Source organism: Mustela putorius, unplaced genomic scaffold, assembly GCF_011764305.1.
Source record: "Mustela putorius furo isolate JIRA1106 unplaced genomic scaffold, ASM1176430v1.1 tig00000174_pilon_pilon_pilon, whole genome shotgun sequence".
Classification (NCBI taxonomy): Eukaryota; Metazoa; Chordata; class Mammalia; order Carnivora; family Mustelidae; genus Mustela; species Mustela putorius.
The window spans coordinates 7,125,828-7,197,916 of record NW_025421304.1 but is presented as its reverse complement, the minus strand read 5'-3'; the positions used below and the strand labels follow the sequence as shown (position 1 = coordinate 7,197,916).

Sequence of the window (72,089 nt, the reverse complement as noted above, 5' to 3'; positions counted from 1 at the left end):
CTTCATGTGTCTGATAGCCATTTGTATGTCTTCATTGGAGAAGTATCTGTTCATATCTTCTGCCCATTTTTTGATATGATTATCTGTTTTGTGTGTGTTGAGTTTGAGGAGTTCTTTGTAGATCCTGGATATCAACTTTTTGTCTGTACTGTCATTTGCAAATATCTTCTCCCATTCCGTGGATTGTCTCTTTGTTTTCTTGATTGTTTCCTCTGCTGTACAGAAGCTTTTGATTTTGATGAAGTCCCAAAAGTTTATTTTCACTTTTGTTTCCTTTGCCTTTGGAGACATATCTTGAAAGAAGTTGCTGTGGCTGATATCAAAGAGATTACTGCCTATGTTCTCTTCCAGGATTCTGATGGATTCCTGTCTCATGTTGAGGTCTTTCAGGATGGCCATTCTTATGCTAACCCACTCTTACAGTGCAAGGTGCCAACTTTTGCCTTACCAAGATGGCTGTACTTATGTCAGGGCTAGACTTGAGGGCCTTGACAGGCCTTGTTTTTCTTGGCCTCCACACCTGGAGCTGGTTTCTGGGACTTGTTTTTAAGTCCTCTGGGGGAAGGGAAGCAGGGACAGTGTAAGGGTTAAACAACAAAGTTATCGTTTAACCTCAATGGAAGCCTCTGGCTAAAATAAAAATATAAAATAGATCCTTACAACTGTTTCTTGTCAGTGTCTTCTACAAAGTATTTCAAGCTACGAAATTGGGTGATTTCCCCTTACCAAACTTTTCTAGTATTTTCATGGGTTAAAAAGGCAAAACAGTATGTAGTCTTCAGGACAGACGATGGTATGGCATGGTACTGTGTTTTGGTCCATTCACCAGGCACCCATCCATAGCCTAGGATGCGATGGGGAAGGGTAGGGGCGCCAGCACCCCTACAGGGCTTTTCACAGCAGGAATGCCATCCCAGGGAAGGCAGGATTGTGATCATTAGTGATGTCTTGTTGTGGGATGCCTGATGAAGTTCTAGAATCTAGATGAGTTTAGGTGGGGTGTGGTCTGGAGCCAATGACCAAGAAAGAATTCTTGAGACATCTTTGGTACAAAATGGTGGTTTTAAAGCAGGGGACAGGACCCATGGGCAGGAAGAGCTGCTGCCCTGGATTGTGAGGGATGGCAGGTTATGTACCATGCAGTTGGGGGAAGGTAAGGGAAAGGGAGGTTTCAACAGAAAGTTCATATGCTAAAGAGGCACTAAAAGGCACCCAAGGTCTTGCTGCATTGATCAAGGTTATCTTTTCCTTTTAGCAAGCCATTAACATCAAGTTAGTTGGGAGATTCCTAAAGAATGTCACATTTGTCCCACCCAGGAGTGGTGGGGATGAAGGGGAGATTATGAGGTGTCAGCCTTTTGCTTTTTTTTTTTTTTAATTTCTTTTCAGCATAACAGTATTCATTGTTTTTGCACCACACCCAGTGCTCCATGCAATATGTGCCCTCCTTAATACCCACCACCTGGCTCCCCCGACCTCCCACCCCCCCGCCCCTTCAAAACCCTCAGGTTGTTTTTCAGAGTCTATAGTCCCTCACGGTTCATCTCACCTTCCAATTTCCCTCAACTCCCTTCTTTTCTCCATCTCCCCATGTCCTCCATGTTATTTGTTATGCTCCACAAATAAGTGAAACCATATGATAACTGACTCTCTCTACTTGACTTATTTCACCCAGCATAATCTCTTCCAGTCCCGTCCATGTTGCTACAAAAGTTGGGTATTCATCCTTTCTGATGGAGGCATAATACTCCATAGTATATATATATAGACCACATCTTCCTTATCCATTCGTCCGTTGAAGGGCATCCTGGTTCTTTCCAGTTTGGTGACCGTGGCCATTGTTGCTATAAACATTGGGGTACAGATGGCCCTTCTTTTCACGACATCTGTATATTTGGAGTAAATACCCAGTAGTGCAATTGCAGGGTATCTCAATGTGGTTTTAATTTGAAGCTCCCTAATGGCTAGTGATGATGAACATTTTTTCATGGGCCTGACACGTAGACCAATAGAACAGAGTAGAGAGCCCAGATATGAACCCTCAACTCTATGGTCAAATAATCTTCGACAAAACAGGAAAAAATATACAGTGAAAAAAAGACAGTCTCTTCAATAAATGGTGCTGGGAAAATTGGACAGCTATATGTAGAAGAATGAAACTCGACCATTCTCTTACACTGTACACAAAGATAAACTCAAAATGGATAAAATACCTCAATGTGAGACAGGAATCCATCAGAATCCTAGAGAACATAGGCAGTAACCTCTTTGATATCAGCCACAGCAACTTCTTTTAAGATACGTCTCCAAAGGCAAAGGAAACAAAAGCGAAAATAAACTTTTGGGACTTCATCAAAATTAAAATCTTCTGCACAGCAAAGGAAACAGTCAACAAAACAGAGAGGCAACCCATGGAATGGGAGAAGATATTTGCAAATGACAGTACAGACAAAAGGTTGATATCCAAGATCTATAAAGAACTCCTCAAACTCAACACACACACAAAACAGACAATCATATAAAAAAAATTGGCAGAAGATATGAACAGACACTTCTCCAATGAAGATATACAAATGACTCTCAGACACATGAAAAATGTTCATCATCACTAGCCTTTTGCTTTGTCCTCAGCCAGTCTTCTGCTCCCTCATCACACCTCCAACCGCTTTTGGCACACAGATCCTCTGACATATCCTGCGTGGGATGCCACCCAGGAATCAGGGAGGATTTGGTAATGGACCTTCTTTACTTTTCTAGGAGCATGGCATCAGTAGGCTTCTTCAGTTCCCAAGGACTCTACCTTGGGCTGCCTTTTAACCCACTGGAAATAATTTAGATTGCAAAACTTAGGAAAGGTCTGAGCTCCTGTAACACTGCATGGCCTCAGTGGTATCTATCTGTTAGATGATCTCTGCAGGAAATAGGGCAAATGGACTTAGGATACTTCATTGCTCATACCTAGGCCTTCATTGCTCTACACCAGGACCCTGACCTAAGGGCCTTTTGCAGAATGTGTTTGCCCAAATGAGCCAGCTAGTAATCTTTGTCCTGACAAATTAGATAATAATTATGTAAATAAGCCTTCAACTAGTAAACCCAGGTTGGTGGAGGATACACAGGCCATTCCTAGCAAATGGGACTCTGCCTTCATCTCTCTCTGTTCTTCCTAATAGATGTGGGGTTTCTCCCTCACTCATTTCCCATGTTAATGGGTATAACTGGAGCCAACTGGGGTTAGTCTAATTCAAGATGGAGACTTGAAGGAATATTCCCAAGCAGCTGCCAAAACTACTTTTTGTTTCATGGAAATTCCTTGTCTTCTCTGGCCCAATGTGGACTGTCTGAACCCTCTCCCCTTGTTGGCAGGAAAGCATGGCATCTGCTGCTCTCTTGAGGCTGATGAGCTGTAAAACTGGGAATCCTTTCTCTGCATTCTGGCAGCACTTTGTTCTTCTGTCTCCCCCTTCTCCTGTTTCTGCACCAACGTGGGTGCAGCCTGCGTGAGTAGCCTCTAGACCATGCATCATGGCTCCTTCTCTCTTCACTGTCAAGGAGCAAGAAGAGCACCCCCTGGACCTAACACCCCCCCACTCCAGATTTCCCCACCCACATCTCAGGTAAACACTGAAAATGGGGTGGGCCCAGGTGGAAATAAATCAGTAATTAAACTAAGTTAAGTTTGTTGGTTTAATTAAGATAGACATGTCTTTGAAGCTACAGCAGTAAATGTGAAACTTTTATTCTATGAAGATTTACTGAAGGTCAAATAAACTCATGTTACCTCTGTTGGCTTGTTAGTGAAAAGGTGACTAAATTGATGGTTGATTGTCTGTCTCAAAGTTTTCATGGGTAATTGTTGAGATAGGTTTCAGAGTCACTGGTAACCTGAAAATTTACAAAGTTTTGTTTGAATGGTAAATGGAATTAATTTCATTGGACGTCTAGGTCTTTAAAATAAAATGCTAAGTCATTAATTACTAGACATAGGTTCGTGCTTTTGACTTACTATAAAGAAACTAAGAATATTTAAATCTGTTGGTAAATATGTTTTGTGCTTAACTGATTCATAAAGAATTCTGTTGTAACAGTTCACAATTGATTAATTAATACTTAACTGACTAGAGAGGCTTAGGTGTTTCTAAGAGTACAAAATTCTAAGTAACTAAAACTAATGGAAATAAGGGAAACAACTCTGTATGTGGAAAAGTAGGTACAGAGGAAAGAAAAGGAATGGGAATGCATTTTGTTAAAGATAAAAGGAATTTTGTTCTAAATGAGATAGTTGTTTGGAAAGAAATGGCTTGGGACAAAATCAAACTGTAAAAGAAAGTAGAAGGTTTGTGAAGGGAAATCTTCAGAAAAAAAGAGTTTTGGGTTTGGTCAGGACAGACTAAGATTGAAATGAATGAGTTGAAAGGTATATTGGTATAAGATTAAAATTGTCTCCATTCAAAAAGGTTTTCTTAAATTAATCTGCTGTTAGGAAGAAAATATAAACAGTTGTTTTCTCTTTGCCTGTCCAGAAAAACTGTTTTCCACATTTTGCCTATATCAGGTCTTTAACATCTCTAATTTTACTTAGGCATGTGCTTTAAAACTTTATAAGATTTTAGCAAATGTTGGGGCACCTGGGGTGGCTCAGTGGATTAAGCCTCTGCCTTCGGCTCAGATCATGATCTCAGGGTCCTGGGATCCAGCCCTGCATCAGGCTCTCTGCTCAGTGGGGAGCCTGCTTCCCTCTCCCTCTCTCTCTGCCTGCCTCTCTACCTACTTGTGATCTCTCTCTCTGTCTGTCAAATAAATAAATAAATAAATAAATAAAATCTTTAAAAAAAGATTTTAGTGAATGTTGACAAGAGTTAAATTGTAAATGAAATCTCTTTAACTCATCATGCCTTTCCTTGGTAGGCTACAGTACTCAGGAAGTACTGTTAAATGATAAACCTTGGGTTACATTTGGGTAAATGCTATAATGATTCTAGAGTTTCTATACATTTTCCAAAGTTTTAATGTTTTGATAGATCATCACTTGATATTGTAATTATTGAAGTATTATGTGTCAGTGGGTCACAGGATAACTTGAGTTTCCTTGTCTATAGTATCATAGGGAACTCTGGAATCAGATCATTAACAATGTCCATTTCTGAGGGTTTCGTTTTTTTTTTGTTGTTGTTGTTTTGTCATTTATAATTTTTCTAATTCTCTTGTAAAATGAGTTTTATCTTAAAGGAGATTCATAAAAATGACTTTTAGGACAACACAGGTATTCAATATCCTTAAGATCAGAACTGAGACAAATAATAATTTCCATAATTAACTAAAGCTGCATTCAAACCAAACCAAAATTAGTAACATGGAACTAAATGAACTAAAACATTTTAGTGTTGTGTCTCTTGATGTTATGTCTCATTTAAAACATTGCTGGTTCTCTAATGTTTGCTCTCCCAGAGTAAGAAAAATTTTACTTAAGTTGTCTGTGATTTACAGAAATGTAAGAATATTCATTTGTAAACAAATCAAAGCACTCAAGTTTTCTCTGTCTGAACCCTCTGAAACTCAAAAGGACTCCATTAGTATTCTTTCTTCCATGACAATCAGTCATTTGCATAAGTTCAATAAGAATCTTTTCTCCTTATAACAAGATACTATTGGAAACATTGATTATTTTACCAAGGCTTTGACTGGAATGTCATATTTGAGAAAGACATGCATAGACTCAGATATGACCAGACAGCTTAAAGGAACTAAGGTTGATTTTATGAAACCTGGAGCCATAAAACCCCTTGGAACTGTTGGCCTGGTACCTTGCTTACAGAGCTCCTAGCAGCCTCACCAGATGATTAAAGAATGTCACTTCCTGGCAGGTGAGGGAACCTCAGGATATTTTGGGATCCTCACGAAGAGGAATTCACCCAAATTGACAGGTATTGCAGGTATGTCTGATGGCAAGTACTTGGCTTGGCTTCTGGCCTGGAGAGGCTACTAAAAGTTCAACCCAGAGATTCTTTATAAAAGGTTCCAGCAAAGCAGATTCTAAAAGATCTGTATGATCACTCACTGTCTTTGCTGAGCTTATGTAAACAATTAGGCCAAATCTGTTGGAACTGGACTTCTTTTTCAAATAAATTAGTCCTAATTTGATATATCTGGAAATGAGGGTTATTTTAGAGAGAAAAATTGTTTCAATAATACACCTTTGTGGATGTTAAGTTCTAGATTAGATTGTCTTTAAATTGTTTTTTTATTGTCTTTAAATTTTTATTAATTTAATTTAATTGTCTTTAAATTGTTCTTTAAATTGTCTTTAAATTGTTGTTTACCTAAGCTAGACAACTAGAAGTAAACTTAAGAGAAATTACCACAGTAACTCATATCAACAATCTTCTGCTGATTATTCTGTGGGGATAATAACAGAACCCCATGGGCACATAATTATTTAAACAGCTGAAAAATGGGGATTAATTCCCCAACACTTGTATAACTCAACTATCACCTTGACCAATTTTGTGGGGCTAGGGTAATTGCCTAAAAGCCAACATACCCCCACTCCATAGAATTAACTATGGACTTGACAATGAATGACCCCACTTTCTTTATGATTGGATTGGATGAGGCATGTGGGCCTCCCCTTATCTCTTGACAAGTTTTCTCCCACTTGCCAGGGATCCTTTGCAATTAGGATATTATTAAGTCTGGCCTACTCAAGGGCATCTTAATGGTTTCATCTCTTAGTCATATTTATCCTAGAAGCCAACTCTATTCAGGTACAATTGCAAACAAAGGCTTTAGCTAAGCATATAGGAGCCTTAAAGCTTACTATGGGACAGTCTTTGACTATAATGACTTCATATCAGGTCCATATTTGTCTTAGAAACCAAAAGCCACCAATGGATGATGGAGGCCAAGTTAATAAATACTGGGATACACTTACAGATATGCCAGAAATAATACTTAAAACTTGTCACCTTTAAACTGTATGAGTGAACCTGACCATTGTACTTCTCTATAGAGCATAACTGTTAAGAGGTTATTGATCTTGCTTACTCTAGTTGTCCAGATTTAACATTCCCTTATTAAAAATACAAATGACAGTTGGTTCACTGATAACAATAGTTTTTATAAAAAGAACAAGAAAAGCTGGGTATGCCATAGCACTCACTAGCACTCTACAATTGCCAAAGCCTCAAAAATAAATACTAATACTGACTCCCAAATATGCTTTCCTAGTCCTAAATGTCCATGGAGCAGTTTGGAAGAAAAGAGGTTTATTATCAAGCCATAACTCCACAATCAAATACAGGCCTAAAGTTATTACTAATAAGGCTGTACACCTACCTAAGGAGATAACTGTAATTCACCTCAAAGGACATCAAAGTATAGGACCTTAGGAACCAATGAAAGTAATCTAGGGTTTACACCATGCAACTGATTTGGGCAAAAAGGGCATGGAGGTGAGAAAAACTTCATGAAGGAAAATTGTCCTTAGGTTTGGATTCCCTTTTCCCTACAAAGTAACAATGGACTGCCTTTTATTATGCATTAAAAAGATGGCCCTCCAAAACTGAATAGTCATTGATATCTTGACTGCAGTTACAGAAACCCCAAATTGGAGGACTGTCTCCTAAAGAGACCCAATAGTTATAGGACTCTAACTTGTGTTCTTGGCTTCCTCCCGGGTGGGATAGGCCACTGTACTCTGGGTTTTGCCTGGAATCACGGATGCATTATTAAAACCCTTACTAACATGGCCAACCTTCCAAAACTTAAAACAGTGGGGAATTCATTCTGTCTCATTGGTTTGACCAAATAACAACATCCACTATTGTTCCTCCTTTGGAAGTGGAGGATGTTGCACGTGGAAGCTCTTACTAAGTAGATGGTCAGCATTTCTCTATGAAAATGCTATGGTCATACAAATGTGTAAAGTGTATGTGTATGGTCATACAAATGGTAGCATTTCTCTATGAAAATGCTATGGTCATACAAATGTGTAAAGCAGCTTTACAAAACAGAATGGCATTGGATATTTTAACTGCTACACAAGGTAGAAGTTGTGCTATGACAAAAACAAAATACTATGTGTATGTTCCAGACTATCACAAAATATTTCTTGGGTTCCGACATACTCAAGTTAGCACTTTAACAGTCCCTCCCTCCTTTAATGATTGATTCAACTCCTGGACTGGAAAAGGATTTTTTTTTTTTTGTCAACTAGCAAAAAACTTACTTGAGCTTCATTTTCTTTTCTTTCATTTTTTTTTTTTTTTCTAATCATGTTTTGGTGTTTTCTCCCGTGTCTCCCATGTCTCCCCACCTGTTGTCAACTCCTTTGCTGTCATAACTTCCGCAGATGATCCTTTCCACTTGGGAAGATCATCTGAGCAGTCTCCCCTGGATTCAGCTGCCTCTGTCTTTCAGAACTCCCCTAAACATTCCCCAACTGACCAGTGTTGACTCAAGTAGGTAGGGACAACTGTACACCCCTGTTCATCAGGAAGATGTTACAGAAGCTGAGACCTTCCACCTTCAACAACCTTGAAGATTTAAGGGTCAGAATTGTGCAGGGGAAATGATGAGGGAACAGAAGACTGGCTAAGGACAAAGCAAAAGCTGACACCCTCCAACCTTCCCCCACCCCCACTCCTGGGTGGGACATATTGTGACATTCTTTAGGACTCTCCCAACTATCTTAATGTTAATACCTTGCTAGAGGGAAAAATGATCTTGACAATAGCAAGGCCTCAACGCCTCAGGCATCTTGTAGGTCCTCTTTAGCACATGAAAGTTCTATTAAAACCTCCATTTTCCATACAGATGTTGTGAAAAGTGCCATCTGTACCCCAATGTTTATAGCAGCAATGGCCACAGTCGCCAAACTGTGGAAAGAAGCAAGATGCCCTTCAACGGAGGAATGGATAAGGAAGATGTGGTGCATATACACTATGGAGTATTATGCCTCCATCAGAAAGGACGAATACCCAACATTTGGAGCAACATGGACGGGACTGGAAGAGATGATGCTGAGTGAAATAAGTCAAGCAGAGAGAGTCAAGTATCATATGGTTTCACTTATTTGTGGAGCATAACAAATAGCATGGAGGACATGGAGAGTTAGAGAGGAGAAGGGAGTTGGGGGAAAATGGAAGGGGAGGTGAACCATGAGAGACTATGGACTCTGAAAAACAATCTGAGGCATTTGAAGTGGCGGGTGGGTGGGAGGTTGGGGTACCAGGTGGTGGGTATTATAGAGGGCACGGATTGCATGGAGCACTGGGTGTGGTGCAAAAATAATGAATACTGTTATGCTGAAAATAAATAAATTAATTTAAAAAACCCCTCCCTTTTCCTTGCCTTCTCCCACCCCCATGGTACATAACCTGCCACCCCTCACAACCCCAGGGCAGCAGCTCTTCCTGCCCATCGGCCCTGTTCCCATGCTTTAAAACCACCATTTTGCACCAAAGATGTCTCAAGAATCCTTTTTTTTTTTTTAAATTTTTTATTTCTTTTCAGTGTAACAGTATTCATTGTCATTTTTTTTTAAGATTTTATTTATTTATTTGACAGAGAGGGATCACAAGTAGGCAGGGCAGCAGGCAGAGAGGGGGGAAGCAGGCTCTCCACTGAGCAGAGACCCTGATGTGGGACTTGATCCCAGGACCCTGAGATCATGACTTGAGCCAAAGGCAGAAGCTTAACTACTGAGCCACCCAGGCTCCCCAAAGACTTAAGAATTCCTTCTTGGTCATTGGCTCCAGACCTCACCCCACTAAAACTCAACTGTATTCTAAAACTTCATCACTTGCATGTGCCTGTGGACACCTTCCCCTTGTGGGGCTTGATCCGTGATTGTCTTGATCCGACACATGAAAAAGAAAAAGCTCTTATCGATGCTCTGGTCAAGTCTTCTGAAGAGGCTCAAATGGACCCCTCTGCTCCTCCAGAGCCAACGCTAAAGGATGAGCCTCTGCCAGAGGAATTCCTAGGAGAATTAGAGGATGCAGAAAAAAAGCATGAAAAGGGAAAGGAATCTCCTCTTCCCTCCAATATGGAGGAAGAGGGTCCCATGAGGCTTTTGCTGCCTTTTCTAAATCAGCCATTACTGCTAATTAACTTCCTCCCGCACCTGCTCACCCTTCAAGGCCTCCTCTTCCCCACATACCATTGGCTGGAGCTTTTCCCAAAGCTCCATCTGGTCTCCTTACAGCAAGCACTTATACAGGCACGGGGACGTGGGAAAGCCTGCTTCCCTATCATGGAGTCTGTCAATGCTCAAGGTCAGGTCATTCGAGAGCATCAACCGCTACATTTTAAGAATCTTAAGGAATTAAAGGCTGCTTGTGCAGTAAGGCCTTTTAGCAACTTAACTTCAGTGGATACCCAGACTACTAAGGCTATTCCTCCTAATGACTGGAGATCCATTGCTCGAGGCTGCCTCTCCCAGGGAGACTATTTATTGTGGAAATCAGATTATTCAGATCGAACTTCTGGGCACGCTGAATGGAATCACCAACATAATACTCCTATAACCTTTGATATGTTGGTGGGAGGGGGTCAGTATGCACCTACAGATTCGCAGCTCATGTATCCCGGTGCTGATTATCACCAAATTAATTGCCTTGCCACACAAGCATGGAGGCAACTGCCTGGTTTTGGCTGAAAGATGGAGGAATTGAGTAAAATTAGACAGGGCCAGATGAGCCTTATCAGGATTTTGTTTCTCACCTCTTGCTGGCTTTTGTTGTTCAATAGTAGATGGAGAATCGGGCATGATTTTTATAAAACAATTGGCCTATGAAGATGCTAATGCTGGGGCACCTGGGTTAAGCTCAGTGGGTTTAGCCTCTATCTTTGGTTCCTGTCATGATCTTAAGGTCCTGGGATCAAGCCCTGCTTTGGGCTCTCTGCTCAGTGGGGGAGCCTGCTTCCCCATCTCTCTCTCTCTGCCTGCCTCTCTGCCTACTTGTGATGTCTCTGTCAAATAAATAAAGTGTTTAAAAAAAGAAAAGAAAATGCTGATGATGCTTTCTAGACCGCTAGACGCCCCTATAGAAAGAAAGGTAATTTTTCAGGTTACATCAGGTTGTGTGCCAACGTTAGGCCTTCTCATATGCAGGGAGTGGTATTTGCTGCTGCCATGCAAGGCACCCAACCAGGCCCACGGTCTTATAAACAAACAAAAGACCCTCCTGTGGTGAATAAACAAGCATATGTCCAAACTTGTTATAGAGGGGGCTCCAGGACATCTTGTTTCAGATTGCTCTGCTTCTGCTACTGCTTTTGTGCTTGCCTCTGTTCCCACAGGGAGGCCTCCTGGCCTCTGCCCTCATTGTGGGTGAAGGAAACATTGGGCCAATGAATGTAAATCTAAGTATACTGCAGACAGATTTGAAATCCTGGGAATTGGATCTCAGGGCGAGCCCTGCCCCCATCAAATGGTGGGGGCAATGTCCCTGTATCAATCATGGATTCTGCCCCCCCATCAGCCCCTGGAATATCCCAGTTGTCCCGGGCTACCAAAGAAAGCAGAGGACTGGACCTCAGACCCTCCTCCCACTTCCTATTAACCCCTGAAATGGGTCCTCAAGCCATTCCTACTGGAATATTTGGACCACTTCTGATACTGTTGGTTTGCTTTTAGGACACAGCAACCTGAACTTGAAGGGATTTTTTTTGTTCTCCCTAGAGTCATTGACTCTGATAATACTTGTGAAACTAAGGTCATGGATCATGCTCCTACCCATATTGTTACTATTTCCCCAGACATGAAGATTGCCCAAGTTGTTATTCTTCCTCTTACTAAACAAGGAACAGCATTGCAAAAACACCCCAGAAAGGTCATGGTTTTCGTTCCTCTGATGCTGCCTATTGGATTCAAAAAATAGGGCAAGTATGCCCTGAAATGGAGCTAGTGATCTGGGGTCATACTTTTCAGGGACTTTTGGACACAAGGGCTGATGTTTCTGTTACTGCCCAACATCACTGGTCTTCATCCTGGCCTACAAATGCTGTAGTTACAGAGTTACAGGTATAGAACAGAGCAGATCTCCTCTGCAGAGTTCTAGTATATTACATTGGCAAGATACGGAGGGCCATCTTTTCACCCCCATGTATTAGCAGGACTTCCTGTGAACCTGTGGGGTTGAGATATCCTAATGGAAATGGGTGTTCACTTAGTCAGTCCAAATGAAACTGTAAGCCCACAAATGTTGAATCAAGTCTTTATTTCCACTAAGGGGCTAAGTAAAGAACAACAAGGAATAATTTCTTCTGTTCCCCTTGGCCCAACATCTCCCATTAGGGAGTGGGTTTTTCCTAGGGGTCCCAGTATTTCCTGAAACCCATGTCTAAGGCACAGCTGATCCTATTATTTGAAAATCAGATAACCCCGTATGGATGGACCAATGGCCCCTTTCTCAGGAGAAGCTGCATGCTATACATTCACTTGTAGTGGAGCAATTGCAGCAGGGACAAATCGAGTCTTGTACTAATCCACGGAATACTATTTTTGCTACCAAAAAGAAATCTGGTAAATGATGTTTGCTGCAGAATCTCAGGGGGTATAAATTAAAACATGGAAATCATGGGTCCTTTACAGCCTGGACTTCCTTCCCTTGTTGCTCTCCCTTCATATTTTCACCTTTTTTTCTAGATTTGAAGGATTGTTTCTTTACCATACCTTTACACCCCTCAGATCAGAAGCGATTTGCTTCTCCTAATTTTCACACACCCATGGTATGATATCATTGGAAAGTTCTCCCTCAAGGGATGGCAAACAGGCCCACTTTATGTCAAAAATTTGTGGCTCAGACCATTTTACCTATCCAATTACAAAAATCCCACAAGCTTATATCATCCACTCTTTTTAACTCATCTGGATGTTAGTACCACCTTAAAAAAATCTCGATGATTTACAGTGCTCTTTGGAAAATTTTGGGCTCTGTGTTGCACCAGAAAATTTTCAATTAACTGCTCTGTATTCTTATTTAGGATACCTTATTGCAGGGTGTCATGTTCGTCCTCAAAAGTTACAGATATGCTTAGATCATTTATTTTTTTAAGATTTTATTTATTTATTTGAGAGAGAGAGAATGAGAGAGAGAGAGCATGAGAGGAGAGAAGTCAGTGGGAGAAGCAGACTCCCTGCTGAGCAGGGAGCGAGATGCAGGACTTGATCCCGGGACTCCAGGATCATGACCTGAGCTGAAGGCAGCTACTCAACTAACTGAGCACCCATGTGCCCATGCTTAGATTATTTAAAAACTCTAAATGATTTCCAAAAACTTTTAGTAGATATCTATTGGCTTTGCCCAACTCTGAAACTTACTACTGGTGAACTAAAACCTCCTTTTGAGGGGCACCTGGGTGGTTCAGTGGGTTAAGCCGCTGCCTTTGGCTCAAGTCATGATCTCAGGGTCCTGGGATCATGTCCCGCATCAGGCTCTCTGCTCAGCAGGGAGCCTGCTTTCTCTTCTCTCTCTCTCTGCCTGCCTCTCTTCCTACTTGTGATCTCTTTTTATCAAATAAATAAATAAAATATTTTAAAAAAATAAATAAAACCTCCTTTTGAAATCTTAAAAGGTTCTTAAAATGTCCCCTGGATCCTGCTTCACCTTGTCATCAGAGAGCTATGGGTTTGAGATGGGTGGAACGGGCTCTAAAAGGACCCTCCTGGAGGCTGGAAGTCTGAGATCGGGTGCCATCATGGGAGGAGAGCCTTCGTCTGGGTTGTAGACTGTCATTTCCTTCCTGTACCCTCACATGGGGGAGAGGGCTAGTCAGCTCTCTGGCCTCGTCTCATGGGGTCACTAATCCCATTCATGAGGGTTCCACCCTTATGACCTGTATACCTCTGAGAGGACCAAATCTTATCACATTGGGATTAGGTCTCAACATATGAATTTTTTTTTTAGAATTTTTTTTTTAAGATTTTATTTATTTGACAGAGAGAGAGAAATCACAAATAGGCAGACAGGCAGGCAGAAAGAGAGAGGGGAGGAAGCAGGCTCCCTGCGGAGCAGAGAGCCCAACACGGGGCTGGATCCCAGGACCCTGGGATCATAACCTGAGCTAAAGGCAGAGGCTTTAACCCACTCAGCCATCTGGGTTCCCCTCAACATATGAATTTTAGAGGCAACACACTTAGTTCATGTCAGGCTATGTTGGCTTGGGGATTACCCCACTGGCCTGGCAAAGCTTCCCTGGCACTGTTCTGAAGTTTGAGAATTTTTCTACCCAGTTCTTCTTTCTTCCTCTCTTTCTGGGTGTGCCACCAGTCTGTAGGCTCTCCCCAACTTTCCTGGAAACCTCTTCTTTATCCTTCATGGGTCTTCCTTTCAATTCATGAGCTGCATGTCTGCTCCTGTGTTAGTGTCTGCTTATTAGAAGACCCCAACCAGGGACGCCTGGGTGGCTCAGTTGGTTGGACAACTGCCTTCGGCTCAGGTCATGATCCCAGAGTCCCGTGATCGAGTCCCACATCAGGCTCCCAGCTCCATGGGGAGTCTGCTTCACTCTCTGACCTTCTCCTTGCTCATGCTCTCTCACATTGTCTCTCTCTCAAATAAATAAATAAAATCTGGGCGCCTGGGTGGCTCAGTGGGTTAAGCTGCTGCCTTCGGCTCAGGTCATGATCTCAGAGTCCTGGGATCGAGTCCCACATCGGGCTCTCTGCTCAGCAGGGAGCCTGCTTCCTCCTCTCTCTCTCTGCCTGCCTCTCTGCCTAACTTGTGATCTCTCTCTCTGTCAAATAAATAAATAAATAAATCTTTAAAATAAATAAATAAATAAATAAATAAATAAAATCTTTAAAAAAAAAAAAAAAAGAAGACCCAAACCAGACACAGATGTACCAGTGGTCCCCCCACCACCCAAGTCCCCAGCCTCCAGACTCTTTAATGTCTGCCTGCCACTCCTCTGCCCTCCTTTACATCCTAAATCTTTATCTCTCTCCTCCTTTCCAACTGAGGTAATAGAAGAGATTTAATTTACCCTCTCTTCACATCTCAGGGAAACTTTCTTTTACTGTTTTTAATTAGAAATTTAAAAAATTAGTTTCTAATTTTATTTTTTAATTGAGATATCATTGACATATAACATTGTTATTTTCAGGTGTACAACATAATGACTCAATATTTGTATATATTGTAATCAATATACTGAGTCCCACCTCTTTATTTTAGTTTATGTTGCTTTTGGTGTCAGATACAAAAAGTCATCACCAAGACTGATGTCAAGGAGCTTAGCACCATGTTTCCTTCTAGGACTTTCATGGTTTCAGGTCTTACAATCAAGACCTTAATCCACTTGTAGTTAATTTTTGTTTATAATGTAACACAGTGGTCCAGTTTCTTTCTTTCACTGTGCCTGTCAAGTTTTCCAACACCATCTATTAGAGAGACTGTTTTTTCCCCCATTGAATGTTCTTGGCTCCTTTGTCATAAAATAAGTGATCATTTATGTGTTAGTTTATATCTGCACTCATAATTCTGCTCCACCAATCTATGTGTCTGTTCTTATGCCAGTACCATATTCTTTTGATGGCTGTGGTTTTGTAATCTAATTTGAAATCAGGAAGTGTGATGTTCCAATTATGTTTTCCTTTGCATGATTGTGTTAGCTATTGAGAGTCTTCTTTCTTCCTTCCTTCCTTCCTTCCTTCCTTCCTTCCTTCCTTCCTTCCTTCTTCCTTCCTTCCTTCCTCCCTCCCCCTCCCTCTCTCTCTCTTTCTTTCTTTCTTTCTTTTTTCTTTCTTTCTCTCTTTCTTTTAAAATTTCTTTTCAGTGTTTCAGAATTCATTGTTTATGCACCACACCCAGTGCCCCATGCAATACATGCCCTCTATAGTACCCACCACCAGGCTCAATCCCGTCCCCTCCAAAACCCTCAGTTTTTGTCTCAGAGTCCACAGTCTCTCATGGTTTGTCTCCCCCTCCAATTTTGCCCAACTCATTTCTCTCCTTCTCTCCATGTCCTCTGTGTTATTCCTCATGCTCCACATATAAGTGAAACCATAAGATAATTGACTCTCCCTGCTTGACTTACTTCACTCAGTATAATCTCTTCCAGTCCTGTCCCTGTTGATACAAAAGTTGGGCATTCATCCTTTTTGATAGAGGCATAATACTCCATAGTATATATGGACCACATCTTTCTTATCCATTTTTCTGTTGAAGGACATCTTGTTTCTTTCCATAGTTTGGCAACTGTGGCCATTGCTGCTATAAACATTGGGGTACAGATGGCCCTTCTTTTCACGACATCTGTATCTTTGGGGTAAATACCCAGTAGTGCAATTGCAGGATCATAGGGACACTCTATTTTTAATTTCTTAATGAATGTCCACACTCTTTTCCAAAGTGGCTGCACCAACTTGCATTCCCACCAACAGTGGAAGAGGGTTCCCCTTTCTCCACATCTTCTCCAACACATGTTGTTTGCTGGCTTGTTAATTTTGGCCATTCTAACTGGTATAAGGTGGTATTTTAATGTGGTTTTTTTTTTAAAGATTTTATTTATTTATTTGACAGAGAGAGATCACAAGTAGGCAGAGAGGCATGCAGAGAGAGAGAGGAGGAAGCAGGCTCCCTGCTGAGCAGAGAGCCTGATGCGGGACTCGATCCCAGGACCCTGAGATCATGACCTGAGCCGAAGGCAGCGGCTTAACCCACTGAGCCACCCAGGCGCCCTTTAATGTGGTTTTGATTTGAATCTCCCTGATGGCTAGTGATGATGAACATTTTTTCATGTGTCTGAGAGCCATTTGTATGTCTTCATTGAAGAAGTGCCTGTTCATTTCTTCTGTCCATTTTTTGACATGATTATCTGTTTTGTGTGTGTTGACTTTGAGGAGTTCTTTATAGATCTTGGATATCAGCCCTTTGTCTGTGTTGTAATTTGGGAATATCTTTTCCCATTCCATAGGTTGCCTCTTTGTTTTGTTGACTGTTTCCTCTGCTGTGCAGAAGCTTTTGATCTTGATGAAGTCCCAAAAATTCATTTTCACTTTTGTTTCCTCTGCCTTTGGAGACACTCTTGAAAGAAGTTGCTGTGGCTGATGTCAAAGAGGTTACTGCTTATGTTCTCCTCTATGAGAGGAGCCTCACGTTGAGGTCTTTTATCCATTTCAAGTTTATTTTTGTGTACGGTGTAAGAGAATAATCGAGTTTCATTCTTCAACACATAACTGTCCAATTTTCTGAGCACCATTTATTGAAGAGACTGTCTTTTTTCCACTGTATATTTTTTCCTGCTTTGTTGAAGATTATTTGACTGTAAAGTTGAGGGTCCATATCTGGGCTCTCTACTTTGTTCCACTTGTCTATGTGTCTGTTTTTGTGCCAGTAGCATGCTATCTTGGTGATCACAGCTTTGTAGTAAAGCTTGAAATCAGGCAACGTGATGTCCCAGTTTTGTTTTTCTTTTTCAACATTTCCTTAGCAATTTGGGGTCTCTTCTGGTTCCATACAAATTTTAGCATTGTTTGTTCCAGCTCTTTGAAAAATGCCGGTGGAATTTTGATTGGAATGGCATTGAAAGTATAAATTTTTCTAGGCAGTATAGACATTTTAACAATGTTTATTCTTCTGATCCATGAGCTTTGAATGGTTTTCCATCTTTTGGTGTTTTCTTCAATTTATTTCATGAGTGTTCTGTTGTTCCTTGAGTATAGATCCTTTACCTCTTTGGTTAGCCTTATTCCCAGGTGTCTTGTGATTCTTGGTGCTATAGTAAATGGAATTGTTTCTCTAACTGCCCTTTCAGAATTTTCATTGTTAGTGTATAAGAAAACCACTGATTTCTGTACATTGATTTTGTATCCTGCCACATTACTAAATTGCTGAATGAGTTCTAGTAGTTTGGGGGTGGAGTCTTTTGGGTTTGCCATATAAAGTGTCATGTCATTTGCGATGAGAGAGTTTGACTTCTCCATTTCCAATCTGAATACATTTTATTTCTCTTTGTTGTCTGATTGCTGTTGCTAGGACTTCTAATACTATGTTGAACAACAGTGGTGAAAGTGGGCATCCTTGTCGTGTTCCTGATCTCAAAGGGAAAGCTGTCAGCTTTTCCCCATTGAGGATGATATTCATTGTGGGTTTTTCATAGATAGATTTTGTGAAGTTGAGGAATGTTCCCTTTATCCCAATACTCTGAAGTGTTTTAATCAAGAACAGATGCTGTATCTTGTCAAATGCTTTTTCTGCATTGATTGAGAGGACCATCTGTTTCTCCTCTTATTGATTTGTTCTATCACATTGATTGATTTCAAATGTTGAACCACCTGCATCCCAGGGATAAGTCCAACCTGGTCATGGTGGATAATCTTTTTAATGTACTGTTGGATCCTATTAGCTAGGATCTTGTTGAGAATCTTAGCATCCATATTCCCCAGGAATATTGGTCTGAAATTCTCCTTTTTGGTGGGTTCTTTGCTTGGTTTGGGGATCAGGGTAATGCTGGCTTCATAAATAGAGTCTGGAAGTTTTCCTTCTGCTTCAATTTTTTTGAAATAGATTCAGAAGAACAGGTATTATTTCTTCTCTGAATGTTTGGTAGAATGCCCCAGGGAATCCATCAGGTCCTGGGCTCTTCATTTTTTTTTAAAGATTTTATTTATTTATTTGACACACAGAGATCACAAGTAGGCAGAGAGGCAGGCAGAGAGAGAGAGGAGGAAGCAGGCTCCCTGCTGAGTAGAGAGCCCGACGTGGGGCTCGATCCCATGACTCTGAGATCATGACCTGAGCCGAAGGCAGAGTCTCAACCCACTGAGCCACCCAGGTGCCTCTGGGTTCTTGTTTTTTTGGGAGGTTTTTGACTGCTTCAATCTTGTTACTAGATATTGGTCTCTCCAGGTTGGCAATTTCTTTCTCATTTAGTTTTGGAAGTTTATAGGTTTCCAGGAATGCATCCATTTCATCTAGGTAGCTTAATTTATTGGCATATAACTGTTAATAATTGTTTCTATTTCCTTGGTGTTCATCATAATCTCTCCCATTTTATTAATTATTTTATTCATTATTTTATTAATTTGGGTCCTCTCTCTTTTCTTTTGGATTAGTTTGGCCAATGGTTTATCGATCTTATTGATTCACTAAAAAAACCAGCTTCTGGTTTTGTTGGTGCATTCTGCTGTATCTCTAGTTTCTATCTCATTGATCTCTGCTCTAATCTTAATTATTTCCCTTCTTGTGCATGGATTGGCTTAATTTGTTGTTGATTTTCCAGTTCTTTAAGGGGTAAAGACAGCTGGTATATTCTGAATTTTCGATTTTTTTGAGAGAGGCTTAGATGGCTATGTATTTCCCTTTAGGACCACCTTTGCCATATCCCATAGGTTTTGGACTAAAGTGTTTTCAATATCATGGTTTCCATGAATTTTTTAAGTTCTTCTTTGATTTACTGGTTGATCCAAGCATTCTTAAGCAAGGTGGTATTTAGCTTCCAGGTGTTTGAATCCCTTCCAAACTTCTTCTTGTGGTTGAGTTCCAGTTTTAAAGCATTGTGGTCTGAGAATATGCAGGGAATCATCTCAATCTTTCAGTGTTGGTTGAGTCCTGTTTTGTGACCAGGAGTTTTCTTGAAGCAGAAAGATCATCACCTCTTTCATGATGCATTCTGTTCCCATTTCTTGAGACAAAATCCAGCAGCATCCTCAAAAATACTCATCAAACTTCTGTGCTTAGACTCCACAAAGAGGATGAAAATGTACAGTGTTTTAACAAATGATGCTAGAATAATTAGATGTTCAAATGCAAAAAGTCAACTTCTAGCTCTATCTCATATCTTATACAAAAAGGAGCTCTCTCCTACTAAGTCACAAACTACTAGAGCCCCAGCAACAGGGCTGGATCACAAGGGTATTGTGCTAGAAGAAGAATCCAGACACAGAGGCTCCATCCTGCATGTTTCCTTTGAGAGGACATTTTGAAAGGCAAAACTATAAAGATGAAGGCCAGACCAGTTATGTGTGGACTGATGGTAAAGGACCAATATGAGGGTAACTTTGACAATTTTGGAAGTGCTTTCAGATTCTGATTGTGGTAGTGGTTGTGAAAGACCCCTCCCCTAGAAAGCCCCCTCTCCTAGAAAGTAGATAGGATAACTAACCGCTTGTTTGCTTTTCTGTAAACCGCTGGCTTTTAGGCGTAGATTAGGTTATTAATTGCTTATTAATTGCTCTTTTGCCCTTCTGTAACTGCTTGGCTTATAGAAATAATAGAAATGCCATGATGGCATTCCTACCTTCCCCCTTCTTGTTCCCCCTTCCCGCCTCTCTCCTCCCCGCGCGGGCTCTCAGAACCAATCAGCTTGTTCCCCCTTCCCGCCTCTCCCTTCACGCGCGCAGGTCCTCAGAACCAATCAGCAAACTCCAAGTATGCCTTTTTCAAAGTTCAAATTGTCAACCAATCAGTTGCGCCCCACCCAAAACTTGTTTGTACCTTCCTATATAAGACCCTGCTTCTCTCTGGTCAGTGTGTTCGGTTAGCCGGAGCTACCGACCACCCGCCGGTACCTGCGTGACAATAAACCTCTTGCTGTTTGCATCCAGTGGCAGTGTTGAATTCTTGGGTAAGGGGATCCACGGGTCTTTCAGTTGCAATATCTACATTTTCCAGAAGGCATGGCACTGTAAACTAGCAGAATGCCATTTAGTTTAATTTAAAAAATAAAAACAAGTATTAGTAAAACACATAATTATGTAATCTGTAATTTAGAATCTCCTAGTACGTAAAGCAGTTCCCACATTTGTTCTTCACATGGTAGCTGATTACTTCAGCATTTGTGTGTGTGTGTGTGTGTTTCAAAAGTTTAATGTATTAGATTTTTTTTTCAGCGTAACAGTATTCATGTATTAGATTTTTAAAAAATGATGATCTCTGGGAGTTGGGGTCTGGCATCCATCTAGGTATTAAAGAAAATCATGCTGGAAAACTTCTAAGTTGCCTATTGTTGGAGAGTAGGGGGAAAAAAGCAAGCTTAGCCTTCTGTTTTTAGGAGCTTCTTACATTCAGGGTGAATTCTTCAGCTATTTCCTGACTGGAAGGTCAGGGTAGAGACTTTCCGGCCATTCTGGAAACCTCCGGAGGGAATTTTCCAAGTAGAGCATCAGAGTCTCCCTCCCCCAAACCCTGACAAGCAGAACTCAGAATAAATCAAAATCAATCAGCAAAATCAAAGACATATGACAACAACAACAAGTAAACCCTCACACACTAAATGAAATAAAATAGAACTAGAAAGAAACAACAAAACAAAACAATACAAAAACCAATCCAGGCATAGAATAGGCCTTTTGAAGGCCCAAGCAAAACAGCACACCAAAAATCCTCCTAAAAGGGGAACTGGAGTTACAAGAAACAAGATTCAGAAATGAGCCTAGTTCTTAACACTGCCCTGACCCCTTTCCCCAACCCCCAAAGCTGTAATGGGGAAGAAAGGGAGAGTAGGAGCCTGCTGGGACAGTGATACCATCCAATCAAAGAAAGACTGAGGCCCTGAGTGGCTCAGGGAAGAGATGCAGAAATTATTAGTGGTCTCCACGCCCCCACAGTCTCCAGGGACTTATGGAGGCATATCGGACCACCTGGCCTTGCGTTGATTTTTCCTGGCTGGGAAGCACAGCTAGAGATGGAAGACAGAACAATCACATCACATTGCTTTAATTTTCTCCAGCCACCCATTCCCTAGGGACTTGGCAAACAGATGGCTGCTTCTGGGGCTGACCAAACCTCTGAATATCTTCCCACCTAGACCTGCCCCGTACTTTGATTTCCTTTGATGATAATGAAAAAAAAAAATTCTAGATCCTAGAGGCAAAACCGTTCCTATATCCCACCAAAGTCAGCACTGAGCTGTACCCAGGACCTACATGCCCTTGTCCCGCCCACTTGTTGGTGATAGGAACCTCACCATCCCACCTGCATTGCCATCCAGAGCAGGCATTGACTATTTGGTACTCAGGGGCTTTGCCTGGAGTCTCTGGCCAGACCTCTGCAGGAACTATAGGGCATCCAAGTGTCCACCAAAGGGGGAGACATTAATGCATCCCCGAAGCCCCCTCTCACCAGGCTGTAACAGCTAACAGGGCTGTCCTGACATTATGTCATTAAGAGAAGAAAGGACAGAGAACTTAAAATTATGTAATGCAAATTTCTGTCAGGACTGGCCTTTGCATTACATAAGGACCCTTTAAAGTGTGTGTGTGTTTTCCTGTGTGTGTTTGTGGGTGTGTGTTAACAAAACTTTAAAGTACTTAACTGTAAAACAAACAGACCAAAAAAAAAAAAGCAATAAAAACTCCCAAATTCCTCATCAAATTAAATCTCAGGGTTTAAATAAACCAAATGACACAGATCCCAGAGGCTTACCTTGCATTCCCTTCCTCATCTCCTGTCCTCCCCCAGCCAGCCACTTGGCTGTCTTTTACTGGTTTGTGTGCACCTTGTAGGCTTGTTAAACCCTTGTCGTCAGTCTCAGCCAGACCTGGGCATTCCTGAGCCCCTCAATCCCAGGGGACTGTGCGTGAAGTTAAAGACTGAATTTGCAGCTTCTTGGCAGAAGAGATCAGCCCTTCTCAGAGTATGCGGACCAGTGCACCAGAAGCGTTGAAGGCAGTGTAAGCACACAGCAGCATTCTGAGTTGTGACCAGGAGTGATTTTGGAATACCTATGTCCTATTTAAGAATGGGGATCCCTTCTGGTTTTCATTCTCTTGTGTTAAAACTGCCCTCAACCTCTTGTCCCCTTCTCCGCACCCTCCATGACAGGAGCACTGGTCACATGGGGCTCTGGCTATAGTCAATTAGGGATTAGCGTTTCACCTGGGCAAAGGGTGTTTGATTATCTAGAGTTCAAACCTTCTTGCTAGCTTTACATTTTGTCCTGAATTCATCCTTTAAAGCATAGAACAGACTTTCCTAATGGGTAGTGCTGCATCTAACTAAAACCTGGAATGTATTTATTTGCCTTTGGTTTGGAATATTTCCCAGTTCTGGGCCTAGAAGGCAGTTTTGCTTTCAAGGTCATAGCATACAGTTGAGTAGGTTGTTCACTGCACGAATATACTCAGCAGAGATGAGAGAGAGCCAACATCCAACCTTCACTGCACTTTACAAGCTGTGTCCTATAGGCTGCACCAGCCCAGAGGGGGCACCCTTTTTAAGTTGTTAGTGTAGAAAGGAAATGTGCAGAGAATGGGGATTCTTTTTCTATTCTCTTTCTACAATTACCTTGGGATTATTATAGGTTCTCCCATTGCATAAACCTACACTTGATGCTTCTGTGGGCAGGTCAATCTCCTGGGTCTCTTGGAGAACAACCTAGAGATGGTCTTCATGAAATTCATCCTTAGAATCAATGTATCTCGACTGGGGACAACTCCGGTCCACAGGGACATTGCCCAATGTCTGGAGACGGTTTTGATGGTCACAAGTTGGGATATCCCTGTCTTCAGTGGGTAGAGGCCAGGGATGCTACTAAACATCCTACAATTCACAGGATGAAGACAACAGAACCATCAACTAAAGCAGATTGTCCTGTTGCCATCCTTGGAGTGCCTGGCTCGTTTCCAGCTCCAGCCGCGATGGCAGCTGTCCCCATGCCTACGTCTATGCTTATTATGCATTTGCTGCTGCCCAGCTCTTGGGAAGGTCTCACCTCCGTGTTGGAGCATTGGCCTGTGTCCTTTCTCTGGTCAGAGTGCATGGGGTGACCAGGGCCCTTCCTTATTTCCATTGCCTGCAGAGAGGGCTGCAAGAGACAGTGAAGACCCTTGGGAGTAGGGGAGTGGGGGGACGGGCAGAAAGGCTCAGCTGCCTCCACCATGCTGGTCTCCTCGCCCTGCACCCACCTTGGATTTCTGGGGTTGGGCAGGGAGAGCTGCGGTTTCCACACACACCTGTAGCCCCTCAAGCTGCTCTTTCCTGAGCCCTCAGAGGCTTGGAAGCCCAAAAGCCCAATACTGGATTTTGGAGTGGTTCTTTGTCGTTAGTCACACTCTCCTTTTCCACCCACAGCATCCCTGGTGGTCCCCGGTCCTGTTTTGTGGCTCAGCATCCTGAATCTTTTTGTGACTTGGCCTTGCAGGAGACTTAGGCCCTGAGGACAAGGGCCTGGGGCTCAGTCCCCATGTGCACACCCACAGTAATAGTTTCGTTGATCTGAGTTTCCCCTTAGAAGCACAGCTAGAGTCAGAGAACACAATGGAAATGTTCTGAGGCCAACTGCCTCCTATTCAACCACACTCCATAAATGCAGAAGCTGTTTTCTCTACGAGGAATCCCTTTTGACAATTGACATCACAGTTGCATTTGAAAGTACTGGTGGGTGTCTGATATTTATGGGACTTGTTTGCTTCCAAGGTCTTCTACTGGAGAAAGAAACCTCATACCCACACCTCAGCTCATGGTACATGCAGGGGTCCTTGCTTATCTAGGACAATAACTCTCAGAGAATGATCCCTTAACGTGAGTCAACTCACAATCACAGAGAAAATAAGAAAAGGAAAACGTGACTGGGACTTCAAAAATGGAATGAAGTTATCAAAGTGTTTATCTTCAATTTAACAAAGCATGGATTACACTTGCAACTGCCGGCTTTCTTAGATGATCAAAGCTTGAGTCATCCTGGTTTGGAGAAGGTATACATTTTGTACGCAATGTGTGATTGCTCAATGTGATATCCTTTGCGTAATGTGTGACTCTTATTTCTTGGTCGTAAGAGTCAAGTTTTGCAAAAACATTTAATTATTTTATTAATTTTCTTAACCCATCAAAATTCAAAGCATTCTGTTTTGAATTGTCATATCATTATCTGGTTGATGTTCTCTAAGATTCTGGTCTATTATATTTTTTAATGAATTGTTCATTTTATCAAAATAAGACAATTTTTTAAAAAACATTTTATCTTGAATTCTATTTTTAGTGCTATTAGCATTCAGTACTCCACCCGTCACATTCCCGTGTTTACTAAACAACTTCTAGGCACACCAATAATGCGCAAACAATCTTTTCTGTTGTTTTAACTTACTTTTTTCTAGCATGAAAAGATACAGTGAATTTTTCATCTAAAAGCCACCTTCTTCATCCCCATTCTCTACTGTGGTACCAGAGCACAGCACCAAGGGGCAAAGACTCTTCCTAAGTCCATCCATCCTCAGGGGAGTCCCAAACAGACCTATGGCCTTCCAAGTCCCACAAGCATGACCTCTGACTTGCAGGTCTGAGTTGGGGGTCCCTTAAAAATGTATTTGAGCAGAATCATCTTAAGGCTCAGGCAGCTCTACGTTAACAATAGTAACACCACAGAGCCTCCTCTGGGCCTTTCTGTGCTCTAGGCCATGTGCCAAGTGCTCTGGCTGATAGTTCACTTGAGCCTGGCAACATCCCAGTGAGGACAGACCCATGATCAGCCCCGTATTTCATCTCATTTTGCACTGGGAAAAGGGAGGCTCAGAGAGATTACAGGACTTTGCAAAGCCATCCTCTAGAGAGTAGCAGAACGTGCGCTCTCATCCAGGGCTGTCCGACCCAAAGCTCTTGCTCCTGGCTGTTTACATGTACGAAGGAGCCCTTACCTTCCCTGGGTCGGCCTCTGCTTCTTTCTGGCTGCTTCCGATTTTCCCACTCGTATATGACTTGTATGGACGGTCCTAACGCTTGTCCTAGGAATTCTTGTCTGACCCTCAGTCTCTAGTCTTCCAATTTTGCCTTCATCTTGTTAGTGTAGCTCAAAGGTAAGTGGGGTCCCACGTGGCTCCGTTTGTGTGTGCGTGTGGCAGTCACAGAAACATGGAACCACAGTCACAAAGTACTTCAGAGAACTTCCAAATCCAGGCTCAGATGCTGGAGGAAATGTTACAGGAGAAAGCACGATCTCACAGTCCAGCAAAGGTTCAACACTCCTCCTCTCCATCACCACTCCTTGTGCCTCCTAACACAGTGACAGCTCCCCAAGACTCCCTTTCTCCCCCACTCCCGTCTCCTGGCCCTCCAGATTCTCCCTGACACTCAGCCAGACGCTGCTGTTCCTTTTCTTCCTCATCTTTTCCCATCGCAGCTCTTTATCCTGCGACCAACCTCCCCTCTCAGGTGTCTTCAGTTTTCTCTTTTCCTTTGTCTACTGCCCAGATCCAGCATGTCCAACGGTAGGTCATTGTCTGACTCAGAAAGTGAGACTCCTTGCCCTGGGAGAGAGAGAGAGATTGATTGAGGAAGGTGGAATACTTTTCATCTCTGGGGCACCAGTGAGTTCTGAGCTGGCCTGAGAATGAGGCTGATGGCTTGTCGCTCCTTGCAGGAGAGGAGAAAATGTCTCCAGTCAGATTTCCTTGCATCCGCCCCCCTTGCTTCTCTGTTGAGACGTCCTATTCCCCGTGCACAGGACCCACTTATTTGGAAAGCTGCCAGCACCCACCCAGCCTGGCAGGCCACCCCTGGGTTCCGCCGGGAGCAGGTGTGGCGGGGGTGGGGCGCTCAGGCCCCATGGCTGCCCTGACAGCGTTTACATCTTCTCAAAGCAGCCAAGCTCCCCTCCCGCCTGCAGACTTTTTATAATCGCAATAAGACAACTCTGGGGAAGATCATCTTGTGGGAACTCCGGGGAGTCATCATCTAATCACGTTCTGGGCTGATTTGAGGCACTCATCTGGACCAAATGCCTCCCCAACACCCCGGGAGCGGCTTTATGAGGCAGCAGCCAGGCCCCATCGAGCCTTATTGCTTAATTAAAAACAAATTCCTGAGTAACTTATTTTTCTGTTTTTTATTATTTTTTTATTTTTTGTCTTCCCATAAAGCCGCCAGCCACACAAAGGGTGAGGGAGAAGCCCGGGAGTTGGGAAAGGAAGCGGAGTTTTACAGCTCTGGCTGCTGAGTTGGCTGCCTTGGCTCTCACTGGGGCTTGCCTTTAAAGGATTAAACAGAAAGCCTTCGTGGGGGGATGGGCCTCCGTGGTCTTAGAGAGCAAAGGTCAGGGCAGGCAGGCCCCTGGGCGGGACACCTGGGGTGACTACATGATACCATCCCTCAGACCCTGACCTCAGGGTGTTGGTATTATTGCTCTGGGCTGTGCCAGACCCTCCAAAATGCCATTAGCTAATTGGGCCTTAATCTGGCTATTGGAGAAGCCAGGAGTGTGGCCTGGCCCCTGCTTTGGGCCCTCCAGAGGCGTGATCCACACCCCAGGAGGACCTGCCCACCACACATGAGATGGATCTGGTCTTGGGTCCCTTCCCGAGACGGGAGGGACAGATCCCACTTGTGTTCCAAGGTCATAGGGGGATCCAGATGGACAGAGGTGCCAGAGAAGCTGGGGTTCCCTCCCACTCAGAGGAGAAGAGGAAGACCATTTCAGAGGAGTTTTGGTTTTAAACAGGAGACAAGAGTCCCACCTTCCCCGGAGGGGCTGCGAGAAGGGAGGTATTCTCTTACTTCTTTGTACCAGGACGCACCAGGGTGCACAGCCTCGGGGAGAGCCAGCAAACAGGGCTGTGTGCACTCATGCCTGTAGGAGTGCTGGGGCAGGTGTGCATGTGTGTGGGTGTCAGTATGTGTTTGCAGAGGCCCAGATGTCCCTGTGCCAAGCTGCAGGGGTTCAAATCCTAGCTCCATTTGGGCAAGTGACAACTCTTCTGGGCCTCAATTTTCTTATCTGCTAAATGGGAATAATGATAGCATTGACCTTACCAGGTTGCTGCGAGGATGAAAGGAGTTAATATGTGCACAGCACTCAAAATAGTGCCTGGCAAGTGCTTCCTAAGTGTTCGTACACCTGCGAGCATGTGCAAGTGACTTCTTAAAAATTACATATAGAGAAACCTCTCCAACTCAATTCATATTTTCCCGTAGACTTTCATTTCAAAAATTAGGGATGAGATTTCTAGAAGAATTTTGTCCCTATGATAAACCAAAATTACCAAGAAACAGGGGCTGATCTTCACAAAACAAGTCAGGATTTATGCAGAATGAGTGCCTCATATAAGGTTCAAACCAGGGATCAATTACACTTAGAACTGCAAAGAAAACAGAGTTTTTTTGCCTATTGCAATTCTGAGAACCAAACCCCTGGAATCACGTCTTCTACAGGAGAGCGGAGCCCCGAGTGTGCCCCTTCTCACTCTCCTCTCCTCCCTCGTCCATCAACACTTCAGAAATAAGAGCCAAGTGGCCAAAATCAGCTCTGGGAAGATTGCAATCAGGAGCGGAGATCTTAAGCCACTTCAGAAAGGGGGAGCCTTTCTGGGAAACGTCAGGTTCGTTCATTAGCATCTGCAGAAAAATATGCCTGAGAAGAAAGTCTGCATGAATCTGAGGTCTCAGAAGGGAAGGCCTGCCTGCTGATCACAGGGGGCACCCCAGGGACCCAAGACGGGGGAGACCCCACAGAGTGACCATCAGCAAAGGCGGGCCCTGGAGGGTCACTGAAGTGATTGCTTAGTTTCCTTCTCTGGGAAGCCTCAGGTGGACTACAATACCCTGTGGGATTTGTGGGGGTTGGTGGAGAAAGCAAGGACTCTGAGCCAGTCTTCTGAGGTCCAAATCCCTGCCCCCACTCTTCTTCCCCCTGGATGTATCCCTCCCCTCCCGGCTGCGGGATTGGTGAGGACTTGACACAACAGTCATGTTGCCATCCTCATGCCCAGCCTCCTCATTGAAACCAGGCACCGCAGGCCTGCCTATGCTTACACAGCTTTATCTACTACTTTTGTAAGCCTGGGAACCTTTCTCCTTTCTGGAAGAAATTCCTATTATCTTTGGAGAACTCCACCTTTCTCTCTCTCCGGTCCTTTGACTCAGGGAAGACAGACCCAAGTGTCAGCCCAGAGATAGACAAGAGTCTGGCCGGCCAGAGCACCACATTCTCTAGCAGCATGGAGCAAAGATACAGCAAGAGAGAAGCGGTCCTGAAGATGGTTCATCCTCTGGATCAAGCCATTCCTGAAGGCCGTTCTCTTCTGACACTTCAATTAATGGTGGTTTGGGGACATACACATGATCCAGTCTAGGCCAACGAGAACCCAACACAGGCCCTTGGCTTGCAAGTGGAAATACATATCCTTGCACTGGGAAGTTCAGGCTGCTCACACAGGAACCAGATACTTCCCACCATCTGTTGGTGAGATGCTGAGTGAGAGTAAGTAGACGTGGAAGAAAAAATAACTGAGGAGGAGAAAGGCAGATTCCTGACAACACATCTGAGACCAGCCCTGTCTGAAGTTACAATTGCCCCACCCTTTCCAGTTGCAGGAACCGTTATCTACACCCCCCCCCAATTTCTTCATAAGCCAATTTTGATTTCGGTTTCTGCACTTCAACTAGCAAATGCAGTTGACCCTTGAACAATGTGGGGACTAGGGGCGCCGGCTACCTGTGCCGCTGAAAATTTGTGTATAATTTTGATTCCTCCAGACTTAGCTACTGATAATCTCTTGCTGACCAGACTTCTTACATAACATAAACAGTTGAGTAGCACATATTTTGTATGTTATATGCATAGTATACCATAGCCCCATAATAAAGGAAGCAGGGGAAGAGAAATTGTTATTATGAAAATGTAAGGAAGAGAAAATACATCTACAGTACCATTCCATATTTATGGGGAAAAAACCATATGTAAGTGGACCCGTGCAGTTCAAACCCATGTTGACCAAGGGTGAACTGTACATAATTCAATCCTGCTTCACTTTCGGACTGGGAGGACAGAATGTGTCTCTGTGTCTCTGGGGTGTAGGTTTCTCATGGGCAAAGTTGGTTTAAAACCCTCCAGGAGTTGCCTGAGGAAGAAATGTGTTCATTACATTGATCAGTTAAGATGATTTCAGCTACAAGTAGCAGAAACTCGAACCTACGTCGGCTTAGACAAGAAGGAGTTTTATTTCACATCCCAGCAAGCTAAGAAGTAGAAGAGTCTGCTGGGTTGTTGACTCAGGAGTTTGGTCCTATCGTCCAGGATCCTGGTTCTCTCTGTTCCTCTACCCAGGTCCCCAGGGTGCGAGCTTTCCCTCAGATTGGCCTGGTCTCAAGATGGCAGCCAAGCTCCAGGCTTCCCTCCCCTATCCAGCACCATCTCGAGGAGGAAAAGGGACTGACTGGCTGTCTTTCTATACTTCATTCCTACGAACAAACTGCTCCCTTACCACCAGTAAAACTTTGTAACCGGATAAATGAGGTTACACAGCTGTAACAAAAAAATCTCAACATCTCAGGGACTTTAAACATCAAAGCTTTACTTTTCACTGACGCTACAGGCCATAGCAGGTCAGTAAGGGGCTGTTTCCAAACCCTCTCAGGAACCCAGGCTGAGGCATCGGCTGCTGTCTTGAACGCTGTTGGTGATTGTGCCCAAGGGAAGAAGGTCTGGAGGGTCTCGTACTCACAGTCAAACACTCTGGCTTAGAATGACACACATGGCTCTCACTTATGACTCATTGACTTGGGTTAGTTTTATGGCCTTACCTGACCACAAGGAGACCAGGAAATAAATATTTCACTGCCCAAAATGGGGAGAACTGGAAACACTGGACAGATAGCACAGACAATCAGAACAACAGCTCTCATGGTCTGGCATGGAGCCCCATGCCCCTCTCTACACCAGTGTCCGGCCAGGAGAGCAGGATGACCGTGCTGGGCCCAGAGCAGTTGTTGGGATGGGGCACGGAGCCTGGCCAGGCAACATGGAGGCCCCGGCAGCCTGTGAGTGCACCTGTCACTAGTGAGATACACATGGTGAGGGTATTGTCAGAAGAAGCCAGAGAGGGAGCTATGGGGAAGATGGCCTTAGCCCACATGATCTGTGTCCCGAGGCAGAAGACGCTACTCCAGGCTTCGATGGGGTGAAAGCTACTTTCAAAATGCACATGGGAGCTTGGCTGACGTCATCCCCCTGATAGTGCCTGGGGTGACCCTGGGAGTCCCGACAGCAGGGGGAGCAAGGCCGCTCCTGCCATTGGTCTATGTGTCCTGCCTGTGCTCACCAGGATGTTTCAGAGCAGGCAGCTCAGGGACTGTTTCCGTCAGGATTCCGTCAGACAAGCAGAGCCACTAGGAGATTTTACGTCCTAAAGGATTTATTATAGGAACTTGACCTTACCCCATTGTGGGAGCTGGTTAAACAGCATAGACGCAGTGTCTACTTCTCTGCCAGGGCCTGGAACCTGCAGCCTGAGGGGCAGGAGATAGGGAGGGAAGAAAGGAGGGAGGGGAAGTGGAGGACACAAGGACAGCCGGGACCTGAGAGGCTGGCTCCGCATCAGCCCCTCCTGGGCTCCCAGCCTCCCATTTCATCCATGAGGGTGTCCTCCAGGAGGGGCTGGCGCTCTTCTTCATGGCCCAGGGCCAGAGAAGCTGAAGGAGGTCACAGCCTCAGCTGGAGGTGTTGTGGGCCAGGCTGCTGCCTGCATCCGTCCCATGACCCAGCAGATCTGCTGAATGTGAGCAGCATCAGCACCTGGAAGGACTGGCCTCCAGGACCCTGAGAAGGACCCACTGCCGGCACACTTCTGCCTCCCAAATCAGGGCAAAGTTCCCTAAGGGCCCACCCGGGCTAACTAGGAGCAGGGTTGGGAGAGAGTGCTGGGAAGTGTGGGTCCAGCTCGGGTGAGTTGCCATGACATTAGTCCGTCCCACGAACCCTTTGCTACATGGCACCTGTTCCCTCTTTTGAGAGCTCAGTGCAGTGGACGTGTATTACTAGTATTACCGCCAGCATTATCCATTCTCCCTTCTTTTAAAGACAGCCCTTCGGTGCCTTTGGAGGAGCAGTCGCTTTCCCACAGTTAATCCACATGTTGTCGGGGCAGGAGCATGTGATCCAGGCCTGGCCAATCTTCCCCTCGGATGTCTGAGCCAGAGTCTGATCAGATGGTCAAATGAGGGTGAAGGAATTCTAGGAGGGGAAGGAAGGGTACCAGGAAGAAACATGTCCTTCCTTCCAGCTAGATTTCAGCTAGACTGAGAGAGTGTGAGCGTTGAACACGCACCTTGCTGCTGTGAAGGGAGAGCCTGTCTGAACAAGGAGGCAGCACAGAGCAAAGATACAGCCAGAGAGAAGAGGTTCTAAAGATGTTCATCCTCTAGATCAAGCCATTCCTGAAGGCAGTTCTACTCTGACTTTTCAATTATGGGGGGCCAATAAGTGCCCCCTTCACCAGTTTATACTGGGATTTATGTTACTTGCAACCAAAGTAGTCCCAACGGATGCTCCATAGACAAAATCAGTGTCTCTTGGTGTGACAGCTCTGATTTCATGGGACCATACTGGAGAAAAATACGCACCACAGTTCTCCTGAGCCAGAGAAGATCATGGGCTTCTGCAGAGGGGAGACAAATCAGGAGTGGGCAATGGAAGAAGCCTAGGGTGGCATCTAGCTCTGCACCATCTGTGACACCTTGGAGAGGCCCCCACTCCTCCCAGCACCATTTCCTTATGCATATAGCCGTCATCATCTCTTCTGTCAGGTGCTGGCGTAGAGCTCCCTAGCTTGGACCCAATCTGGTACTCCTTGTGTCCAGAGACACCCATTTCTACAGAGAGCTGGAAAAAAAAAAATGAGGCAATAACATGACCAGATGTATGTGTGATTCGCTTTGGTACTTTATCCTACAGGCTCTTCTACTTTGTGAAGAGAGAGAGAGAGCCCTGATCATCATGGGCTATATTGATTACAAGACTCATTCGGGTTGTTTGGAAATGACTTTTAGGAAACAGCCCCATGCACCCTCTACAAGGCATTCTGGGAAGGGCTCCAGCCTGTGGATGGGCCAGTTGGTAAGGGTGTCAAGAGACACCTCTCAGAAGCACAGTCCTGCCACAGAAGTGGCCCTGAAATGACCACACCAGCCGTGGGCACGCTCGCTGATTCACTTGCTCATTCTCTAAATGCTGACGTTGAGCCCGCCTTCGTGCTGAGCCATGTGTCCATGTGTCTGTCATTGCAAAGCACCATGGTTGGCAAAGCCCAAGCTCTCAGTCTGGCTCTTGGAGCTCAGGAACCAACCATTCAGCAACAGAAAGAGCCAGGACAGAGCATAACCTAATGAGACTTACTCTGTGCCTGGCCCTCTTGGCTTCTTTCTACATGGGATAGATATTCTTATTTTCAACAAGGAAGCCCAGACTCCCAGAGGCCAAGTGACTTGCCCAGGCCCATGCGGTGTTTGAGCTGGGAATTTAACTCAGATTTTTCTACCACTGAGTAAAAACCTACAGATACCTGGGTCCCGCACCCAGGGATTCTGGTGTAATTTTAGGGGATGAGCTCTGAGCTTTGGTACTATTTGAAAAACTCGCTACAGGGTTCTACTATGTGGCCAGGGGTGAGGAGCAGGGAGGGGACTGACTAAGACAGACTGCCTGGAAAGGCCTCTCAGAGAAGGTGGCCTTCAGTGTGATCCTTGTCCCCCCAGGAGCTAAAAGGAGCTGGATATTGATCCAGAGAGAGCATCCTAGCAGGGCTGGAGTAGGATGGCCAATGGTCCCGATTTGCCTGGGACTGTGCTAAACCTGACTGTTCCCAGCAAACCTGGCCTGCAGCTCCAGGATGGGGGCGGGGGGCAGTCTGGAGGTAGGGGGCCCGGCCCTACAGGCCTCAGAGGACTGTATTAAGTGCAGAGACCGGGGAACAGGCTCCTGGGCCTCCCTGCCAGAAGGCCAAGAGTCTCTTGCTCCTTGGGCTTCAGGGCACAGCTGAGCCTTTGGGTCTAAGGAAAGAAGCTGGGAGGGAGTGTCTCTGGTTCGGGGACTGGAGCCCGAGCCGCCTGACTCCTGGGGACTCATGAGCACTCTGTCTTCATTATGTAGGGCCGTGACTTACCTGTAACTCAACCAAGCCAGAATGGGGCTGCCCCCATAAATGGCCCTGGAATGGGGCCTGGGAGACTGGCAGGGCCTCCTTGGAGAAGCATCAGCCTCTGTGAGCGGACGATAACTCTCATTTGCATTAATTAGGCAGCCTCGTAATAGGATGTTCAATAGTTATTGCGGTCTTTAAATTCCGCAGCAAGCACCGCTAGGAGCCAGCAGCTGGCAGGGGTCCTGTCTTGCAAACCAGAGACCTGTCCTCACCATGGCAGACAATGGGGCTTAAAATACAGAGGGAAAGGGAGCCCTCATGGGTTCTGATTTGGGGAGGGGGCCTAGCCACACCTTGGCTGGGTGATCCTGGAACGGGGGATCTTGGTCAGCACATAGGCCAGTAGGGCTAACTTCTTGGGGGATGTTCCAAGGCTCCACCAAGAGTGTGGGCTTGGAGGGGACAGCTTTGACAAGCGACAGGTCCCATGTGTTTGGAAGAGGAGACGGGACACTGTTGAACTCCGAGTCTTCAGATGAGACCACGTGGTAAACCTTGCTCCTTTTGCTTTATTCAGGAGACTTAAACTTAACAGATGAGGACACTGAGGCACTGGGAGGTGCTTGCCTAAGGTCACAGAGCCAAGCCAGTGAAGGACACCCCGGGGACGTGCCCACACCACTCCCCATCCCTGGCCCAGCTCTGCCGTCGTCCTCATTTCTGACCCGGGACTCCTTCCTCCTTCCTTACCTGCCGATCCGCCCACCTGTCCCCTCTTCTTTTCTCGGAGAAGACCTCAGTGGCTTCCCCTACCTCCTAGGCCCCGCTGGTCTTGCTCTCACCCCCTCTGTGTATCAGCCTGGCAGGCTGGGGTCGACCTCTGCTCACCCAGCTGGACTCCAACCTCACAGGCCACGTGGCTGTGAGTGGATGGTCAGGTGCAGACCTAGGGGGAGGCATGTGAACCCAAGATCTTATTCGTGGGGTGGTATATGCACCCCTCAAACCTGTTTCTGTGTATCCCTGAAGCCGACACCGTGGGTCAGGCCACAGATGGCCCTCACAACCCTCAGCCGCCTTACTGGTCTCCAGCCCTCACTCTGGCCCCTCCCTTCCCTGGCTTCTGTCACCCTGCCCAGTGCCCCAGGCACTAGCTGCCAGTCCCTGCTGTCCCCTCCAGGCCCTACTTCCCACCTCAGGTTCCTCTGCAGGGGGTCCCTTTCCTGCCTGAAGCCCACTCAGCTCTCTGGCCTCATCTTAAAGTCACTTCCCAAGGGAAGCCTACTCTACCTCCAGACCCACCAGGTCCCTCTGACATGGGCACTGTGTCCCTCCCCAGCCCAGCCCACACCCCTCATGGCCGCCGTTACCAGCACTCATTGAGAGCCTCCTGTGGACCAGGTCTGTGGCAACCACTCCTTTGTGACAGGATTGCTGACGTCATAGTCCCTGGAGGTCCAGGGGAGAGAGGTGGGAGATGTTAAGGGGGCGAATTTGGGGACATGACGCCCCCGTGAGCACTTTGGGTTTCCCTGCTAGAAACCCCTGATTCTCAGGCAAGAGCCGTGAGGGTAACGGGCATGGCCATCGGGAGCAAGACACCAGGGAGGTGCTTCCCTTTCGGATGCGAGGAAGCAGCCACACCGCGGACTCAGCGGGTCATTGACAAGCACAGTTTTAATCCAAGTGTAACACACACAGCAAGGTCACGAACCCTAAACTACAGCCCGATGAGCTATCCGCCAGTGAGGTGCTCGTGCTCCCAGCCCCCCCACCCCCCAGCCCCGGGCCAGCACACCACTGGTTAGCGGCAGTGTAACTAGGAACTGCGTTCTGCTCACACCCCTTCCAGGGAGATGAAGAGCAACTAGGGGTGCTTCTCCTCCTCAGCCACCACAAGGCGGATGTCCCCGGAACAGGGGGGCAGGCACCCGCAGCCCCCCCCCCCGCCCTGACAGGGGCTGCAGTTTAATTCCTGCAGATTCAATGAATCTACTGTAAACACCACACTCAGCCTTGTCCCTTGTGGTTAAAAATGAAAGTCAAGAGTAATTTGACTTTGAACTTGGGTTTCCTGAGTGCCAGGCTCCTGATTGAGCTCAGGGACTCCAGGCCGGGTTGCCCAGCACCAGCCCCGCCTGCCTCCCCCTGAACCTTGGGTCCAGGTAAAGTTGGAGATGACAGAGAGGTTTTGCCACGCCTGCTGCAGGTCACAGCTGCCCGCAGTGTGTAAGCTCTCACCTGGCTGGGATGCGAGAAGAACCCACACGGTGTCCAGGAACTGCTGCTGTCTGGGGCACCTGCCTGCCTGAAAGGCTGGGGTGGCCTGGGGGTCACAGGACGCGGTGCTGTTCTGCTGTGGAAAGCCACAGTGGGGGAAGGCGTCTGTAGGGGCCAGATGGGGGTCACCATGGCTGGGTGTGGCCACCCTTAGCCACCATTAGGGCCACACCCTCGGCTCGCTGTCAGACTAGTATTTAATGGAACACTTACTACGTGGAGGGCAGTGCTCTAGAGGGCACTGAGGGACAAGGGTTTCAGGGGTGGACGAGCCAGGCCAAGTCTTGGAGTTCATGACGCGTACGTTCTGCTGGAAGAAAACGACAATGACCCAGCAGGGAAGGTTACTGACAGGCGCTGTGTCCAGTGTGAAATGAGGTCACATGCTAAGGGACCGCTGGGGGACTGCTGAGAGGGAGGCCGGACAGCGGTGCAGAGCTGAGTGCAGAGCAGGGGGCTGCCTTGTGCTCACAGGTCCCGGGAAGGTGGGAGTGGTCTGAGTGGGACAGAGCTGTGGAGAAGGCACGGGGGCAGGACACTGGGGAGCTGGGAGAGGCAGGCTGGGCTTAGGTCCTGGGGGGCCCTTGATGACCCTGGTCAGACACTGGGTTTAGTTCTAAGTGTACTGGGAAGTCACTTGTAGGTTTTGAGGAGAAGAGTGACACAGTTGGAGTCCTGCTTCACAACGGTCACCTGAGCTGTGGTGGGGCCACATGTGGAGGCAGGGAGGCCACGAGGGGTGGTGGGAGGGTGGGTGAGAGCCGGCGCAGGGGAGACAAGGGAGAGCCACCAGCACTTCATGAGAGACCGGCTGGGGGCAGGCGCCAACACCAGGCAGGGGTAGGAGGCCTCCTGTGTTTCTGACCTAAATGGAGAGACAGAGGCTGTTCACTGAGATGGGGGTCGAAGGGGAGCGTCCTCGTGGGAGAGAGTCCTTGATTCTTGCCCAGCCTCTTCAGGTCAGGAGCCCGTTACACTCCCAGGGGTTTGGTCAACCAGCCGTGGTTTCCACTCCCCCGGCGAATGTTCACTGAGCACCCATTCCAGGTCAGCGAGTGCTTCTAGATCACTGGGGACACATCAGCCATCAAAACAGAGCCACTGTGAGCTCAAAGGAGCTCCCACTGGAATTAGGGGAGGCCGACAAAGCTCCAGATTCGGCAGTGGGGTGGGGGAGAAGCAGGGCTGCCAACACAATCTTCTGAGTCAGGTGTGTTGGGGGTTGTGGGTGGGACCAGCTGAGGGGAAAGGTGAGGAGTCCAAGGACGGAGATCAGGGCGTTCCAACATTTAGAAGCTCGGAGGAGGAGGAGGAGGTTCCATAAAGGACAGAGAGGGAGTGGCCGGGGGGGGGGACTGTCAGGGAGTGTGGGGACACAGGTGCCTCAGGAGGGAGGCAGTGGTTAACGGTCAGCCGCCCTGAGAGGCCACCTGGGATGTGGAGATGGGGAACCCAGCCCTGGGTTTGGGAGTGTAGTTCACCCGAGGGAGACTGCTCCGCAGAGTGGTGGGGAAAATGGGCCACTTCCTCCCCTCTTACCGCACTCCACCCCCCAGCCCAGCCCAGCCTGCCCCATCCTGGTCTGTCCTGTCTCATGTCTGTTCCATCTCAATGCGGGGCATGCAGAGACCCGGGATTTGGGTCCCTCTTCCTCCCTCGCTACCTTCTCCTCATCAGAGCTCGATCTGACAGCTCAGCAAGCGCCGTGTGTGGGAGGTGCACGAAGGGGAGGCCAGGACACAGAACGGCTGAGCCCGACCTGGGGCCTCGTCCGTGCTGCAGCCGTGCTGGGGACACCAGCCCCCACACTCCTCTGTGCAGCCCGTCTTTGCGTCTGTCTACTTAGCAACACTCGTCCTTCACAGCTCAGGAAAAACTACCAAGAATGTTATTGACTCTAATTTTAATTTGTCTAGCACTCTTGTTAATGATGTCTATTTAAGACATCCATTAAAGGCCCACGAGGTTAATTAAATGGACAATTCCAATACAGTACTATTAGAACCCCCCATCAACTTAATATTATAGACATTTAACAGATGTCTTAATTAGACATTATAGCTAAGAAACGCAAACTAAATTAAAATGAAAGCCATTGTCCAGAAAGACAGCTTTTTACCATAATTTATGGCTTTTTGGGGGAATGTTCATGTTTACTCTTCAGAACCTGAGAGATCTGTCACTGAAAATCTTTTCCAGCATCCGGAAAACCCCATCCCGAGAGTCCCAAATCTCAAATCACAGTCCAGGTGTCAGAGCTGGAAGACACTTGCACCACCATCTGGGATCCACGATCCTCACACTTCAGTGACCGGAGGAGCCAGCTGGGGTCTGACAGACCCACGAAGTTGTCTAGGCCCCTGGAGTCTGACAGCAGCCCAGGAGCTGGCTGCTTCGAACGGGTGTCCTGGTGACACTGATGCATGTGCTGGAAGTCCCAGGATCCCCCTTCAGGAAACCCTCATCTGGTCTCATGGCCCCACTTGCCAATTGATGACACGGAGGCCCCCAAGCATGTCAGGACTGGGCGAACGGGTCAGCAGGATTCCCCACCTTGCCCCGTCCCAGGGGCTTACAACTTCTCTAACACCTCTCCCCTCCCACGGAACCAGGCAGGACCTGAAGCACCTCCTATGGGTTTGAGATCGGTAGCCAGAGCTCTGCCACCCGCTCCCACCTTCCTTCCTGCTGGCCCTGAGTCTCATGGGCAGGCGTTGTCCTGGGGCCTCCATGACTGCACTCCATACAGTGCCAGCCTGGTCCTGAGCCTCAGTGTCCCTCTTCACATCCCACAGCAGCCTGGATTGAGCCCCCTCCTCCAGGGAGCCTCCCTGTCCACCCTGCCACGTGTGTGCGTCTCCTCCCCCACCACTGTCCCTGTGCCTGAAGGGAGGGTGACGGAGGAGCTCAGTGGTTTGCAGAAGCGAGGGAAGCCGGCAGTGGAGAGGCCGCTGGACCTAAGCTCCTGTCTGAGCCAGTCATGGGACCCAGTGTTGAGGGGAGCTCAGGGCCCAGCCACTGGACCAGCTGAACCGGCTAGTGGTGCCAGCAACCTAGGCAGGGCTGGGGTCAGCCAGGCCAGTGTCTGAGGACGGGAGCCAGGCTGGCTACTGCAGCCTTTCTCAGGGGCTCTGCTAGGGGCTCCTGTTCTGGTTGGGCAGCTCCACCACTGTTCTGGACTGAATCATGTCCCCACAAATTCTGTCAAAGCCCTCATCCCCAGTGTAACCGCACTGAGAACAGAACCTTTAAGGGGGCAATCACGGTGAAATGAGTCATACAGTGGAACCCTAACCTACAGGACGGGTGTCCCAGTCAGAGGAGGAAGAGACACCACCTTCCCTGCAGGTGTGCACTGAGGAAGGCCACAGGAGGACACAGCAAGAAGGGGCCAAGGAGAAGGCTCTCACCAGACCCCAGCCAGGAGGGCACCTTAAACTCGGACTTGCAGCCTCTGCAGCGGTGGGGAAGGATGTTCTGTTTACACTGCCCGTCTGCAGTTTGGTTAGGGCAGCCCCAGCTAACGCAGGGGCCATGACCCGTGCTGCCCTCGCTTCCTCCTCCAGGTGCTTCGTCCTTTTCCTCCCCTGGAGGTGCCTGTCCTCTGTCCCTGCAGGAAGTCTCAGTTCCCCACACGCAGTCAACTCCAGGGAACGTAAAGGGCCCACGGGCCCACTCACTTTTTGGAGAACAGTGGGTGCCTGGGCTGATGCGTCCTGGCCTTGCGGCTCCTGAGTCCCGTCCCCAGGTGGTCACCATTCTGCTGCTCCGTGGGCCTCTCTGGTTCCTCCAGTGCGTGAGACCAACAAGTGAGGCTGACGTAGCTGTCTCCCACAGGCCTACATCTCCAGTGCCACAGCTCTACTGGGGTCCTGCTCCTGGGGCAGTGGAGGTAGGAGCCCAGACTGCAGGCTACCACAGCACCCTCCACAACCGGCCCTGTGCCACAGCTGTGGGGACGTGGCCATCCCTGGTCCACCGCCGGAGGCCTCAGCCTGGTTCTGGGGAGCAGCTGGTGTGGCCTCATTAGGACGCTCACTGAGAGCCAGTGTCCTGCCTAGCCTGGGACCTCAGGGGCACAGTCCTCAGGGCATAGGACCCAGTGACCCTAGGTGGGCTGTGGAGACAACAGGGCATCCTGGAAACAGGCGGGCACAGTGGCAGCTTCATGGCAGATGAGCGTTCTTGTCAAGTGTCCTCGGGGAAGCGGGGAGAGAAGGCTACTAATGAACAGCCACTCACAGAGAAACTTGAGTCTGCACCCTGAAAAACATTTCACAAACCAAGTGGCACCAATGGTTCTGGAAGCAGTTGTATATTTACACGTTGGCTGCCAATTCCCTACAGGGGGGTGGGCAGGAGCGGCACCAGGCTGTGCCCCGCGTGGCACATTCGGATGGGCGGAAGAACGAGCCACTTTATGGGGAAGGCAGCGACTTCCTCAGTGGGAGCCCAGGTGATGAGGGGACCGCGTTACATACTGAGAGCAGGGTCCTCTCATCCCCGTGGTCAAAAGCATGGCTGGGTAGCTAGATCATGGGTTCAAATCCCAGCTCAGCCCTCTCAGGTGGTGAGGCCCTGTGTAGCGAGCCCTGAGGCTGAGCCCAATGTGGCAAACCCAGGCTGTCAGAGCACAGGCGTCCATGGCCAGCCAGCTGCCCTGTCCCCAGCGGGGCTGGGACCTGAGACCTGCAGCACAGGCAGTGATGGTGGCAGTGGGAGAGCATCTGAGCTGACCCTGGACCATCCTGACGAGCCGCGGACCCCACACAGATGGACATGGGCGCACCCCAAGCCTCTGGGAGGTGCAGAGGCACTGAGTGAGGGCTTCCTGCTCTCCCATCAGAGTTGGAGTTTACAGTCCCTCCCCACGGCCTTTCTCCTCCAGTGCAGGGGCCCAGCGGGACATACGGACAAAGCCAAGTGTCTGGACCCGCTGCTTCTCCTGCAGCAAAAACAAAACAAAACAAAACAAAAAACCTCATGGACTTGCTGCTGGTTGGTTTCCAGCAACGTTTCTGCCCTCACCTGGTTGGTTGGCAAACGCTGACTTCTCAAAGGAACAGGCCATCCGTCCTTCTGAGCCATGGGGCTTCCCAACCAGCACACAGTGGAAGCCAGCCCGCCCATGCCCTGTCCCCACTCGGGCCTGCCTGCGAGCGCCTCACCTAATGCCTGGTAGACACAAGGCACACAGGCTGAGTCAGACCGAAGAGTCAAGGCTTCCGGCGGCAGCACGCAGCGAGGACCCTGTTGCGGACTCTTCAGGACATGAGAGCTTGGGAAGAGCTACAGTCTTGTTCCCCTTCAGCCCACCCTGGAGCCCAAGAGCCACGGCAATGAGAAGGAACTGCAGGTCGGAGCTCCCTGTACTGAACGACCACTGCAAGCACCAGCTTACCTGGCATCCTGCATCCTGGCCCCGGCCCCATACTACTTTCCAGAGCCAGTGAGCCCAAAGGCCCTCTGCGACTTCACCATTCACTCTCCAGCTTTCTGGAAACAGCAGTTAGGTCCAAGAGTTCCACAGGGGACGTGACTTAAACTAACATGTCAGATGCTCCAAGCCCCTGCCCTCGGGAAGCAGGCACCTAAGGGCAGCTGTCTACACTATAGAAGTGGGACTGCCTACCAGGGACAGCCTCCAGCCCACCTCCCTTCCAGCCAGGCTGGGCCATGGGCTCGGTCCTTCAGCAGGACCCCCTTATCGCTGACACATGTACTTTATTATTACATAAACAATGGATTCATTACAGAACACTCAGGAAACAAAGAAAAGGATAAAAGAGAAATAATAAAAACCTAATAATGCCACCAGTCAGGTCAACCTGTGCCGATCCTGCCAGGATTTTCTCTCACGGGAGCAATGCACACCCGTCATCATCTAGAAACAGACACCCCTCCATTCCCTGACTTTGCTCAGTAAGGGACATTTCTTCCCGGATGATGAACTGTTCTTAACTCCGATGTTAATGGGCTGGGGTGATCTAGAAGCAGAACCAACCCAGTCGTGTCTCCGCTGAAAGGTGGGCATGCAGGTGTCCCCGTTTTTGGGGTCCCAAACAGCTGTCTCCGCAGCAGAGAGCTCACAGGTCAGCTGTTCACTTCGCTTTGAATTTTTTGGCAAATCGCTCACTTGACCAAAACTGGAATTTGCTTCCATAAATGCAGGAAATGAAGCCATCAATTTCTACTGCAAACACACAGTTCAGCTTGGGGATAACTGGGAAAAACAACAACAACAACAACAACAACCAAGAGAAAAAGGACAAGGGGGAAAAAAAAACCATCCTGACGGTTAAGCTCACGCTGAAGCACAAGACCTTCCTAAAATGTCTACATTAGACATTAGAACGTAAGCTAGTAAAGAACAGAGAGTCCACAAAGCTCAGCAGCACCAGGACAACAGGGTGTTTTTCTGCCCTAAGATTGATGTATTCAGATTTGGATATAACTCAACACTAATTTTTAGGATCAAATGCTCTAAACCAAACTCCCAGAAAAAGTGCAAAAAACAGGTCTCCCCGCATAGTTTTCAGACTGACTCATGGCTTTATGCCGTGAGGGCACCCAGACACCACTTTCTGAGGTCTAAAATGAGACAAGAACATACAAGAAAACAGAAGGAAGCAGCAAGAAAAAACAAACTCCAAAATAAAGGAACAAAAGCCTCCCACTGTGGTTTTGCAATCTCAGATCTGCTGTTAAGGGGTGTGGAAATGTCGACAGCCCAGATGCTTAGGCTCATCTGCCAGAACAAGGAGCTCTGGCACACCCAGCAGGGGAGGCTGCACCTGCTTTCCTGGAACCCAAAGGGTTACCGGAAAGGGCCAGATCCTGGAACCCCAGGGATAAGCACTAAGCTAGCTCCCCTCAGGGTCTGCTTATCTCCACTCCTTGGGGCAGGGCAGGAGGTTGGGGCAGGGGAAGATCTCAGTCATAGAAACAGACCCTCGTATCTGGATGCGCAGCCCAGAAGCCCTCCCCCCAGTCCTATCTGGCTGCGGCTGCTGGCTAGTCTCCAGATGCCCTGGGGAGAGCCATGAGGGCAGGGGCACTCTCAGCAGACGTGGAATGCAGGACCAGCTGGGATCTGCAATCTGTGCTGACCAGAGGAAGCCAAATGGACTCACTGAAGCCACGAGGAAAGGGCCGACAAAGCCAGGGAGGCCACAGGCCACACACCCTGAGACAGTTCCGTACCTTTCAGGTGGTCTTCTTCGGTGAGGATTTTGAAAATGTGCTGTTTCCTGTAGGAGGATTCCTGTAACACCCACATAGGACAGGCATTTGGATTTCGTGACTGCAAAGGAAAAGGGCATTCAAACCCTCAGCCTTGGGGGTGCTGGGCAGCCACAACCAGCTAGGTGGGGGCGGTGGGGAGTGGGGGGCTCCTCAGCTGGACAGGGACCAAGCTGGATGAGAGTCCAGGGTCCCTGTCCCTTGCCTATGGCTCTGTAGCCTCTCAGCTGTTCTGACAAGATGTCCTTTGGAGGGTCTGCAGCTACAGGGGTCTTGGGAAGGACTCTGGAGCCAAGAGGTCACATGTATGTCCAGCACCACCAAGATCCACAGGTTGCTGGGATGGGCCCAAGTCTCAGTGATGGGATCTGAAGGAACACCAGTGCATCACATCCTTCCCACGACCCACCAAACTCTGGCCAGAATGGGATCTTGCTACAGGTGGTGAAGCAGTGACTGAGGCGAACTGCCACCACAGGCAGCCGGCCCCTTGGCTCTCCTGACCCATGTCCCATGTAGCCTGCAGACAAGTCACCAAGCACCTGCCATGTACCTGGCACCGTCTGAGGTCGGTGCCGGGCGCGAGGGTGAACAAGACTGGTCTCGGTTCTGCTCTCAAGGAGCTAATGTTCTAATGGTAGGAGGGAATGTGTGCCACATCAGACGACTGCATTTTTTTTTTCATTATACAATGATATTTATTAATATAATTTTTTGTTATACAATGATTTTTGTTAATACAATTTTTAAAATTTTTTAATTTATTTTCAGCGTAACAATTGTTTTTGCACCACACCCAGTGCTCTATGTAATCCATGCCCTCTCCAATAACCAACACCTGGTTCCCCTAACCTCCTGCCCCTTCAAAACCCTCAGATTGTTTTTCAGAGTCCATAGTCTCTCATGGTTCACCTCCCCTTCCAATTTCCCTCAACTCCCTTCTCCTCTCCATCTCCCCATGTCCTCCATGCTATTTGTTATGCTCCACAAATAAGTGAAACCATATGATAATTGACTCTCTCTGCTTGACTTATTTCACTCAGCATCATCTCTTCCAGTCCCGTCCATGTTGCTACAAAAGTTGGGTATTCGTCCTTTCTGATGGAGGCATCATACTCCATAGTATGACTGCATTTTCTGATCATAGTAATTGTTATGAAGAAAATACACAAGGTCATGGGGAGAAGGTTCACTGTTGTTGATGGTAAGCCCTCGGTGGAAGTGAAGTGTGAGTTGGAACCTGAATACTGAGAAGCAGTCAGTCTGTGACACACAGAACTCTGGGCAGAGGGAAGGAGCAACAGTAAAGGCCCGATGAGGGGCCAAGCCTAGTGTGTGAGAAGCAGAAAGCAGGCCAATGTGGTTAGACCTGGTGCTCAATAGAGCCAGAGGGGCCTTTTAGACCACAGTAAGGAAACAGAAGTCAAACACGGCCTGAGTTTTGGCCTAAAACCTACCCTTGGGCTGCCTGGTTGGGGAGAAGCAGTGTGCCAGCAGGGGGAGGGCTAGGCAGCTTCTACCAGAATCCAGGGGCAATGGCGGTGGTTTGGATTCAGGAGCTAGGACGTGCAGATGGAATGTGCTAATGGATCGGGGAAGAAGAAAGGTGTTACCGCCCAGGTTTTGGGTGAACAACCAGGGTAAACACTGGTACCATGATCGGAGCTGGGAACACCAGGGCAGGGGCTATGTGAGCAGGCTGGAGTAGTTCTGGGTATGGACAGGTCGTGATGCCTGCTGGACAGGGGCCAGCTGTGTGCAGGGCGGCTGGATGAATGATGATGCTCAGGAGAAGGTCTGCCCTGGACATGACACTGGGAGCTGGGAGTCCATAGCTGAGACTGAAAGCTGGGGAAATGGATGAAAGGGACTCTCTGCTCAGGGCTGAGGACATGTGCCAGCAGCTGCTGTGCCCCGTGGGAGAGTAGCAGGGGTCCCTGTGTGGAAAGGCACACAAGCCATTGAGAGTGCATCCAAAAAGTGGCCAGAACTGGCTCGGGTAGCTAGTCCTCTCCCACCTTCAACGCTGGTGATCTGGAAACGTCCACGTGACAAGAGTGTGTCTAGCCCTGTGGCACAGAGCCACGCTGCTGAGTGATGCTGTGGGTGTTTGGGGGACCGTGGGCTCATAGGCAAGGTACCTGAAACGAGAGAGAGCCCCGTGAAGATCTGCATACAACAGCTTGTTCTGAATCATGTGCGGCTGCCTAGAAGGTAAGCAGAAGGCCTCAGTGTTGACCATGAGCGAGAGTTCTGAAGGGGCACACAGGTCTACAAACTTCTGCAGCAAGCTGGCTCTGAAGGCTGCATTCACAGTCATCGTAAGCCTTGGGTTCTGCCCCAAAGGGCAGGACTGCAGGCATGCAACTCACGTGTCTGGTTTGAGACCACCGCACAGGTCCCGGATGTACTGCTTCCAGAGTTTATGTAAGGGGGAAAAAGACTATCTGTGGCTAAGGTAGAAAGAAGTAAAGAATTAAGCGACATGAGCTTGGGATTGTGACATCAACAGGGCATAGAGCACAGCCTGATGCCAAGGAGCCCTATCCAGGTCATGGGGAACTGGGTGCAGATCCTAGTTCCACAGCAGATAACCCAACAGACTGACATCTGCGTCCCCCTCCTGAACCTGTTTCTGCTGCTAGAACCCTCCTGGTGCCCCTACATCCTTCCTGCTGGCTACATGCAGCCTGGATGGCCAGCACTCCAGCAGACCCCTCACACCACAAGGCACCCTGCACAGATGGGAGCAGCCGGGTGCTCCCAGGGCAGCACTGCCCAAGTCTCTGCCACACCAGCCCAGGGGGCAGGATGTGCTCATCTGGACGGCTTTTCATGAACTAAACTTATATCTTGCTTCACCATTGCTCTCTGAGATCATCTGCTACAGGAGCCAACCCTGAGGGGAGCAGACAGGAGCTGCAGGCTGCCATACACGTCCCCACGTAAGGGACCAGGTGTGTCTGAAAGGTAGGCCAGTGGTGGGATGCCAGGGAGAGACCAGGTGAGAGGATCTCAGAGGCTTTCCTCTGGGGTCATTATTATGGGTCCTGGTGCCTCATGGGGAACCTGTTATAGGAAACTGTTGAGAAACCTCAGGCTCAAACTCAAAGTGGGTTCTACCTGTGTAGACACCAGCGAGGGAAACCTGGGCAGGCAGTGGCCCCTTCCTCCACCCGCAGAGCAGCTCTCTTTGCAAGCGGGGTCCCAGACACAGTGACTGACTATGTCTGTGGGAGGCTATTTGGCTGCAGCTCTTGGAGCGAGATCTACAAACCGGCCGATGACGAGCATGTGCAGAAGCATGACCAAGCAGGGATGCAGTGTCAGCTGGAGGGAAGAGCACGTCCTCCCAGAGTGATGCGTCCCTTTCAGAAACTTCTGAAACAAGCGGGCAGCATGTTCTTTGGCAATAAAGCCAGGGGATGATTCTGCCTAGTGCTAGTAAAAGCTATAAAGAGTATATACAAAGATCCATCAGTTCCTCTCTCTCTGGGAAAGCCGAAAGACAAACAGCCTGTTGCCATGGGTAACAGACTCACTTCCGGTGGGGGCACATTAGTTAAGGCTAGGACAGGAGCCAGACAGTCAAAGAGCAAGAGACTGGCTGTGCCTTGCTGTGAAAGCCAAGTGCAAACCCAGCTTGAGTTGGTAAAGGGAGGCTGCCCCCTTGTGGTGGCAGTGGGAGAAGCTCTCTTAGCTTCAGGGGAACTGGGTCTCCCAAAGCTACACCCACTCCAGGAGGAGGAAGCTGCCTTTGGGAGAAAGGCCCTGGCATACCTCTGCTGCTCTGGCTTAATGTCAAAGAGGTGCAGCTCCCTCCTCTGCCTGCAGAGAGGCCCTTGGATTTCTTTCTCTTCTCCTTGTGCTTCTGGTGAGTGGTGTACTCCAGGACCACAGCCTTGCATTGCAGCTGGTCCTCGCGGGCTTGCTGGCTCATGTGTGGCGTGTTGTGCTTCAGGAAGGCCCTCACGAAGGTATCGGCCTGCTGGGCTCCCAGAAGCTGCATGGGGACAGGGCGGCAGAGCGCCCACTGTTCTGGTGGGGGCAGCCGCAGACCCCAGGCCCTCCTAGACACTGCAGGTGAGGTGCCTTCCCTGACCCACCTGCCTCCCGACTGAGCCCCACACAGCCTCTCATCTGCTGAAGGTGAGCTCCCCGCAGCTGTCCAGATGTGAAAGTCACCCTCAAATACCAATTCAGACGCTGCACAAAACAGCCACGTCAAAATTCAACTTCCTACTATACATCTCTGAGGTTATTGTGAAGGGATTACAAAGAAAAAAGCCCAAATCCCTTAACATTAGGAAGGAAAGACTTCTTTGATTCTTGGCAGGGTGGAAAGCTTGAGAAATGTATGCTAACAATATTTATTCAGTCACGACCAGATGAAGGCAAGCTATGGCCTCGAAGGAATTATCTGAACACTTGTGAAAACAGTACCACCTGATGCCCCAGGGTGGGCCACACCTTGGGGGCAGGAATGACATGGTGCCCATGTGGTAATCCCCTTTACTTGGGTTTGACCCCATGGATGTGTCATGGCTACTCGCTAAGTCTTCTCCTGCAGCACTTAGCTGCAGAAGAAAGTACCAATGCATCTCAGCCTCCTGAGCTCACTCTCTCCCAAGAGCACAACGGAATTTGACCGTGACTCAGCACAGACTCCTAGCACATGTGGGCAAAAGAACTGCGCTAATAGTGTGAAATTCTTGAGAGAACTTCACATGTCACTGCCTTTCACGTGGGGAGTTCCACTGGTCTACTCCTCATTTGGCTGCCTGCGTCCTAGGTCGGCCACAGCCCAGGCAGTGTCTATGAAGGTCCTGCCTCTTGGCTGGGGATTTCCTGACCCCCTGCTGCACTAAGAAGGCTGTAAACCCTGGGAAGCTAATGTGTCAATAATCACGCTCTCCCTTATGGAGAAGCGGGCAGTGAAGGGATGATGTGATACACTGGACCTTCAAGGCAGCTCACAGTCAGGAGGGCAGTCAGCTTCGACTTTGCACCTTAGATACTAACTAAAGATTCATTATCGTCAGTATTATTACTGTGACATGGCAATTACTTACTTTTTAAAAATACCTAAGTGGCCTTGTTCATGAAGAAACCAAATAAAAGTGTATCAGTTTTTCAAAATCTTGATTTCCTGTTAACTCCCTCATTAGGAGTCCCCAGTGGAGCTTCTGCCAAACTGACAAAAGCATGTTGGCAGCATCCAGATATAATCCAGAAATTCCACTTAGGAAATGTGATCACCTGGCCTCTTCAAGAGTGAAGGGTGCGCAGTGACAAAGTCAAATAACAGAGCTCACCAGGGCAGGTTTCAGGTGGGCATAGCCAGTGTCCCCTACACAATGGGAGAGGACACACGATCAAGAGGTTTCAGTTAATCAAACAAGGGAGAAAGGCCAGCATCTGGAAATAGGCTGTCAGAACAGCAGATTTCAACAGAGCCCAACACATCTACTGGAAGGATGAGAAGTAAGACATGGGAAGGACATCTAACGCAGTGCTGGGGATCAAGCCATCCTTGTCATCAACTCTGCTGCTCCCAGACTTCCTGCCATCCACTGTATCTGAACGTTGAACTCTTTGGCCTCTTTCTGAGAAAAGGCATGGTAGACCACACCTGGGGGATTCAAACGAATAAGAAATGATAATTCAGGTTGGGCATGACTATAAGACTCATGACTTTTCTAACTATGAAACTATGGTTATTTAGACATAGAAGACAGGGCTGCTACAGAGAGCAGAGGTTTCTAAGCTTTCTTGGATGCCTCTTATTCTACCCTCTGGCCATGCATCCTAGGAGTTACAAGAGTGTGCTTTCAAACAGTGCTTCTCTGGGTGCCTGGGTGGCTCAGTCAGTTGAGTGTTCAACTCTGATTTCTCCGAGGTCATGATCTCAGGGTCCTGGGATTGAGCTCTGTGTCTGGTTCTGCATTCCAGGTGATTCTGCTTGAGAATCACTCTGTTTCCCTCTTCCCCTCCTGACTGAGTGTGCTCTCTCTCAATTAAATAAATAAATAAATAAATAAATAAATATTTCATAAAAGTTATATGATATCGATTCCCTGCATGCAGATGTTGGAAATAATTACATTCTGTTCACTGTAAGATGTTTAAAAGATTTTTCACATATTTATGTCCATGAAATTGGTGTGTGTCATAAGATACCTGGGAATAAACCTAACCAAAGAGGTTAGGATCTGTACTCAAAGAACTACAGAACACTCATGAAAGAAATTGAAGAAGACACAAAAAGATGGAAAACCATTCCATGCTCTCGGATAGGAAGAATAAACATTGTTAAAATGTTTATACTGCCTAGAGCAATCTATACTTTTAATGCCATTCCGATCAAAATTCCACCGGTATTTTTCAAAGAGCTGGAGCAAATAATCCTAAAATCTGTATGGAATCGCGAAGGAAATGTTGAAAAACAAAAATAAAACCGGGGGCATCATGTTACCTGATTTCAAGCTTTACTACAAAGTTGTGATCACCAAGACAGCATGGTACTGGCATAAAAACAGACACATAGACCAGTGGAACAGCATAGAGAGCCCAGATATGGACCCTCAACTCTATGGGCAAATAATCTTCGACAAAACAGGAAAAAATATACAGTGAAAAAAAGACAGTCTCTTCAATAAATGGTGCTGGGAAAACTGGACAGCTATATGTAGAAGAATGAAACGTGACCATTCTCTTACACCGTACACAAAGATAAACTTAAAATGTATAAAAGACCTCAACGTGAGACAGGAATCTATCAGAATCTTAGAGGAGAACATAGGCAGTAACCTCTTCAATATCAGCCACAGCAACTTTTTTCAAGATATGTTTCATCTCCAAAGGCAAAGGAAACAACAGCAAAAATGAACTTTTGGGACTTCATCAAAATCAAAAGCCTCTGCACAGCAAAGGGAACAGTCAACAAAACAAAGAGGCAACCCACGGAATGGGAGAAGATATTTGCAAATGACAGTGCAGACAAAAGGTTGATATCCAGGATCTATAAAGAACTCCTCAAACTCAACACACACAAAACAGATAATCATATAAAAAATGGGCAGAAGATATGAACAGACACTTGTCCAATGAAGACATACAAATGGCTCTCAGACACATGAAGAAATGTTCATCATCACTAGCCATTAGGGAAAGTAAAATCAAAACCACATTGAGGTATCACCTTACACCAGTTAGAATGGCCAAAATTAGCAAGACAGGAAACAACATGTGTTAGAGAGCATGTGGAGAAAGAGGAACCCTCTTCCACTGTTGCTGGGAATGCAAGTTGGTGCAACCACTTTGGAGAACAGTGTTGAGATTCCTCAAGAAATTAAAAATAGAGCTTCCTTATGACCCTGCCGTTGCACTCCTGGGTATTTACCCCAAAGATACAGATGGAGTGAAAAGAAGAGCCATCTGTACTCCAATGTTTATAGCAGCAATGGCCACGGTTGCCAAACTGTGGAAAGAACCAAGATGCCCTTCAACAGACAAATGGATAAGGAAGATGTGGTCCATATACACTATGGAGTATTATGCCTCCATCAAAAAGGATGAATACCCAACTTTTGTAGCAACATGGTCGGGGCTGGAAGAGATTATGCTGAGTGAAATAAGTCAAGCAGAGAGAGTCCATTATCATATGGTTTCACTTATTTGTGGAGCATAACAAATAGCATGGAGGACAAGGGAAGATGGAGAGGAGAAGGGAGTTGGGGGAAATTGGAAGGGGAGGTGAACCATGAGAGACTATGGACTCTGAAAAACCACCTGAAGGACTTGAAGGGGAGGTGGGTGGGAGGTTGGGGGAACAAGATGGTGGGTGTTAGGGAGCGCATGTATTGCAGGGAGCACTGGATGTGGTGCAAAAACAATGAATACTGTTACGCTGAAAAGAAATTAAAAAAAAAAAAAGAAATTGGGTATGTCATACAACAATGGTGTCCTTCACTGGTGAAACACAGGTCTTTCTTTAAGCTAATAATATATATTGATCTATGTAGTTTCAGCCTTAAAAACTTCCACACTCCTGCTTCTACTTAATTTTCTGATAAAGAAAAACATGGCTTTGGGAACACAGTATGGGTGTAAATGCAAGATGTATAGCAGAAAGGCCTGGTTTCAGGTCCAAGAGACTACAAAATCTGATTCACACAACACTCTATAAATTCCACCCCAGCTCCCTTGGGCTTCCTGGAGTGCATCTGGACAAGAAAACCAAAGCACTTATATTATACAATATACACAGTATATTAATTATATTATATTGTATTATGTACAGAGTCTTGTTTTGCTTCAAATGCAAGAATGGTGTTAAAACCTGTTTCTAAAGAGCAACCCCAGGATGACTTTGCTTCAACTGTCACAGGTGCTTCGATTAGACTTGAAAGTCTTTTCTGGAATAAACCACATCTAAAAGTTACTGAGCACTCATTATTTGTCATGCACCTGGCTAGAAGCTACACATTTTATCTCGTTATATTTTCTGAACAATCCTTTAAAGTAGACATTATTCCTATAATGCACATGAGAAAGCTGAAGCTCAGATATGCTGAGACCCATAACTGGATCACAGAGATAGGGAGTGGCAGAGGTGGAGATGAACGTAGTGGTCCAAAGACCAGTTTTAATGGTGTCTATACTCCCCTGCTTACAACTGCCCTGAGGGATTGCTCCCTTCCTTGACACAGCTATTCTCTGATCAACTCCCAGGGTCCTGGGTTATGATACCATTCTTCAGCATGCTCAGATCAGGACGTAGTAACGGCATTAGGGTTTGAAGCTGACAGCTAAGAAAGAATTCTTGAAACCTCTTTTGTACAAAAAGGTGGTTTTATTTAAGCTCAGGGACACAACCCATGGGAAGAAAGAGCTGGACCAGCGTCATGAAGAGTGGCCCTTTACATACTTTCAAGTTGGGACAGGGTTAGGGATGGTGGAATTTCGGAAGCAAGGTTTCCAGGGTCATGAGAGGGATAGCTATTGTTAAAAATAACATGGAGGACATGGGGAGCTGGAGGGAAGAAGTGAGTTGGGGGAAATTGGAGGGGGAAACAAACCATGAGATACTGTGGACTCAGAAACAAACTAAGGGGTTTGGAGGGGAGGGGAGGTCAGGGGTTGAGTAAGCCTGGTGGTGGGTATAGTGGAGGGCACGTATTGCATGGAGCACTGGGTGTGAAGCATAAACAATGAATTCTAGAACACTGAAAAGAAATTTTTTAAAAAGTGTCATTTATTACTATCTAATAAAACCTGAGTCATGAGGCCCTTCAGAAGTCAATCCAGTGGTCAATATGCTTGGGAGATGATTGCCTACACAGATTTTCGGGGGCTTAAAATAAAGGAAATTTCCAAAAGAATTTTTTTTTTTAAGATTTCATTCATTCATTTGACATATAGAGATCACAAGTAGGCAGAGAGGCAGGCAGAGAGAGAGGAGGAAGCAGGCTCCCCGCTGAGCAGAGAGCCTGAGAGGCTTGAACCCAGAGCCCTGGGATCAGGACGCTACCCGAAGGTAGGGACCTAACCCATTGAACCACCCAGGCACCCCATCCAAAAGGATTTTTAGATGTTAAAGTACATTTATAGGATACTGGGACGGGGTGGGGCTAGCACTGCTTTATGCCCTTAGCAAAATGTCAACATCAAGGCAGTTGAGTCCCTAGAGGAAGGCTACTCTCCCTGTTTCAAGGACTTGCCAATGGGCTGCAGGGAGTAAGGAAATTTAATAATTTTTCCTCTGCCTTTGTTTTCCACATCACTTTCCACCAGAGAAGAGTCATTCACAGAACAGTTGCCAGGGCAGGAACCACCTTCAGCACCTCACAAAAGGGGAAACCAGGTCGCAGAGAGGATCGGGGCCTTTACCACCGTCAGCAGGTGGCAGGCAGCGGCCAAGTCGGCCCAAGGCCCTCGGCCCTCCTTTAGCACACTGAGCGGGCCCCAGGGGACCTGCCGCCAGCTTTGACATCAATCTACACTGCAGAGACTGCGCCAGGCCAACGGGGACTCCGGGCCTCGGTTTCCCTTATGCAAGGCGGGACAATTCCCCTAGCAGTTTCAGTCGGTCTCCGCTGCGAACCGGTCCACCTACCAGCACCAAGTTCCCGACCCTTTACATCCCACCCCTCCCCGGCTCACAGGCCATCAACCTCGCTTACTCTTCATCCTCCAGCCGCTTCCGGTGCGTTCTGATGACGTTTCCAAAGGGCGACCCTCTCTCTTTACCTCTCTCCACTTTTCTCAGCAGCCCTCGGCCATCAAAACTCTCGTTAAAGTTTGGGCTGGAGGGAGGTATTGTGCCCGAGCTCGCGCGCCACGCTAAGTCGCCAGACTGAGACGCTGCAACTCTCACCTGGAGTCGCAGGCGCGCGGTGGCGTGTTCTGTGACGTCACTGACGCGCGCCGACCTACGGTGGCGCATGCGCCGGGTGGAGGCACCGCTACACCGCGGGCACTGCTGGTCTTGACAGTGTCTCCTTCGTGAGGCTTTTTCAGCTCCCGTGTACTGTAGGCGCGGGAAGGCCAGAAACCCCGGGGCTGTGGTTCGGGCGTGTGGACTGCTTGTGAAGAGCTGGAGTAGAGCGGGGCCAGCCGACCCGAAGAGGACTCCGGGGACTTTGGGTATCGGGGGACTACGGAAGTGGGACAAAGATGGTGGGAATGAGGTCCATGGGGTCACTCATCAGCCGTCTCTGCAGAGTAGCCGAGGCCCTGAAGTTGGCATGGACGGCTTAGGCTCCAGTTTTGTCCTGCTCTAAACTAGCTGTGTGACCTCGCTTAAGGCACTTCCCATCTCCAGCGTCCCTTTTCCCAGCACTCTGAGTGGGTTGGGTCTGATAGTCTGAACGTTTTCTTGAGACCCAGAATGTTAGTTTCTGTCAGGAAGTCAAAAGGCAAGGATCTGATGCCCATTGTTCTGGGGAGGGGTCAAGAGTAGCAGCAATGTCCACAATAGCCAAACTATGGAAAGAACCTAGATGTCCATCAACAGATGAATGGATCAAGAAGATGTGGTATATATACACAATGGAATACTATGCAGCCATCAAAAGAAATGAAATCTTGCCATTTGCAACAACATGGATGGAACTAGAGCGTATCATGCTTAGCGAAATAAGTCAAGCAGAGAAAGACAACTATCATATGATCTCCCTGATATGAGGAAGTGGTGATGCAACATGGGGGCTTAAGTGGGTAGAAGAAGAATAAATAAAACAAGATGGGATTGGGAGGGAGACAAACCATAAGTGACTCTTAATCTCACAAAACAAACTGAGGGTTGCCGGGGGGAGGGGGTTTGGGAGAAGGGGGTGGGATTATGGACATTGGGGAGGGTATGTGATTTGGTGAGTGCTGTGAAGTGTGTAAACCTGGTGATTCACAGACCTGTACCCCTGGGGATAAAAATATATGTTTATTAAAAAAAAAAAAAAAAAAAAAAAAAGAGTTGCGGCTGGGAGGCCAGTGCAGACGTCTCCGAAGTGACCTGGTGTGCAGCACGGTGCAGCCTTCGTTTCTGCGGAGTGCGGGTCAGGAGAGCAGTATAGCCCCTCCACTTTAAGACAGTGGGTCAAACTTCCAGTAAGGTATAAACTCCTTTTAAGGGAGCAGGAATTGTCTGGGAACCCTGAGGTTTTATGTCCACAGATCCTAGTTTGGGAAACATTGATTTAATTGTTCTTGGGTGGTGACCTTGAGCCATTTTGATCTTAAACGTAGGACTGCAGGCCCTCGAATTCAGTGGATGTCATGTGGCTTGTCCTGGTGAACGTGAACCTTGTGTGTATATTAACATCGAAGTGGAATTACACATGGCAGATTTAAATGTATTGCGCCTGTAGATGCCTGAGAATAGTTAGGAGTCTATGGGACTAAGCTTGAGAACCTGCTATTGGGGATCCATACCATGTGAACTACCAAATGTGAACTTCAAAAGAGCCGCATGAGACAGCAGAAGATAGTAAGAGCCAACTTCAGTGCTGTAGTCTCAAGGGGGCCCTTTTGAGAGGACCTTTGTGATTATGGTGACAAGGAAGAAGGCAGACCTCTCCCTTCTTGAGAGCTGCTTTTTTTAAGGTTGTTAAAACTTTTTATGTCCCAGCTGACCTTTCTGAAGGCGTCCAAGTCAGCTTGGAGGACTGCCAGTCTTCCATGGAGTTCCCTGCTTGTGGTGGGGTGAGCACTGAGAAGTGCAGTTATTTTGTAAATCCCTGATCACTAAATTGTTTTTTAAAAAGCAAACAAACCACTTTATTGTCCTCCAGAAGCAGATGTCTGTGTATACAGACTGGCACTTGTCCTTACCGATACCAGTATTCTTGTGATCGTTATTTATAATAGCAAAAACTTGGAAACCACCTGATACTAAATAGTAGTGGATTAAGTAAATGAAGTATGTGTTAATTAATTAAGTAGGTTAATTAAGTGCATTGAAATCACAGGATGAACTTCAAAAATTCAGATTCCTCAGTATTCCTGAAGATTGTTATTTAGTACGTGGGTCTCAAGAATCAGTATTTTTTAAAAAAATGTTCCTATGTGATTTTGTTCAGTAATTAGTTTTGGGAACTATAGTATGATGCATTTGTAGAACTTAATGTGATAGAACACCACATAGCCACTTGAATTATAATTTTTTAAATACTTTATTTATTTATTTCTCAGAGAGAGTACATACAAGCAGGGGGAGTGACAGGCAGAGGAAGAAGCAGGTTCCCCACTGAGCAAGGAGCCCAGTGTGGGACTCGATCCCAGAATGCTGGGATCATGACCTGAGCCAGAAGCAGATACTTAACCAACTGATTCACCCAGGAATCCCAAATTATAATTTTTTTTAAAAGATTACAAAATATTAACACAAAACTAAATGTATACATAAAAGGATTAAAAAGACATATTACTATATAGGAAGTTTTTAATAGCAGCCTAAGTGAGCTTATGAAGAGATTTTTTTTCTTTTTGTCTATTTTCTAAAATTTTTTTAGAGAAAATAAGACTTTATTAATTTTTTTTCATTTAACAGCTATAAATGATAAATTTTCAAACATGGATACACATGTGTTTTCCCACTAGTGGCTCTGTGAAACTTCCATGGGAAGTCACAGTTCAAGAGCATCATTGAAATGATCATCCCCTTCCCCCTGAACAACTTGCGAAAGAATTCAAAGGTGCAGAAAAATGGAAAGAATTCTACAGTAAATACTCATATTCTTTTAAGTTCTACAGTTCATATTTTGCTCTCTTTGAACAGGTTTCATTTCATTGCTGCTTTAAGACAGGCTATTAGATTGAGTACCCAAAAGTTTCATACTTAAAGTAAAAAATTAAGCCTCAAATACTACTAAATAAGTGGATATCTATGAACGTTGGAACCTGCTTTATTGAATAAACAAACATGGCATAGAGTGAGGTGATGCCTTTGTTAAAGCAGACCCTGGTGACACACTTGGACAGTACAGCCATCATTATCTGAAATCTCATAAAACTGGCACATCCCTGAGACTCAGGTTTAAGAATGTCTCTCGCGGGACGCCTGGGTGGCTCAGTTGGTTAAGCAGCTGCCTTCGGCTCAGGTCATGATCCCAGCGTCCTGGGATCGAGTCCCACATCGGGCTCCTTGCTCCGCAGGGAGCCTGCTTCTCCCTCTGACTCTGCCTTCCACTCTGTCTGCCTGTGCTCACTCTCACTCTCTCTCTCTTACAAATAAATAAATAAAATCTTTAAAAGAAAAAAAAAAATGTCTCTCGCCCCTTGATCTGTAGGCTGGTCCAAACATGGCATATTGATTGACAAAGGAGCTTGGAGTGTTGGTGGTGGGGGACCTAGACACAGTGTCACCAGCAGTCATTCCTCAGGCTTAATAGTGCTGTAGGAGATTCACTGTGTGACAGAAAGTGAAGAGAGAGGGCAGTAAGTTTCCAGTTCTAACACTGGACATTCCTGCCAGAAAACCCCTTTCCAGCTAGGCGATGGGGTGTTCTGGCTACAAGAGTCAAAGAGCTGATGCTCATGGAGGATGACCTACCAGCCCCTTTGGTCAAGAGACAGCACCGAGCTCTAGGTCAATTTCAGGTCAACCATTTAGAATTCCAAGCAGCAGGGATTACAACACTTAGCATGTGTAGCCAAATACCATTTTTGAAATCCAGACTTTTCAGTCTTCCAAAATCCAAAAGTGACTCTTCAAGGGCACCTTGATCCCAGATGTCTAAAGTGCAACATTATAGATTCTTCCAGTTCCCTGAAGAAGTTTCCTTCTCAGCTAAACCCACTGATGCAATCGGTTTTTTGCTTTTCATGATGGAATGTCTGAATGAAGAGGAGGCTCTTTGGGGTCCTAAGAGATTTCCTTCACTGGATTCAAAGGGTAATTGCTGAGTCATTTGAAGGATTTGCAGGAGAATCTCTGCAGCTTCATGGAGTATTTGTGCATGTAGCTCACACTCCCCCTCTCCTGTGCTCAATGTTGGGGAAGCAGCCATCAACTCCAGGCCTAAGAGCTGTGTGTTAACATATGTATGAGTCCATTCTGGGCCAAAGTATGGGAAAGTGGGTGGGAGAAAGGAGCTAATATAAAATCACCCAAACTAGAATTAGGGCAAGGTCAGAAAGCAAAGAAACCTGGTTTTTGTTCTATTTGAATCCCAAAGTAGGGGACAGACTTCCATTTCAAGATATTTGAGTACTTCTTAAGTGAAAGGCAATCTCTGCAGAACATGACTCTGAAAGGTATTACCCAGGAAACAGATAAGGCCATTTATAAGATACATGGCTTTCCTCTTCTTTAGGTCTTGGTTACAAGGAAAACAGATTCCACTACTGGAGCCCAAGTTGCAAATCAGTAAGATGGCTGTGGGAAAGGGGTGTTGGTCACGTGGTCTAGGAGCACTGGGCCTTTTCACGGTGTCAAAACCCAATTATCCGCACAAAGAGTTTCCATTTTAGGCTTCGAGTTTACTGAGAGGAAGAAACTGTGGACATCTGCAGTCATGAACTTTTGAGTGGCAACAGCTCAAACTGGCCAAGTGTCTGTAATGCCCCCAAAACAGGCAGAACTACTGTGAGTTGCTGTCACAGGACAGGGGTCTCACTCTGCATCCCAGCATCACAATATAATCTCTATAACTTTGTGTACAACTTTACAAAGGAACTGTTATTTCCGTCACTAGTTTGATTATCAGTTTAAACTTTCCAAAAAGTTACACATAATTTAGGTCTAGTTTTTCTACCAGTAAGAGTTCTGCTAAATTACAAAACCCCATAATCACAGTGTTCAGTTAAAAGAAAAAATTCAGCACACAGTATCCTGTCAATGTTTTTTTTTTTTAATTTAATTTTTTTTTTTTTATTTGTCAGAGAGAGAGCAAGCGAGAGGGAGCACAGGCAGACAGAATGGCAGGCAGAGTCAGAGGGAGAAGCAGGCTCCCTGCGGAGCAAGGAGCCCGATGTGGGACTCGATCCCAGGACACTGGGATTATGACCTGAGCCGAAGGCAGCTGCTTAACCAACTGAGCCACCCAGGCGTCCCAGTATCCTGTCAATGTTAATCAAAATCAAAACTTTCAGAAAGCCGTGGCATTTATGTGATCAATCTGAGTTTTAGATACACATGCCAGCTGTTTATCCCATGGACCATTTTACTAGGCTGAGGCTGTGAAAAATTGAAAGTCGACGTACTACTTTTTTTTTTTAATCTCACAAAGGGATATATGTGGAGGGTACAGAGTGACACTGAACAGATCACGAAGCACAACAGACATTAGTTATCTCCCTCCCCAGCATCTCCTTCATCTCCTTGGGGGACCTGAAACTATTTAGAAATGATTTAGTGAAGAGGTCAGACCTGCAAATTCCTGCCTGACAGGAAAAGGTGTGACCTTTCCGAGAAATGGGTCTACTTCTTAGTTTCCTTTGGTCTCTTCTATTCTTTAATATTCAGCATACAACTTAAAATTTGAAAACCAGTATATGTAACATCCAAAGAAGCAGGAACTCTCACCCATAATCAAGAGAAGGATTGTCACCAGCATAGAACCATATATGACTCAGATGTTTGGATTGGAAGACAATACTTTAAAATGTTTTTATAATACTTTAAAAACTTTATAATGCTATTACAGGAGGAGGAGTCCTAGGTAGCCTAGGTCGATCCTGAAATCACCTTTTCCCATGGACGCACTGAATCTGTACCTACTCATGGAAAAATAGTTCCTGAAGAAGCAACTGAGGGTTGTTGGAACAGCTGCTGCACAATGAAGGACAGTGGGACCACATAGAAAATGGCAGGAGAAATGGAGACACAGTAGTGTTGGGGACCCCACTCCTGATGCTATGAACTATGATAGGGAGAGACAGCATTTCCACTCACATGCCGATTTGCCTGATGTGCAACAAAACAAACCCTGCCAAACAAACAAACAACAAAAAACAGTGGTTTAGAGGGCCACTAGACTATTTTGTAAGAAAACCCATTTACTAACACCAGATAGTCCACCAATGTTGGGGGAAACTTCTGGAATTCTCTCTGGGATTGGAGGCACTGGCGTGAACCATTGTTGATGTTTCTTCTCTGTCTTGGTAACAGATGGGAGATGGGAGCAGGGCCCAGGCATTTTGCTGGCCCACCACTTAAGTGAACCTTGGCTGCTAGCCCACAGTGACTCCAGCCATGCCTCCTAAGAGGCCTGCCTGCCCATGCTCTTCCTAGCTCCAGCCATCCCACCATGATGGCTCTGGCATGGAGCAATCTGAGGCCCATTGGTCCATGCCCACTTCAGTGGCAGTGGTCCCATTAGAGCACCCCCTGTGTGGAGGGTCCCAGCCTGTGCCTACCCAGCTCTAGCCAAATGGCCAGGGTGGCAGCAACCTGGAGTGTCCCAGGACCACCTGGGCCATGCTTGCTTCAGTTTCACCTGTTTTGCCCCGGTGGCCCAAGTATGGAGTACCTTGGAACTCCTACCAGACCCCATACTAGTTCCAGATGTTCTGCCAGCATGGCTCCATGCAGCCTCACAGGAGTACCTGGCCTATGCTTACTCCCATCTCCAGCTGTCTTTCCCGAGTGACTCGTGTAGAGCCCCTGCAACTTTCTGACTTATGCCTACCTCAGCTCCAGTCATCTCACCAGGGTGACCCTGGCACAAAGTGCTCTGAAACCTCCAACCTCCTCCTGTTCCAGCTCCAGCCAGCCAAGGTTACCAGGCACATGCAGTCTACACAGACAACATTCCTTCAAAACTTGGAGAGGTGGCTCTTTTGCTTAATTCACAGAAACAAACACAGTCAAACAAAATGAGACAGAGCACTATGCTACAAATGAAAGAATATGACAAAAATTCAGAAAAAGAATTAAATGATAGAGATAAGCAATCTACCTGAAAAGGAGTTTCAAGTAATGGTCATAATAATGCTCATCAGACTTGAGAGAAGAGTGGATGAACTCAGAGAGGACTTCAACAAAGACATAGAAAACACAGAAAAGAATCAGAGTTGAAGAATACAAAAACTGAAATAAAAGATACACTAGAGGTAGGATGCCTGGGTGGCCCTATTGGTTAAGCATCTGCCTTCAGCTCAGTTCATGATCTCAGGGCACTGGAATTGATCCCCAAGTGTGGCTCCATGCTCAGGCAAGGAGTCTGCTTCTCCCTTTCCTTCTGACTCCCCCAGTTTCCTGTGTGAGCTCTCAAATAAATAAATCTTAAAATAAAAATAAAAGGAAAACTAGAGGGAATCAATAGTAGATTAGGGGATGTAAGGAATGTATCAGTGACCTGGAAGACAAGGTATAGCATCCAAGCTGAACAGTAAAAAGGAAAAAGAATTTAAAAATGAGGATAGGTTAAGGGGCCTCTGGGACAATATCAGGCTTACTAATATTCACATTATAGGGGTCCCAGAAGAAGAGAGAGAGAAAGGAACAGAAAACTTATAATAAAAGGAAAGTGGCAGAAGAGTAGGGGACCTCGTTTCATCTGGTCCCTTGAATTTATCTAAATAATTATCAAATCATTCTGAATACCCATGAATTCAACCTGAGATGTAAAAAAGGAATATCTGGAACTCCACAAGTAGAAAAGTGAACACTTCTTGCAAGTAGGACATGTGGAAAAGTGATTCTGAAGGGATATATTGGAAGATAAATGATGGGATGAGGGAGCTTCAGTAAGTCAGCTGCTGGAAAGTGATATAGACCCAGAGTGCAAAATCAGAACCCTTAGAAATCGGCTCCAGTGAGAGACATCCCTGCTTGAAAGGTGCTCAGTGGTGAAATGGCAGAATTCTGTATGGCACACAGTGTGGTCTCAGGATCCCAGGTGTCACAGAAAGAATGAGGGTGTCTGAGCAGGTAGAGTTCCCAGGCATTATAATGGGGAAAACTGGTTATGGTCAGCAAGGCTGGAAGGCAGCTTTCAGTTTGGTTCACCATAAACCATGAGCCTTGGCCTGATCAGGTGACTGCTTTCTGCATGGCGACCATCTGCCTTCCCCTAGGAGGGGTGGAATGGGTGCACCCATGACTTGGCAACAGCTTTCAGGGTGGGAGCCCTGTAAAGGACAGTAATGGGTAACTTTCCACTTTCCCCCAGAAAGGGTGCAGTGGATGCATGCATGATCAGGAAACAACTCTTTATGCCAAGGCCCTACAAAGTACAGAATCGAGGGGCCCTCCACCTTTCCAGGGAGAAGAAGTGCAGGCATGCACTGCAGAAGTCTGCAGAGTTAGGCACACACAACACTGAAGACTGTTTTTCCCTGTGGTTTACCAAACAGAGGGGACCTTGATCCTTCAGCAACTGGGGTGGATACCCAGGATGTTCATTTCTATTTTGATCCACTAAAGAGGTGCAAAAGTCTTCAGGGAACAAAAGCCACACAGAGCAACCAAAAGCAGCATATACTGAGCCCAGCCCACTGGAAAGGGGCAAGCAACTCCGCTTAGGTAAAGACACCTGAGAATCAGCACAACAGGTTCCCTCCACAAGAAAACCAACTAGAAGAACACGTGAAACACAAGATTACAGACCATAGAAGACTTAAATTCCAGTGCCAGGGGAAAATAGAATATAGAATTTGAGGGGTTTTCTCATGATTTATCTATCTTTCAGTTAAATTTTTCCATTTTGTTTTTTTTTAAATTTTTATCAACTCTTTTTTTTTGTTTTTTTAATTTATTTTTATTTTTAGCATAACAGTATTCATTATTTTTGCACCACACCCAGTGCTCCATGCAATCTGTTTCCTCTATAATACCCACCAGCTGGTACCCCGATCTCCCACCCCCGTCCCTTCAAAATACTCAGATTGTTTTTCAGAGTCCATAGTCTCTCATGGTTCACCTCCCCTTCCAATTTCCCACTACTCCCTTCTCCTCTCTAACTCCCCTTGTCCTCTATGATATTTGTTATGCTCCACAAATAAGTGAAACCCTATGATAATTGACTCTCTCTGCTTGACTTATTTCACTCAGCATAATCTCTTCCAGTCCTGTCCATGTTGCTACAAAAATTGGGTATTCATCCTTTCTGATGGAGGCATAATACTCCATAGTGTATATCAACTCTTTGTTTTTAACTCTTTTTAAAAACTTTCATTTTTTACATTTACATTATAGATATATTCTTCATTATTGGCTTCCTTTCTCTCTATTCAATGTTATATTTTTGTACATATATGTGTATGACTTTTGCTGATTTCAAGCTTTATTACAAAGCTGTGATCACCAAGACAGCATGGGTTCCCCTTTCTTCACATCCTCTCCAACACACATTGTTTCCTGTCTTGCTAATTTTGGCCATTCTAACTGGTGTAAGGTGGTATCTCAATGTGGTTTTAATTTGAATCTCCCTGATGGCTAGTGATGATGAACATTTTTTCATGTGTCTGAGAGCCATTTGTATGTCTTCATTGGAGAAGTGTCTTTTCATATCTTCTGCCCATTTTTTAATATGATTGTCAGTTTTGTGTGTGTTGAGTTTGAGGAGTTCCTTATAGATCCTGGATATCAACCTTTTGTCTGTACTGTCATTTGCAAATGTCTTCTCCCATTCCGTGGGTTGCCTCTTTGTTTTGTTGACTGTTCCCTTTGCTGTGCAGAAGCTTTTGATTTTGATGAAGTCCCAAAAGTTTATTTTCACTTTTGTTTCCTTTGTCTTTGGAGACATATCTTGAAAGAAGTTGCTGTGGCTGATATCGAAGAGGTAACTGCCTATGTTCTCCTCTAGGATTCTGATGGATTCCTGTCTCACATTTAGGTCTTTTATCCATTTCAGTTTTATCATTGTGTATGGTGTAAGAGAATGGTCCAGTTTCATTCTTCTACATATAGATTTCCAGTTTTCCCAGCACCATTATTGAAGAGACTGCCTTTTTTTCACTATATATTTTTTCCTGTTTTGTCAAAGATTATTTGACCATAGAGTTGAGGGTCCATATCTGGGCTCTCTACTCTGTTCCACTGGTCTATGTGTCTGTTTTTATGCCAGTACCATGCTGTCTTGGTGATCACAGCTTTGTAGTAATGCTGGAAATCAGATAACGTGATTCCGCCAGTTTTATTTTTGTTTTTCAACATTTCCATAGCGAGTGATTCGGGGTCTCTTCTGATTCCATACAAATTTTTGGATTATTTGCTCCAGCTCTTTGAAAAATACTGGTGGAATTTTGATCGAGATGACACTAAAAGTATAGATTGCTCTAGGCAGTATAGACATTTTAACAATGTTTATTCTTCCGATCCAAGAGCATGGAATGGTCTTCCATCTTTTTGTGTCTTCAGTTTCTTTCATGAGTGTTCTGTAGTTCCGTGAGTACAGTTCCTTTACCTCTTTGGTTAGGTTTATTCCCAGGTATCTTATGGTTCTTGGTGCTATAGTAAATGGAATCGATTCTCTAATTTCCCTTTCTGTATTTTCATTGTTAGTGTATAAGAAATCCACTGATTTCTGTACATTGACTTTGTATCCTGCCATGTTGCTCAATTGATGTGTGAGTTCTAATAATTTGGGGGTAGAGTCTTTTGGGTTTTCCATATATAGAATCATGTCATCTGCGAAGAGAGAGAGTTTGACTTCTTTATTGCCAATTTGGATACCTTTTATTTCCCTTTGTTGTCTGATTGCTGTTGCTAGGACTTCTAATACTATGTTGAACAAGAGTGGTGAGAGTGGTGGAGATTCCTCAAGAAATTAAAAATAGAGCTGAAATTAAAATAGAGATGGCATTAAAAGTATATATTTCTCTAGGCAGTATAGACAGACAAAAGATTGGTATTCAGGATATATAAAAAACTTCTTGAACTCAACACACACAAAACAGATAATCATATCAAAAAATGGGCAGAAGATATGAACAGGCACTTCTTCAATGAAGACATACAAATGGCTCTGAGACAACATGAAAAAATGTTCATCATCACTAGCCATCAGGGAGATTCAAATGAAAACCACATTGAGATACCACCTTACACCAGTTAGAATGACCAAAATTAGCAAGACAGGAAACAAAGTGTGTTGCAGAGGATGTGGAGAAAGGGGAACACTCTTACACTGTTGGTGGGAATGCAAGTTGGTGCAGCCACTTCGGAGGACAGTGTGGAGATTCCTCGAGAAATTAAAAATAGAGCTTCCCTATGACCCTGCAACTGCACTACTGGGTATTTACCCCAAAGATACAGATGTAGTGAAAAGAAGAGCCATCTGTACTCCAATGTTTGTAGCAGCAATGGCCACAGTCTCCAAACTGTGGAAAGAACCAAGATGCCCTTCAACAGATGAATGGATAAGGAAGATGTGGTCCATATACACTATGGAGTATTATGCCTCCATCAGAAAGGATGAATACCCAACGTTTGTATCAACATGGATGGGACTGGAAGAGATTATGCTGAGAGAAATAAGTCAAGCAGAGAGAGTCAAGTATCATATGGTTTCACTTATTTGTGGAGCATAACAAATAACTTGGAGGACATAGGGAGATAGAGCGGAGAAGGGAGTTGGGGGAAATTGGAAGGGGAGGTGAACCATGAGAGACTCTGAAAAACAAACTCTGAAAAACAACATGAGGGTTTTGAAGGGGTGGGGGATGGGAGGTTGGGGGAGCCAGGTGGGGGATGGGAGGTTGGGGGATCCAGGTTAAGGAGGGCACATATTGCATGGAGCACTGAGTGTGGTGCAAAAACAATGAATTCTGTTATGCTGAAAAGAAATTTTAAAAATGTGGTAAAAAAAAAATCTTTGTGATAGAGCAGAAGCAGTTTCTAGAGGGAGGTTTACAGCAATACAGGCCTACCTCAAGAAACAAAAATTTCAAACAATCTAACCTTACACCTGAAGGAATTAGAAGAAGAACAAAGCCAAAAGTCAGCAAAAAGAAGGAAATAAGAAAGATCAGTGTGTAAGTAAATGAAAAAAAAAATAGAAAAGATAAAGCTGGAAGCTATTTTTTTTTAAAGAAAAAATTGATAAAGCTTTAGCTAAACAGAGAGAGAGAGAACTCAAAGTCAGAAATGAAAAAAAAAAAAAAAAACGTTACAACTGACACCACACAAATAATACAAAGAACTATGAGACCTACTATGAAAAATTGTATGCCCATAAATTGAACAACCTAGAGGAAAAACGTTTCTAGAACCATAATCTTCCAAGGCTGAATTAGGAAGAAATAGGAAATGTGAACAAATCAATTACTATTACCAAGATTGAATTGGTAATAAAAAATCTCCTAACAAACAACAGTCTAGGACTAGGTGGCTTTGTAGGTCAATTATTTCTTAATTTTTTATTTAAATTTAACTTGATTAACATATACTGTATCATTAGTTTCAAAGGTAGAATTTCATGAATCATCAGTTGCATACAACACCCAGTGCTCAATTCTTCAATGGCTCTCCTTAATGCCCATCACCCAGTTACCCCATCCCCACACCCTACTTCCCCTACAGAAACCCTGTTTGTTTCCTGTAGTTAAGTGTCTCTCATGGTTTGTCTCCCTCTCTGTTTTTGTCTTATTTTATTTTTCTTTCCCTTCCACAATGTTTGCCTGTTTTGTTTCTTAAATTCCACTTATTAATGAAACTATATGGTATTTTTCTTTCTCTGACTGACTTATTTTGCTTAGAACAATTCCCTCTAGTTTTATCCACGTCATGGCAAATGGCAAGATTTCATTATTTTAATGGATGGCTGAGTAATATTCCAAATATATTTACAGAATATTTGATATTCCATATCTATATATCTATATCTATATCTATATATTTCACAGGTAAATTCTACCATACATTTAAAGAAGAGTTCATACCCAGTTGTCTCAAACCATTCCCAAAATTAGGGGTACCTGGGTGGCTCAGTGGGTTAAAGCCTCTTCCTTCGGCTCAGGTCATGATCCCAGGGTCCTGGGATGGAGCCCTGCATCAGACTCTCTGCTCAGCAGGGAACCTGCTTTCCCCCCCTCTCTCTGCCTGCTTCTCTGTCTACTTGTGATCTCTCTATGTCAAATAAATAAATAAAATCTTTAAAAAATTCCAAAAAATAGAATAGGAAAGAAAACTACCAAATCGATTCTAGGAGGCGAGCATTGTCCTGATATCAAAACCAGATAAATACACCACAAAATGTGAGTCGGTGCAGCCACTTTGGAAAACAGTGTGGAGATTCCTTAAGAAATTAAAAATAGAACTTCCCTATGACCCTGCAATTGCACTCCTGGGTATTTACCCCAAAGATACAGATGTAGTGAAAAGAAGGCCATCTGTACCCCAATGTTAATAGCAGCCATGGCCACGGTCGCCAAACTGTGGAAAGAACCAAGATGCCCTTCAACAGATGAATGGATAAGGAAGATGTGGTCCATGTACACAATGGAGTATTATGCCTCCATCAGAAAGGATGAATACCCAACTTTTGTAACAACATGGATGGGACTTGAAGAGATTATGTTGAGTGAAATAAGTCAAGCAGAGAGAGTCAATTATCATATAATTTCAGTTATCTGTGGAGCATAAGAAATAACACAGAGGACATGGGGATATGGAGAGGAGAAGGGAGTTGAGGGAAATTGGAGAGGGAGGTGAGCCATGAGAGACTATGGACTCTGAAAAACAATCTGAGGGTTTTGAAGGGGCAGGGGATGGGAAGTTGGGTGAGCCTGGTAGTGGGTATTATGGAGGACACGTTTTGCATGGGGCACTGGGTGTGGTGCATAAACAATGAATTCTGGTACACTGAAAAGAAATTTTAAAAATAAAAAATTAAAGGGGCTCCTGGATGGCTCAGTGGGTCAGGCTTCTACATTCAGCTCAGGTCATGATCTCAGCGTCCTGGGATCAAGCCCCACATCAGGCTTTCTGCTCAGCAGGAAGCCTGCTTCCCCTTCTCTCTCTGCCTACTTGTGATCTCTCTCCTTGTCAAATAAAGAAATAAAATCTTTAAAAAAATAAAAAATAAACCACAAAAAAAATACTACAGGTCACATCCCTAGTCAACATGGATGCAAAATCCTCAACAATTTATTAGCAAACTGAAATCAACAATTCAGTAAAAGGATTATCCACCACGAATTAATGGAATTTATTCCAGGGATGAAAGAATGGTTCAATATCCACAAGTCACTGTGATACACCACATTAACAAAATGAAGGATAACAATCATATGAACATCTCAAAAGATACAGGAAAAACATTTGATAAAATTCAACATCCATTAATAAGAAAAACGCTCAACAAACTGAGTTTACAGAAAACATACCTCAACACAATAAAAGCTACATATGACAAAGCAAGAGCTAACATACTCAATGGTGAAAAGGTAAAAGATTTTACTTTAAGATCAGGAATAAGACAAGAGTGTCCACTCTTGTCACTTTTATCCAACATAATACTGGGAGTGTTAGCCATAGCAATCAGACAAGAAAAATAAATAAAGGAATCCAATTTGATAAGAAGTAATACCGTTACTAATTGCAGATGACATAATACGATGTATATAGGAAACTCGAAAGATGCCACCAAAAGGAACTATTAGAGATGATAAGTGATTTCTGTAAAGTTTCAGGATACAAAATTAATATACAGAAATCAGTTGATCTTCAACACACTAATAAACTAGTGAGTATTAGGGAGGGCACATATTGCATGGAGCACTGGGTGTGTTGCATAAACAATGAATCTTGGAACACTGAAAAAATAAAACAAAATTTAAAAAACAGAGAATTGAAAAAGTCCCATTTATACTTGTATAAAAAATAAAATACCTAAGAATAAGTTTAATTAAGGAGGCAAAAGACCTTTGACTCTGAAAACTATAAACTTTCATGAAAGAAATTGACTGTGACACAAGAAAATGGACACATATACTATGCTTATGGGTTGGAAGAATCAATATTGTTCAAATATCCACAATACCCAATGAAACCTAAAAATTAAGTGCAATGCCGATCAGAATACCAATAGTATTTTCTACACAACTAAAACAAATAATCCTAAGGTTTGTATGGAATCACAAAAGACCCTGAGTAGCCAAACTAATCTTGGGAAAGAAGACAAAAGTTGGAGGTAGCACAGTCCCAGATTTCAAACTATGTTATAAATCTACAGTAATCAAAACAGTATAAAACTGGCACAAAAACAGACACATAGATCAATGGAACAGAATAGAGAGCCCAAAATAAATCCACATTTATATTGCCAATTAATATACAACAAAAAGGGAAAGCATATATAATGGAAAAAAAGCAGTCTTTTCAATAAGCAATGCTGGAAAAACTGGATAGCTATGGGCAAATAATGTAATCAGACCACTTTCTTACAACACACACACAAAACCTCAAAATGGATTCTAGATCTAAATGTAAGACCTGAAACCTTAAAAGTCCTAAAACAAAACATTGGCAATAATCTCTTAGATATCAGTCACAGAAATATATTTCTGGATCTGTCTCCTTAGACAAGGGAAACAAAAGCAAAAATAAACTATTGGGATACATCAAACTAAAAAGCTTTTGCATAGCTAAGGAAACTCTCAACAAAAAGGAAAGACAACCTACTGAATGGGAGGAGATGTTTGCAAATGATCTATCTCGTAAGGGTTTAATATCCAAAATATAAAAAGAACTCATACAACTCAACAGCAAAACCACAAATAATCCAATTAAAAATGGGCAGAGTTCTTGAATAGGCATTTTTGCTAACAAGAAATACAGGTTACTAAAAGAAAGATACATGAAAAGATGCTCAACATCATTAATCTTCAGGAAAATGAACTCAAAACTACTATTCATTGTCACCTCACACCAGTCAGAATGGTGGGTATTATAGAGGGCACAGATTGCATGGAGCACTGGGTATGGTGCAAAAATAATGAATACTGTTATGCTGAAAATAAATAAAAAATAAATTTAAAAAAAGACAAGGAAAAAACAAGTGATAGCGAGGATATGGAAAAAGGGGAATTGTTGATGGGAGTAAAATTTTTTGTATTCACTGTGGAGTTTCTTCAAAAAATTAGAAGTAGAAATACCATGACACAATATTCTACTTCTGAGTATTTAACTAAAGAAAACAAACAAACACGAACTCAAAAATAGATATGAACGTGTTTATTGAAACATTATTTATAATAGCTCAAAAATAGATATGAACTAAAAAAAAATGAACTCAGAAAGAAATACCATAAGACACAATATTCTACTTCTGGGTACTTACCTAAAGAAAACAAAAAACATGAACTAAAAAATAGATATGAACATGTTTATTGAAGCATTATTTATAATAGCTAAGAGATGGAAACAACATATGTGTCTATCAGTAGATGGATAGATAAAGAATATGTTCAGAAGGAGTCAAGATGGCGGAGAAGTAGCCGACTGAGATGACATCAGGTAGCAGGAGATCAGCTAGATAGCCTATCAATCCATTGCAAACACCTACAAATCCAACAGGAGATTGGAGAGAAGATGAGCAACAATTCTAGAAACAGAAATCGACCACTTTCTGAAAGGTAGGGCCAGCAGAGAAGTGAATACAAAGTGACAGGAAGATAGACTGTGGGGGAGGGCCAGCTCCTGGCAAGTGGCGGAGCAACGGAGCACAAAATCTGGACTTTTTAAAGTCTGTTCCACTGAGGGACATCACTCCAGAGGCTAAAGCGGGGTGAAGCCCACACAGAATCAGCATGGCCCCAGGTCCCATGTGTCTGAGTGTTGCAGAGCTCGCAGGTTTTAGAGTGGGGAAGCCGGCTACAGAGACAGAGCCAAAGAGTGAGCTCTCAACCCAGGGTTACCTTGAACCGGTCACAGACTGGGTGAGCTCGAAGCATGGCCAGAGGCCAAGGAGATGGGAGCAATTGAGCGCTTTTCTCTGAGGGTGCACTGAGGAGTGGGGCCCTGAGCTCTCGGCTCTTCCTGTCCAGAGATTGGGAGGCCGCCATTTTCATTCATGGCCTCTGGAATTCTACGGTAAGTGTTCATGGAACAAAAGCTCCGGAAAGCTAACCTGAGAAGATTACTTAGTCCGGCCCCTGGTAAGGGTGGGGCAATTCCGCCTTGGGCAAAGGCACTTGAGGATCACTGAAACAGGCCCTTCTCCCAGAAGATCAACAAGAAATCCAGCCAAGACCAAGTTCACTAACCAAGTAGAACAGCGGAATTCCAGAGGAGGAGAAAGCAAAGCATGGAATTCATGGCTTTCTCCCCATGATTCTTTAGGCTTGCAGTTAATTTTTTTTTAACTTTTACCCTTTCCTCTTTTAATGTTTTCTTTTCTTAAGATTTTATTTATTTATATTTTTGGCAAAGAAAGATCACAAGTAAGCAGATAGTCAGGCAGAAAGAGAGAAAGGAGGAAGCAGGCTCCCTGCCGAGCAGAGAGCCCGATGCGGGGCTCTATCCCAGGACCCTGAGATCATGACCTGAGCCAAAGGCAGAGGCTTAACCCACTGAGCCACCCAGGTGCTCCTTTCTTAATGTTTTTTTAACTAGTTTATCTTAACAATACCTTTCAAAAAATAATAATAATCTTTTTTAAACTTTCATTATTGAAGTCATATTTTATCCTTCATTGTATCTAATTTTACTTTTTGTATACACATAAGGGTTTTGCTTCTAGCAAATTTGGGGTACAACTTCTCCTAATAGATCAAAATATACCCTAAATCTAGCTCTGGGCTTGTTCTAGTCTCCAACCTGAGCACATTCTCTCCACTTTCTTTTTCTTTATTCTCCCAACATACTTACTTTTTCAACTCCTTTTTTAGAAATTAATAAAAATTTTCACATCTTTATAGGCATGTCCCATCCCTTCATTATGTCTACCCTTATATGTGTTTTTCATTGGTTAAAATTTTGGGAGGTAGTTTCTTCTAAGAGAATACTCCCCAAATTAAGGGGGTGACCCTGTTCTAGTCACAAGTCTAATAGATATATCTTTTTTCTTTTTAAATTTTTTTTTCTTTATTCATATTCTTTTTTTAACTTTTTATTTTCTGAAGTTTTTATCCCCTTTCTCCCTCTCATGATTTAGGAACTCTTCTGATTTGGTTAAAGCACATTTTCCTGGGGTCTTTGCCACCCCTTTAGTATTTTATTTGCTCCATCATATATTCTTTTTTTTTTTAAGATTTTATTTATCCACCTGACAGACAGAGATCACAAGTAGGCAGAGAGGCAGGCAGGCAGAGAGAGAGAGGAGGAAGCAGGCCCCCCGCAGAGCGGAGAGCCCGATGCGGGGCTTGATCTTAGGACCCTGGGACCATG

The 72,089-nt window shown here is 45.5% G+C and overlaps 1 long non-coding RNA gene across 1 annotated transcript; it reads right to left on the bottom strand.

The window, feature by feature from the left end:
• Positions 1-29,871: 29,871 nt before the first annotated feature.
• On the bottom strand, positions 29,872-53,717 carry LOC101691359. Its single transcript, XR_006605569.1, has 3 exons — positions 53,500-53,717; positions 43,277-43,376; positions 29,872-40,336 (listed from the first exon to the last, which is right to left on the bottom strand). It is a non-coding gene; the product is annotated as an uncharacterized LOC101691359 (long non-coding RNA).
• Between the last annotated feature and the right edge of the window lie 18,372 nt (positions 53,718-72,089).